Here is a 72,089-nt window from a genome sequence, read left to right on the forward strand (position 1 = left end):
TGGATTTCAAACTGGCCCAATGGAATCCTCCAAGTCAAAATGATATGAGAAAGCAAACAAAACATTTCCTTTCTTTTCCAGAGAAAGATAAATAGGAATATCTAAGCAAGTCCTGACAAGCTTTAAAATCTGATATGAAATTCAATTGTATTATACCACCTAAACAGGACGCCAGAGTTATTGAGATTTTGTTGTTCCACTAAATAAACTTTATTTAGGAGCAAAAAAGTAACAATTGGTGACCAGGAACTCTTTCAATCCATAACTAAATTGCAGTGTATCAGACTAAGAAGTTTAAAAAGCCTAACCATTTTCTAGATGTTAGAGCAAGCAAAACAAATGGTCTCTAAAAGTGTTTATTGTTTGAGCCATTTAGCTAGGAAACAACCCTCAGAGCATAAAAACTGCTCAAAAATAGCAGACCTCTGAATGGTGGAGACCAATTATTTTGGTATTGCATCCAACTTAAGGAGCAAACAGATATGCTTGAAGTTTATTACCCTTTGCACTATTCTTTCCCTAATTCAATTAGATAGATGGAGAGAAAGAGAAAGACAGAATGTAATTTCTGTCTCCACATAGGGCTGGCTATCAATATACAGCAGGCTGAAGTTGATGATTCTTAGGGAAAAACAGATTAAATTCGCTCTTTTGGTATATCTCCCAGCTTCTGCTAGAAGATACACTAACCTCATGGATTTAAAATCTGTTCTTTTAATCAAAAGTCTGATGTAAGGCAAGAAGTTTATGTTTTACCAGCTTCAAGTTCTTGCCTTTTCTCTGACCGCCAAGTTAGAGGGTGGTGCAGGATGTAAAAAAATACACTGATCTCCACTGGTTTTAATGAGTACAATTTTAAAACTAATTTTATACAAATTTATCACTCTATTTATTTTTTTGATATGTGAGTGGAGTTATGTATCCAATAAGAGATATACAAACCCCTCAAAAGCTGCCAAAGAATACAAGTTATACAAGCGGGCATGTCACAGGCTGACTTGGTGACTCACGTCTTGGCAGCTGCCCTATAAACAAAGCTACTGAATTGGTTGAATCTGTCTAATCATAAACCCTTTTATGCAGCTCACTTTCAAAGATATGCTGCAAAGAATTACTACAGAGGGAAAATTTGATCAAAATGCATGAATTACTAATGATTTGAAAAATTAGACTAAGCTTTGGAAATTCAATTATAATAGTTGTATTTCAGTCTCTGAGTTTTAATCAGATATGAATACACATTAAATCTAAACCAAAGATTTGAAAATCAAAATGCATTCTCTTAATAATTTCCATTTCTGCTTTGGGAGTCAGCCAAACACCAATGCCAGAGCTTCTGATCACCTGAAAAATTTTTGAATATCAGGTAAATATTGAGGATCCAGTAGTCATAATTGCTTTAAATTTATTAGAGTCCTGCTTTTATATTCTGAGTACTTTAAATATTCAAAAACTACTGGAATTCAGGGAGAAGAAAAGTAAATAATTAGAAACCAATAACTTTGATTCTGCAGGTCAGATCTTTCCTCAAAGGGAATTCCATAGAATTCCTTCTATAGAGGCAGCCAAGTTCCAAGACAGGGTATTCATGCTGCTGATTAGGAGTTATTTGCCAGTTTCTAGGAGTGTAAAATGTATTTATACTCCACAGTTCAAGAGCAATGACTGTTAAGCATTAACAGTTGTTGAGGATACCTTGCTGGATTGAAAGCCTCCTTTAGAAAACCCATTCCTGAAAATTTAGAATGATTGCTGTACCATTATGCTACGGTCTTTATAGGTAGATTCATGCTAATCTGCACCTTTGACTGTAAAGTCTCATCTTTCTTTCTCTTTTCATCTCCTGGAATGCTCTTTTTTGACTTTGAGGACTAAGGACTCAATCACCTCTGCCTGGAGGGGAACAAAAAAGTATTTGTGGTCAATTTGGCTAGACATTAGCATTTCATTTAGAAATTGAGTGAGAACTCGGTTTATGCATATTTTCAACTACTCTTAGCAAATCTTCAGTTTGTCACATGGAGCAGCATTTACTGTTAGATAGTTCCTAAGTCCATGTAAATTAATTTCTTCCGCATTTTCTCCAGAATTGTGCAGCTCAGAAGCTGTAACCCAATACATATAGAGATGTATTCTAGTTTTCTGGGATAGGCCAAAATGACTTTTAACTGAATATTTCTTTGAATATCAAGAAATTAAGGAATACTGGAAGCACAGAGCTAACAAACTAAGACAGCTAACACAGCTCACTTTTATCCAGAAGGTGGAGAACAACACCATGCAGGAGGAAGGTCTTGGAGCGAGGCAGAAAATTCCACCCAGCTTCTTTGGGGGATTCTTGAATAGTTTTCACCTTCCCTGCCTAGAAGGGCTGTCCAGAATTCTTAGTGTTCACAGAAAGTTTTGGCAAGAAGGGAGACTCCATCAGGGAATCCATCAGGGAGACTCCAATTTGCAGTTGATGCAGTGAATGCCTCAGTGCTATACGTTATGCCATTATTTTTTTGTCTAGCACAGAGACTTGAACACAGATTCAGCTGATTTGTGGGCTGGTTCAGGCTCACTGAAGTTGATGACATCTTAGCATTTCCCTGAAGCTTAGCATGCAAATCCTGCTTTAAATACAGATGTTTCCCCAGCATGACAAATGTTTCAGTGCTGAAGTGTCATTTAACTTGAGAACAAAAGTGCTTTGTTATAAATGCAGAACCAAGGCTTCAGATTTTCAGGAATTAAATTCACTTAGTTTATTTTAAATGATTATGATTGCTTTTTGAGGCCAAAACCAACGTCTAATAAGGTTTTAGTCCTTATGTCTGTTAAACAGACTCCACAGATCTTTGTTGTCACCCTGGAGTATTTTAATTTATGCTACAAATGTATTTTCAGGGCCAAATGTTTTAAGAAACTCTCATTGGAAATGAAGTTTGAATTTCACTCCAATGTGTGGAGTGAGTACTGAATAATTTTTCTTCCTTAAGCTGTTTAAATAATTTTTTCCCTAACAGTATGCTGCAGTGGCAAATTGAGGGAAAAAATAGTGGCCAATAGGAAATTTACTATCCATACTAACATATATAAAGGCTCTTTGTTGTTCATAGGAATGAACCTTACTCTTTCAGCCACAGAGTTTGCACCATGTACATGTCATAGACAAATATCGGTACTGCAAGATACAGCTATTTATCTTCAGGTCAGTTGAGTAGCACAAGCTTTGTACTTTTAGAAACATTTTGCTCTATGTTTGTGCTTTTTCCTTGGATTTTTTTTTTAATGTTTGACATAGTAGACATAATGGGGAATGACAAGGAATAACGAAATAATGAGACTACTCAGATGACATATTTGATGATTTTTCAAGGAGCACGGTCTCAGAGGTCGGCCTGGTGACCATATTTTTGTTTTTTGTTACAGTGTAACGCAATTGTTCTTTTTAAGCAGAACCCACTGTTGTATTCAGTGCACAGTTCTGTTGAAGAAATGGAATGGCTGTGTATGTTCTCTCATGCCTATTTTGAGTTTTGGCATTGTTCTTTCAGTTGGTTTGGCCCTTCTGGAAGTAAAATTTTTTAATGCTAGCAGCATAAAAACAGAAGGAAAACCTATATGAAAAATAGAAGTTTGTCCTGCCACAAGGGTGGTCTAAATAGTCTTAAATATCTTTTCCATCCTAAGTGATTCTACGATTCTAAGGACTCTGTCATGAAATGTTTGGGAAGTGGCCTGTGTATAGCACCACAAACCTTCCAGTGACTGTGATTATCTATGGTAGTATATAAAATAATATATAAGAAATTAAAACAGATAGGAGCATAGATTTACCTCAGCAGGTGGCATTTGAGGGATCCATAATATGGATATGACAAATCCATATGCCAAAGATTATACATCAGCTAATGTGTGATTGTTTAAATTAAAGAGCAAATCCAATTTTGATACATTTCAGGAACTGAGAAGAAAAATGAAACTGCAAATTCAGTTAGGTAAAACATTCTCAATAAAATGTAATTTATACAGATTTAAGCTTATTTCATGATCTTAAGACACCAAAGTTGGGAGATAAACATCACTGAGGAATAATGCCTCACAAGTTTTATAAAAGGTACTATCTCCAGGGACATGCAGATATAGTGACTACTGATCTAAACCAAAAGATTTCTAGTGTATGTGTAGATTGTGACTGTGTAGTAGGTACATATATGTGAATATATATATATATATACACCCACATATATAAATATATAGATATATAGATAAGTAAAAAAAATGCTAGCTGTGTTTTCTCTAGTCTTTCATTAATATGTACCTAGTAAATCTCTTAAATCAAGACAGCAGCAACAGTTTTGATAACTGTGAGCTAATTTGTAAGTGTTGCTGAGGGCAGTGTATTTAAACAGATTTACAAATGCAGAGAAGGAAGCTCCATGAGGGAACTATATCTATTTGAAGTGAAATTGCCAGAAGGATTTTGTACAAGGAAGCTCTTTAATTTTTTGTAAGAACTGTTCCAGAATAAGTAGAAGAGAATTCAGTATTCTCTGCCTATCTCTGAGTTTTTCTTGAGAACTGTTCGTGTGTATATGACGTTAACTGCTTGTAGTGTTAATTACTGAAATAATGCTTCAAGGTCAAATGCTGTTTAAGATTCTGAAGCATTAGTCTTTTAAACTAGGTGAATCTGAGGAGCTAGATGAGCTAAAATACAATTGTTTTTCCTGAAGAGTTTTACATTCCTGTATTCCAAAATATCTTTATTTCCTCTTCTGTGGGTTTTGTTTGCAGCTGTGGGAAAGTTATCTATGTGCTTTTATTTTCTGCAGGCAAGCAGAAGTGTGTTTATTCTCATATCCTATAGCAAAGAGTTCAAAGCTCTGTGACTGAGTGCTTGATCTCCTCTTCTCCTTTCCTTTCTCAAGACTGTGGCTGCTGAGGAAAGGTTCCCTTGCAAAGAGAAAAAAGCTGCTGAGATACCTTGAGCCATTTCTTTGATGTGAAGCATGGTGTGAACTAATAAACTGGCCGTACAGTTTCCCTGAAATCAGTGAAATGAGTGATGTCTTGAGTGAACATGCTCTTGGTGGTTGCTGAAGAAGCACAGCTGCTTTGGTGTAGCTGGAGTGTAATTCACTTCTGAAATGCTTGTGTTTAAGGTAATCCAATGTGAAGATGAAGAGAAGGAGTTGGCAGGGTCAGGGTGGCCAATAAGGGATTGGATAGATTTTTTGCATTCTACTTGTATGTCACTACCATAAATCTCTGCTTGATGAGGCTCAATCTAGCGCCTTCGACCATTCAGAATTCCTGGACCAAATGTCAGACCTGTCACCAGACAATCATCCTGTCCTGTGCAACCTCTCTTCTGTGTGAAAGGAGGGATAGGAACCCTCTGATGGAAATGAAAGCTAAAATGTGTAATTCCTGTAACAAGAAATTAATTCTACCTCTGCAGAAGTAATAATCTCTGTAAAGTTTGTCCAGCAGATGCCAGCAGTGAATTAACAGAGCTTCTGAAAAATAAAAGGACCTTAATATATAACTGTTTCAAATGCATCACTGCTGAATGAATACTTGAAATAGTTCGTTTTTTTTTTTATTAAGATTAATTTTTACTGTGAAGATCCTGATTTTATCCTCTAAATCCCTGAGAGAATCATGTGTTAGGCTGTCTTATACAAACCAGAAAACATTAAAATTTAAACCTGGGCCACAGTGCATAGTAATGGCCTTTCAAGTAAACAGTAGGGTTTGTTACTTATTTTAAAGAAGTTCCAGGTTTAGCCTCTTTGCACCTTATTTTTACCTGATCTGTTCTCTTCCTGTTTACTGCCCCCATCAGAGTAAGAGCATAATGCTTCTTGTTTACTGCCCCTTTCTGTTTTAATTTTAAATTTGACCTGACATTAAGCTGTTCCTTTATGTACTGGAGGGGGAAAAAAAAAGAAAATCTAAGTCATATGGTATTATCCTTCACTTTCATTGCACCATCTGGACTCCTGGAGCTGGAGCTGAAAACTGTCAACATCTCTTGATGCAAAGCAAATAGACTTAGCTAAAAGGGAAGTTCAAGCTGGAGAATCATCCTGTAGAAAGTTTAGAGCAGTTCAACACTGGAGGAAGGAAATCATCATCTGTCAGAAGAGCCCTATCCTCCCCGAAAGCCACAGCTTTAGATATCTAATGCTGTTCCTTTAAAGATTAGTCTCATATTCACAATTTCAGTGGAAATCAGAGTTTGGTTTTATTGAAGTTTATTTTTGGTTTACTTTTTGCAAAGCTTATGTTCCAAACAAGAGGAAAAGGTTTAGTCTCTCATATCCGGACTTCCTTAATTTCAGAAAACTAGAAAGTTTTCTGAAAGAAACAAGAAGTTACTCCATGATTCACCCTGTCAGTAATAAAATTGATACACATATGATTTTATGGCACTCATAATACAAGTTAATTCCGGGTCATTCTGAACTCTACGGAATGCAATGAACAGTCCACGTAATTATGTAGATTATGTACCTATTGAATGCCTTGAATTAAGGCATTGAATAATACAAATAAACTAACAGTGTCATGCAACAAAGTGTTTGAAATGCCTCATGATCTGGGCATTTGTGTAGGATCGTAAGCACTGAAAAAAATGAAATTTCTTTGTAATATTTATTCTTTATCCCTAAGAAAAATCCTAAATGAAACTCTAAGGGCCCACTGAAAAGTAAACTTGTGTCACATGGGGTTGAGCGTTCATTCCAAATAATGATCATTGTATGAGTCTAGAATATTACTTGCTATTTTATGTTCTTAGCAATTAGTGTATCTCATTTAAATTATTTATTTTTCCTTTTGGCTGAGTTTCTTTACAACACTGGAACAGTTGTATTAGAAATGATGGTCTCTCAGGCAAAATAAATTAAGTCTTGGAATTATGTCAAGGCTTTTAACTGAACATGAAGTTTCAAAACAGTCTTTGTGCAAAAAATGAAACTCACTTTCCCCCTTCAACTCATCTTTCTACCTACTGCTTTTCCAGTGTTTCTCTCTTTAAATCAAACATAAGCTCTCTTTCTTTCTGACTGGAAGACTTCCAAAGTTTGGGGGGAAGTCTTACAGGAAACCCTTCCAAAACATATGTAGGACTTGTTCTTCCTGTGAGATAAAACCCTCAGATGTGTTTAAATTCAGATTATCTGAAAGTGGAAAGCTGTAATTGTTTTGGGGCACTTTTTAATTAAAAGGTAGAATTTTGATGACTATTTTTCACAATATGATTTGCATCAAGGATTTTGCTTCACTGTACACATTTCTTCCAATAGGTTCCAGATGTGCTAATAATTTGAGATTTATCTTAGTTGAAATGTTCATGTGATTCTGAGGCTTCCTTATCAGATTATCAGATGGAAAACAGTGAAGTATATGCCTTTTATGAAATTTTCTGTATGGCTTTGATTTGAGAACATCTGTCTTTTGGGTTACAAAATTAATTTAGAAGAAAAGACCTACACATGTAAGATGTGATTTAAACTCTTTCCCAGATATAGGCTTAGAAATTTCTGGTGTCCTCGAGTCTAATTGCATGTTTTATAAACCTAATTTTTTCTTGTGTGACTATTGACATAACCCATAAATGGAATCTTAGAATAATACCAATTCATAGAATTAGAATTTTTTAGAAGTGCAATATCACAAGTTAAATGAGCAATGACTAAAATGACTAGCCGTGATTAACTTTACATTTCTTTCTGGTTTTCTTCCTTCAGGGAGCATACATTGGACTCCTGGTCTTTTATTACTAACGTTATTAAATTATTTATTCTTTCATTGATTCCCCGGGAAAGTCAACCCACCCTGTTTAGCCGAAATTTCTTTTGGGGTATTAAGGAGCAGAGATGAGCAAAAGCAATCAAGCCAGCAATGTACCATCAACAATATTCCTATTGTTATTTGAAGTGTGTTATTAAGATAAACTGCTGAGTTACTGTCCTAGTGTGGTGTTTGGTGATTTCATGTTTTGCATGTACAATCATTATTATTAAACCTTCCCTGTTTTCTAGACTACATTGAAATCCTGCTTATCAAGGAGACACATAAAGGTAGATGATTATCAGCTTTAGGACCTAGCTAACACATACTGACTTCAAGTTTTCATCATCTCTTTTGCATTACTCTGCCATGTATTGGGAAATGCTCTGATTTTAATGAGACAAACATAGAAACTAATACTATCAAATCAGATAGTAATTTTTAATCCAGAAGGGTATACAGGGATGCTAAAGGTGTGTCTAGCATCCTGCATGTGTTCAAAATGGGCTTAAAAATAGTATTAACATAGCCAAAAATGGAGGCATTAGGAAAATGATGAGTAATTCAAAGTATGCTTTCCTGCTTCTTCTCTCCACAGATTTACTACTCCCTGACTTGCACAGAAGGTAAGAACAATTGTTTCCACTCTTTCAGTAAGAAAAATCAATGGAATGAAAGTCATTACTCCTAAGAAGGGTAAATATTAACTTTCCAGCTTTCCCAGGAGCTATTAAATCTTCTTATGCTATGAGTCTAATGAAATTAACATGCAAAAAATTATTTTTGTTAGGCATATAACCCATGAAGTATGAAGATTTTTTGCATAAATGTAGCTGAGGATTGACCTGGATTCAGAAGGTTCAGTAGTGCTCAGGAGGTAAGAAGCTCAATTTTTGTTTTCATTGCTGCTATATGACATGCTACATCTGTGAATATGGACTGTGAAACCAAAGGGCAAATGTATAAACATGATAAAAACCAGATTATTCAGGACTGAATTGAGATTTTACTCGATGAAGACAAGAAATTAAAGGTTTAGAAAATAAAATTTAATAGGCAAGCAGACATTTAAATCAATGCCCAAATATTCATCCTTGTATATACAGAGTGAGAAAATTAACATATATATATATCTATAAAAGAAAACAAAAATATTTCTAAAATATTTTATAAATATCTAAAATCCAAGAAGTTAAAAATCTGTACTTCCTTATATGATATACAACATATTAAGTTGCCCATATTTAACATTTCATAAAAGCAAGTTAATTCTTAACTCTTTATGGCTACATTTGTGATCTACATTCCTGAACTGAATTCCTGGTCTGAAGAATTCAAGATGTAAATAAGTAGGCACAACAGTAAAAAGAATTATAACAAAAGTGAGTCAGATGAACTAAACTATGCTTGGAGTATGTAGATCAGAACAACCAGAATGAAAAAAATGGCCCCTACTACTAAATAATAATTAAAAAATGCTTCAGAGCAGTGTGTTTTTTTACTAAATACTGTTACTAGTGCTTATAGAATCAGAATAGGGTGATAACATCTTCCCACAACAGATTTTCTCACCTATCTCTTTATTATTAGGATGCAAATGTTTGAACACTGTCACTGATCTAAAAACAACACTAATCTTTTTTCCTGCAGAATTACTCTTTTCAAAATTTTTCTACATAAGAAAAGCTAAAAGTAATTAGCACAAAACAATTATTTATCTCTTTGATGATGTAAAAGGTGTTTGGCCATATTCCTGAAAATGAATTCCTTGGGATGCTGTGATCTTCATAACTTCTCCATTTAGAGTATCATCTTCAATTATTGTTATCAATCCCTCAGCAATTATTGATGGGCTGAAAAAAAAAGTTGTTTCAGAGTCATGATATAATAGACCATGTAGGAAGGACAAGATACCAAATGTAAATCTATATATCTGAAAATTTTTAAAAAATAAGCATTTGAACAAATTTATTTTGAGGAAAAGCAGAGGTGGTATGAGTGTTTCAGAAGAGATATGTATTCTCCTTAATCAGGACATACATTTAAAGTGGCTATTTTGCAAATCATCACGTTTGCTCTAGTTTCTGATAAATGCCTGTAGGCATCCAGCTGCCCCTGGGTTTCCTATCAAAGTTTTCTCTGTCAGAGAACTGGACAGAAGTAATCCTTACACAATCCTCTGCAGCTCTTTGCTGTTTATTTATCCTGCTTCTGTAGCAGAGCTGACGTACAAATTAGCATAAAGGATAATTTCACATGCAGTTTGCTGTGGTTAGTAGGTACAAAATATTTTGCATAAAGAAAAGTATGGGTGAAACAACACAGTCATAAAATTTCCTTTGTGCAGAAGCATCTTGGAAGGTGTTAGTAGCTAAGGAAGTGTTAAAAAATATCACTTTATGCTTGTCATGTCCTGACAGTCAGTCAAAGCTGTCTACTTTTGGTCTTTGCTGGCAAGACTGTGATGGGTCGGACAACTCTTTGATCTGATCAATGGTGGTTGCTATTGTGCTCTTAATCCAGTTCTGTCAGATCTTGGTCTGATTTCTATCTTGGTTCACATGAAAATTTTGGGAAATTTCAGTGCAAATTATATCTTACCTATATCTTAATATTATATTATTATACCCAGCATCTTAGAATGGGTTTTGTTAAACAAATCCATGAGGCAACACCAAAAGCTATTAAAAACTAAAATCACTATATTTAATTTGCCAATTTGATTTGAACTTTGCTGGGAAATGGGAATGCATAAAGAGATATATCACTTTGCAGATAGTCCTCTTAAAATAGCCCTTTTTATTTGTATACAGGATAAGAAATTTGATAGCCTTTTATCTGGGGCAGCATTTCCCTTTTATTTTAATTTTGCTGAAAGTGTGTCTTCTTCATCAACAAAGTGCAAAAAAACCACACTGTATCTGACTTACTCCATCACGCCGTAGAACTGCATCATATTTTTTATCTCATCCTTGTATGAAAAGTATTGTCCCATATTCTCTTCTTTATCTATTGACTGAAGAATTGGTGTGTTGACAAATCCTGGACAGATTGTGTTGAGTCTCACACCGTAGTTTTCCATACTGGCAGCTAACTAGAAAAGAGAATGGGGTAGGCATTTGTCATCAACATTTTAAGACAGAATTGTGTAAGCAAATTTTCGAAGAATGAGATTTACCACAAAATACTTTTCAGCCTTGCTAAGTAAGGAGATTTTGTTACTACTGATTTTCCTAACAATTAAGTTTGAAGCACATTTTCTCTAGTAATCATACTAGATTACTAGAAAAAACCCTGATTTCTTTTGTTAGGAGAACAATTCCCTAAGAAATCAGAACTCTGTACATGGAGCTGGTTGTTCCATAATATTTTTTGTTCTTAGTGCTCTCTAGCATGTCATTAACAGTATTCGAGGGTGATGATACAACTCTTCCAAGCAAAAACAAGAAAAGGTTCTCCTAAATGTATGCTTCCAATCTTATAGGAGCTTTTTTATTAAACTTTGAAATGAATAAAATTATCTTTAAGATACTGTATTAAGATACCTTCCTCACATCAACAGAAATAGAATATGTTCTCTATCCCTACAACTGTAATGCTAAACCTTTCTACTTGTTCTATTGTCCCTGCCAAGGTATGAATCTGTCTCTGAGCATCTCCACTGGAAAGTCCCTGTGAACTGACGTTTTTTTCTGGAAGCAGCTCGGGAACATGATGAAAGAAAGGTTGTTCTGGGAGAGGTAGGACCCCTGGTTTGTGGCTCTGCCAAAGTGTGCACATAGCAAAGAAGTCTGATCTACATCCAGGTATGTCTTGAGTGCTGGATAAACTTTCTTAGCAATAGCACAGAACTGATGAACTATACATTATATATCAGAGAATAACCATAACTTTTAAACACTGGGTTCTATTTATTTTAATATTTAATGGACTCCTTTCAGGTATTATGTAAGTCACATGTCATTTTCATGGTATGGTAGCCTGCTTTTTTGGTCTGGGGAGACAAGAAACTGAAGTCCTATATGTAAGGTAGCAAACCTGCCCAACATTAGGCTGTAGTACCCTTCCTGATGAATACTGTAGTTCACTATGTTTATTATTCTTTTTTTCCTTGGCATTCTTGTGTTCCTTAAAGACAGCATTTCCTCTACTTTTTCCCTTAGATGGTGATATTTATATCTATAACGAGAAAACAAAATTGGAAAATGAGGTGCCATGTTCCTGATGTGTTTAATATAATATATGCAACACTTATCCACACCATTCACACTAATCTGAAAAAGGAGTTATTTGTGTGGGGATAGGGGCATAAAATATGGATAGAGTGCAATTAGTGTCATTAAATTGATAGTATAATTTCAGGTGTTTTATTATGGAAATCAGATTGGAAATACTATGTGAGTAGAATATCTGTAAGATTAATCTATTAAAGTGTAATTGTTTTTTCTCTTTCCAAGTTGTTTTTTTACACTTTTTTGTTCAATTTAACTAGAAAGTTTTGGAGTTAGAGGCTGAGACTTATAATATGGTCATCTTACATGCCCCATCCTGAATGTGCAATTTTTCATTTTCAGAGTATTAAGAGTTGGTAAGAATAAATAATGATGTGTTCAAGTCACTTTTGTACACTTTGGTGCCTATTTATCATTAAAAAAGTCATTGACCTGACTTCGAAATAAGGAAATCAAAATGTTAAATGAATGAGACAGGGTTCTGAAAAAATATTTTTACAACTTGGATTAGAATTTGGCTTTTGGACTCCTCCTACCGTCCTTAAATTACTCTGCAACACTTTCTTCCATGTTCTCCAAACCTCAAATCAGTCATAAACACACAGATGCCGTACTTATTCCATCTTCGGATGATTCCTTTTGTGAAAGGAGGGAACCTCCACTGCTTCACACACTTTGCCTTCTTTCACAAAATTAGTTCCAGTTGTGTGGCTATAGAGCAGGAACATGAAAAACTTAAGCATGTTCCCAAGGAGCTGCTGACACCCTTTTGGAAAATGCATACTTACAGCTATGGACCGTGTGAATCCAATTACACCATGCTTTGTAGCACAGTACACAGGCTGGAATGCAGCAGGCATGAGTCCTTTAAAATAAAAAGGTAGCTGAATGAAGATGTTGTATATTCCTAATTTATGATCACCTTAAAGACATGTATAGGTCTACAGTGTAAAAAATTTGTGAACAGAGATGTAACAATATGGATTAGTAGATATTTGTAAATTTTAATATGTAAATATTTTGTAATCTGGTATAGGCTAAGAAAAAATTAGATGAATAAAAATATGAAGGCAAAAGGAGAGTAATTAAAAAGCATAACTTTAAAAAGGAAAAGTTGTATCTATGAAGTATGACTTAAAATAGAGGACACAATCTGGAAGAAAACACTCAAGAATGATATTTTTGAGGCATCTATGAATCAGTAAAGTATTTCAAGTATGTTGAGGATCAAAGTATTTTAGATAGGCTTTGATTATCTAATGTGGGAACTGGACATCTGCAATCATTTACAGTGTGTTCAGGGAGGAAGTGTGAGAATAGGAGAAGCAAAATAAAAATTTTCTGCTAACACAGTAGACCTTTATGGTCTGAGTGGGAAAGAACAAAATTTTTATTTATAGGAGAGAAAGAAGAGAGAATGGAGGTTTTGGAAGAAAACTAAGAAGTTAATTCTGGTAAGACTGAGTTGGTGGCAAAAAGCTAGTCAAGAAGAAATGACAGACCATGAATGCATATTCATTTCTCCCAATTATGCCAACAATTTATACAACAAAAGCTGAACTGGACCAAAGAGATGCTGTAGTTCCACCTGAAATTCAGGCCCTTATGAATAGCAAACTTCAGCCTGTCTGAAAGCTAGAGGATAAAATGTTTTCCTGAATGTGCTATTGTAAAACTGGATAGTAATTTTAATGCCTTAATGCTTGATTATAATGGAAGTAATCCCAATTAATAACTCATATACTTTTATCTTTCATACTTCAGATCTTAGGGTGATACATGCAAGAAGGGCAGTGACTTACCCCAGTGGAGATGAAGAATTCACTATTTAGCTCTAAGTATGGATTTGCCAGAAAAATGATATATGCCAGACTTGCATGGGCTCATTGCTCTGGAATCTATTTTGTCTGAAGGAAAGAACTTTCTAAGACAGCACAAAGCTCTAATCACCAACCTGACAGCTTCAAGGTTTTATCTTGATTTAAATGCTATCTTGATGATCCTGTGAAAGCAGCACTGTTCAATACTGGGAAATGACCAACTTAACCTACTGTCTGGCTGTTCTTTTAAAATTGTATTTATTTGCTTAGCTTGGATTAATGTGTTATGCTTCTGCTTAAGAAGAATGAAATGTTTTTTGTACTGACTCCTCTGGATTGTGATCACAGAAATTCTTAATATTCCCTGTTTGATGACTTTTGATCACCATTCTTCAAATTATTGGAAACATCGGAATATTGGCACATTAGATACAATACTATTTAAAGAAAAACAACACAACAAACACTCAAGTACTTTTACGTGCTTAAAGGAAATTCTAATCAGGTTGCACCTAGCAGAAATAAAACAGAAATCTACTGGGAAACACAGAAGAAGAATTTAGAAGTAATTTTATTTTTATTTTTTAACCACAGTAAGAAAAATTACCTCTTACTTGAGAGGGAAGAGAAACAAAGTCAAGAAATAAACAAAGGAAGGGCACAGCTCATAATAATGAAGTGGAATAAGGTTCAAAGACTTACTATAACGCCAAAGACAGCAGAAATAACTAGGCAGGGAGAGAGGAACAAGTAGCTTTTTTTTTTGAAAACCAGTTCTTTTCTAATTGAAATGATTTTTGCTGAAGTGAAAAACCAAGAAAAAAATCATCTCACTTGGATAAAGCATCTAAGACTAGTCCTAGCATTCCTCACACAAAACAGTAACAGTCCTGTCTCATTTTTGTTCCTGAGCTTAGTACTCAGAACAACAATATGGCCTTTCTGGCTCTGAGCCACTTCCCTGCCCTGGGAAGAGCTGGACCTGTGCTGGTGGTGTGTCCCAGGGACTCTCCTAGCACGTATTTTATGATGAATCACTGTGTCATATTGAGTCTGCTCTGCCTGCATATTTATTCAACCAGTGAGCAGAAATGAGTTCATAACATATTAGTTAGTGCGTTCATTTGTTAGAAAATCTGGATTCTATTTGCTGCTGCCATAAATATTTAATTACCTTATGCAAAGCAGAATGGCAGAGAAGCAGACTAGAGACCATTATGCACAAAATAATGAGAGGAAGAAGAGGAGGGTGCTCAAATGGATGGTGATGGGGCAGTGTACTTCTGGAAAGTGATACATTTGGGTTTTAATCTCTCTTAGTCGGGGTGGGGGGAGGCACTGCTATGGCTAGATTTTTCTCTCTATAGATGTTGCTACATGGTGAATTGCAAATGACTTCTTGATGAGTCAAGATGCTCTTTGGTTTACCAAAACCTGTTCCAGCAAACCAAAAATAATGCTGTGCTGCAGTGTTAACTGCTGTTTTATTTTTCTCAGTTCCCGGCAGGCTGAGAGAGACAGTTCTTGCCCTTGCTTATAGTCCACTCTCCTTGTTGGTGTCAAGATCACTCTACCACTGAAGACATGATGTCAGGTGTCTCACTGCAACTCCTTATTTATCATGGACAATAGGTTCAATAACCAACTCTTGAGAAATTAGTACTGGAGGTGGAGAATTCTATCAAAATTGTATCAATAGGCTTTGCTGAAACCAGTATTTCCTTTCATTCCACTTTGATGAACAAAGAACTCTGATAAAAACAGAATTAAACATTTTTTCCCCAGTTACACTCTCCCACTGAACAAGTTGCCCTCAGAGATTTGAGTAAGTTCCTTTCTTCGAATAGATTTATTCTCCTCTTTTACACTGGACTTTGGCCTTTCAGATTTTCTCTCTGCATACCCCCATGACATCATTGTAGTCTTTCTGAGTGCCAAAACAAAGGTGAAGCAGAAATCCTAGCAAAAATTCTAAGCTGTGCCATTTCTATGATTTTTTTTTTTATAGTGAACTGAAGTCTGAAGGGAATAACATCTAATTTTTTAAAGCTCATTCTGCCAGATTCTGCTGAGCATTTTCCTTTTCACAAAGGGGAGGGACCAATGCTCTGTCATGATGCTGAACTGAAGGTCCAGCTGTACAACCATTGACACCTCTGCTCCTCTATCACTGTGATAGAGTCCTTGCTTGGTGATGCAACCACAGTTTTGTTCCTGTAATACATATAGCATCTGGTCCTAAAAAATCCTGTTTGCTGTGACAGGTACTTTAAGCATTTCTTCTGGCTGAAGCTTTCAGTAAAGGGAAGCCAAGCCAGCGGTTTGCAGAATCTGAATGCTCGAAGTTGAGTGCAATCAAACCGATATGGCTGTGCAGCACGAAGGTACCCAGATTTACTACATATAGAACAGACTCTCAAAGAAGTACCATGATACTATGGTAAAAAATCCTAACATTTTTTTAAGCCCTCTGTGAATACTTTGACTTTTTTTTGTCTGCTAAAATACAGATACAAATTCAGTTTCACAGAAAACCTTCTTAAAAATATGAAAGCCATCAAAACAAAAGTGCGTGCCTATACTTGAATTCCTTTTGCCTTTTTACTCTTTGCAAAAAGGGTGGAAGTACCAGCCACCACAAGGTAAAAGATCAAGTTTGATAATTTAAACAGCCTCTTGAGTTAAATTTAGTTTTTTATGCTTTCTCTGATGCTTTTAACTATTCCATTAAATGTAATAAAATGTACCATGTGTGGCTTTCTACAGAAGAAATTTTAAAACATTTTATTACCTGAATTTGAAAATTAAGTCTATTCTGATGCCAAAACCTGTAAACATTGAAATTGTTTTTTATGGAGCCAAATTTGAAGTAAAACACATTTCTCATTATCTCAGTTTAGCAGAATTACTTCTTCTTGATATGAATGCACAAATCAAATCAAATTAAATTTTGTAGCTTTGAAACATAGTTGAGTGCTTGCTGCATGTGCTCACAGATTTCTCTTCCTTTTTTAAGTCCTGTCTGGGGTCAAGACTAAGGAAAGGAAGACTCACTACTGGATACAAGAGCTCTGGTTTTGATCCAGCTGAATTAACACTTTTAAGCATCCACTTCACAGGAATAATTTTGGTAGTACCATGGGTGTTTGGAAATGTGTATGGATACTGTAAGGCTTGATTCTGTCCCTAGTCCAAATCACTGGCCAAATTCCCACCATGATGTACTGGTGGCTAATTAATGTGCAAAGGAAATATTATTGAATTTCACATAAGCACTATGTACAACCCTTATTGTTACTCAGAATGACATAGGAAGATTTGCTGTCTGTATCTTACAGAGAACTTGGACAGTGGGAATCAAAACCACTCAGAAGTTTAATGATCAACAGAAGCTAGCTCTAAGAAAACACTTGAAGGGGATGTTAAGGAAGCCAGTGGAAGTTTGTCTTTCATATATGGAATAAACTTCAGGACTTAGACCTTCAGACTGGAAAGAAGAATTACAGTAACTAAGCACAAACAGTAGTAAATAAATAAGCAATAAAAATTAGTATATGTTGGCTTTTGAAGTGTGTTTTTCCTTATGACCTTGGGAACAATTGTTAAACAAAGCCATGTGAAACCAAACAAAGCAAAGAAACTGTTGTTTGTCTTAACAAACAGAACAGCCAAGCTTTTAGGTCTTAAAAAAAAATAATTTTGTGTCCATTTGAGACCTGTTAGAAAAGGAACCAAACCACTTGCTACCCCACCCTTTCTTATGTACTGCCTTGGGCATCGGTGTTTCTGTGAAACTGTTTAATATTTTACTTGTGTTGATGACCCCTAGCACTGCAACAGCAGCTTCCTTCAGGTTAACTTGGACCCAATACAATGTCCATTTCAGCCTATAGAGATAAACTTACTGGTGTCAGTAGGCAATATGCCAGGCAGTATGGCAAATGCAGACTTAAAGGTACATGGAGTCTTTTAGTAAGACCCCCTTCACCCTTTGGACACGTGAATGTATTAAGTCAGATCCTCAAGATTCGTATGCATTATGTCAGTAGGGTCAACTGGACTCTTTATCACAAAAGCTAAGGTCTATAGGAGTACTTAAAACTACTCGGAACATCCACACTTATGCACAAGCAGTTATCTATAGCTGGTGCTACCTTAATTGGCTTTTCATTGTTAAAACACATAGGAATATCCTGGAATGAAATGACTAGAATTTGGTAATCTGCACAGCTACAAAAAAAAACCCCTCTGTCAATCTGAGTGTCAGGTAGCATATGTACTATTTCTCACAGACAGTCTGACAGTAGAAAGAAAGAAAGAACAACCTCTCCAAATAAAAAAGAGAGAATGCAAGTAGTTCCCCACAAAATTCTTGAGAAAGGTTGTCAGGTGACTTCATTCTCTATGTACAGTTTCTCCTTCAGCTGTGCTTTTTTTCTGGGAGCCCAGTCACTGAAACATTGAGTGTATCTACAGAAAACGGTGCAGAATTCTGCCTCACAACAGGGCAGCATTACCCCCAGCTGATGTAGGATTCATATAATTCTATTTTTATACAAATAAATTGAAATACAGTTATAGCATAGATAACTAGTGAGCAAAGAAAGTGCTTGATTAAGCTTGGTGAAATATGAGCGTTAATTTTATGACTTCTCAAGTTCAGGTAGATCACATCTGAAAGGACTTGGAACACAGAGTGGGTGTGTGACAATCTTTGTTAATAAAACAGGTATAGTCTAGTCTTAGATATTCCTACATATGTACTCCTCTTGAGCTGAATGGAGGAATTTACATCAGGCTCAAGATTTCAAATACAAAATGGATTGATTAAGAAAATTTCTGATTTTCTGCTCTTGAATTGTGTTTAAAAAAGCAAATGAAATTTGTGGTCATTTGATATTCCTTCAGTTGCTATGATGAAAACCAGTTCAAAATATTCCTAAACAGGGAAGAGCAATAAAAAGTAAGACTGATTAGTATGATTAATTTGTTTAAGAAGAAAACCCAGCAGATATTGTTTACACAGAAAATTTTCTCACCTGCCAAGGATGAGATATTAATGATTACTCCTCCATCGCCTCCATTCCCTTTTCTCATGTATTCTAGACCAAGGTAGGTTCCTCTGATCACAGATGTCTGGTATAGAGAGGAAGGAATTATTGAAGATACTCAAAGATTATTTGAAACTATTCAAAATATTTTACTGAATTATTGATGTTATTCAAAATATTTATTGTGCTTCTACAAACTGAAACTTGCTTTTATATTGGTGTTTAGAACCTGAATCGCTTTACCAGTGATCTTATTTATGCTTTGAAGTTTTTAAGCACAGAGACACTCCACAGTATTGCAACTCAACAACTTCAGAAGCACAATTGCAATAGACAGAAGCAATAGCAGTTTACTTATTTCTCTTAATAAAATATAAAAAAATAAATTAAAATATTGAAATCGGAAATAAGTGTTGTGAAGGAAATGAAATAAAAAGTAAATAATTTATAGATTAAATATGTTCCTTATCTAAAAATATAAGTGGCAGACGAACTGATCTAAATACCACCATTTTTTCTGAGATAGCCTGCTCTATATTATAAAAAATGTACTGACTGTATCTGAAGATAACATTAATACTTAAAACTGCATTAGGCCCAAGTCAAAAGAAATTCACACTTTCTAGGATTAAGTATCATGATATATTTCTGTTTCCAGAATATTAAAAATGTGTTTTATTTTCTGACTAAAGTTACAGGAGTTTTACCATTCCTCCCATATGAAAGTTGGCCCACACAGGCAAATAAAGAGAAGGTAAAAAAGGCATTCTAAGAGATGGGAGATGTTGTTAGCATAATATTAGCTGTGATTTTTACAATTTTATTTTTTTAAGACAGAACTTTGAGGAAAAAAAATTCTGAGACCTGTATCATCTTGATTCTTTAAAATCTCTTTTTGAACCCCACTGCAGTCCGAAATTCTGCTGAGATTCCTCTCACTGAGCTTTAGACTTTTAAACTGAGCTATCCAAAGACACACTAAGGCTTGGGTAACCAGTTTCCTGGGTAAATCATGAGAGAAGAGTTTCTCCCAGAAAGTCACTTTACCTGAGAGTGAAACCAATAGTGAGAAAAGGGCAGCAGACAAGGCTCCTGGTGGAAGACAATAACTCTAGAGAAACGTTCCAGCATTACTGCATTAGTGATGAGTTCCATAAGTACCAAATTTTTTCTGATCTCTCTGTAATCATTTCATATTTGCTTTACAATTTCTACTTAAAATGGACAAAGGCATTGAGACACACTTTTAGTCTTTTGGAAATACTATTTTGCTTTTAAATGAGAACTTCATTTGTATTTTACGACTGCTTATTTATTGACCCAAATAAATTAAGATGTCCGAAAGGTGAAGTGTTCATGATTATATCAATATTTTTGACCAGAGAAGGTCTGTAGAATAATGGAGACAGAAATTTCCCATATAAAAAAACACAGTGAGAAAATCTGCATTTGCCTAAAATCTAATGGATAGTTACTAGAGAAACTAAAGAGGAAAAAAAAAAAAAAAAAAAAGCTTTTAAAATCAGAATGTTAATTAGTTCACTATTTTTCTGGCACTATCTAAATTCCCAAATCAAAACTGGAATAATCTTGAGATAGGTATTGCATTTTCATTAGCTGATATTTTTAGAGATGCATGTTATAAAATATAAAGAAGTACTTCTAATTCCATTTCAGATATCCTTCATGCTTTTCGGTTTTAATAAGAATCAGATTTGGAAGAGTGCATGTCCTACTTTATTAATATAACTGGTTCATTTTTCAAGTAACATAAGGCTGCCCATTGACAGAGATAAAACAACCTGAGACCTCATTACCAAGTTTCCTTTGGAATCTTGGTAATGGATCAGCTTTTCTCATTTTCTATAGTTTCAGCACTTAATGAGATATTGTTTCCTGGAATAGTGTAAAACCTCACAAAATACGAACATTTGAAAATTCTGAAATATTATTTTAATTTTTTCTTAAAGAAAAAATTCCCATAAATAGATTTCTTTTCCTTTCCTGGGAAGTTTAAGCTAACATATTTTTCAAAATATTTTGATTAATTTAAAAAGGACAGTGCTGATTAAATACTTAACCAGAAACTTTCTAAAGAATTGTCTTCAGTGTCTTGACACATACCAAACTAAATCAGATTTCTCTTGCATGTCCTGGAAAGTAGCACAGCCATTATAAAGGTTAATCTATTGCTGTTTAATGTTCATTTTCACATGTAAGTTTGATTTATTAAAACCAAGATTGTTCATGTCCAGTAGTGTTGCTATAAGTTATATTTATTCTGAACATAAACTTATTGGCTCCTCAACTAAAATTAGATTTGGACTTAAGCTTGGAATGTGTTTTTTAATATACACGTATATTATATATATGATAGGCTGTACAGAAGATATTTTAGAAAGAAAGGGGTTAATGCTGTCTTTGGAGAGCAGGTGCAGGTCCTGTCATGCCCTGGAGCAGTGGCTCAGCCTGCTGAGCAGAAAAAGAGAATTCCACTTAGGATGATTAGAGAAAGTAAATCAGTTGAAGAAGGAAGTAGCTTGGGGCTCCTTGAAGAGGCTTTTCTATTCCTTCTAATTCAGAGATAATAGACCTAGATGAGCCCTTGGCCAAACCACAATTACAAACCAAGCAAAAAATGGGTATCTTGGTTGTTCAATCAAAATTACTGTATTGTTCTTCTTCTCCTTCTGGAAGCCAATAACTTAGTATTTCTTCAAGTGACTGGAGACATGTTCTCCTTTACATTAAGGTATTGTGAGATGTGGTCTTCAAGATACACGCAGACTGCCATTTGGATATTGCCCCTTCTACCCCCTAAAGCCTTGTAATCCTTACCTGTGATCCTCACAAAAACCTCACTGAGTGTGGTCGATCTTGGATGAAATAGCTATTTATGATGTTTGGGCAGATAAAATAAAGAATTATTCGCAGGTAAACTCTGAACCACATACCCAGGGTGAGAAGAATCTGTCTGCACTCTCAGCAGATGGCACTTTTCATCTGAAGCATTTTGTGTTGCATTTCCCATTCCCTTGGAAGAATCCCCCTCTTTCCAATCCTCTCAAAATTTATGTTTTCTGAACCCAGTTCTTTGCTTTTAGGTTATGATGAAAATGTCTGTAATTTCCTTTCAATTAAATGAAAGAAGCTAAAGGTCTTTTCATTTTGTGCCTGTAAGCTAGTTCTCATACTTTGCGTTTCATTTTAGATTTATCTACTTAAAAAAGAAAGTGTTCTTTGGTGATGATGCCCAGGACATCATTAATCGTCATCCGTTTCAAGTGACAATTGCTTTGAAAGTAACTTAGTACACAGTGCTTCTTTTCTAGTGTTTCAGGACAGTTGTTCCGACTGACATAGTTTATCACACCTATTTAATAAGGTTTCCTTTTACCAGCTCTTGTCTCATACATCTGGTACTTCACTATGAGAAAATACATCAGCATCTTCAGTGCTGAAGATGAGCACTATACTGGTATCAAGGTGATGTGGGAATATGAATTCCTTTGAGAAAACAGAATAGCAATCTGTCCTAACATTTTGTTTTCTGAACTAAGATAGTTCAGTGCTAGGGATACTGAACAAAAATGAAAGAGCCACTGATTTGTGGTTTCATAAAGCAGGTTAACACAGAGGTGGAATTTGACCCATTATAATTTGCCTAAGAGTGATGTTGTAAATCAATGACTATCTATAAGGAAACATTTCAAAATACTTTGTAAACTATATAAGATGAACTTCAAAAATCTGAAACTAAAAGTGCTGCTTGTGATATCTATGGAAAATTTTGCTGTTGGACAGGAAGGTGGGACTTTTTTTAAAGTAAATTTTCTAGGACATAGACAAGTTGGAGCAAGCATGCAAGTCCCTTGGCATTCCTATGTATAGCTTAGTTTGATTGCTATATGAAATTAAATTGCAAACTCTTGAGTTTAAATTACCAGCTCAAACTGTGGAAAACAAGAAGTCTAGAGAGGAAAAAGGCAGAAATGAGAAAGGAATATATAGCAGGATCTGATAATTTGCTTCAAGTCAATAGCTTTTTTGCAAGGTGGGAATGAAACACTATGTTTCAGTTTTTTATGGTGCAGGTGCATATTTCTTTACTTCCCTCCCCACCTTCAGTACACCTCCACCTTCCTGAAGGACATAGGAATAGTATTCCATTTTGATAGCTGGTCTTGTGTTCTTAGTTCAAAACCTTTGCTTTTCACTATACTTCAACATTGGTTACTGCGAACATACATTAAAACCACAAGCTAAAAAAATTAATTGACTTCTGTGCTATTAAGGTAAGTCTCTGTGTCCTTCCTAGCACAATATAGACAGCAAAAATACCTAGAGGTTACTTCCAGCTGCTGACTCCAGCTATGTGTCCAGGTTATATTACTTTGGGATGAAAGTTCAGTCCTTCCCATTTCTCCTGGTATGCTGGGAAAGGCCAGCAATGTGTATGGACCAGAAGAAGGCTGCAGCATACTCCCTTTTATGGCTTGCACAGTGGAACAGCCTGGTGATGATCATGAAGTCTTTGTCACAAAAATAAATTCAATTCGTCACTTCTGATGTTTGCTTAGCTACCCTTCTGGTTTCTGCTGAAACATTAATTGGCCTTCCGAGAAATAGGTCCTGACTGATAAGCAAACATTGATTTTGCAAGGTTTTCTAGTTGCTGGAACATGTGTTTCACCATGAGCTGTATTGAAAGGAGTCACACATAAATATACAGTGGTGCATTTTCTGTAGTTCCAATCTAAGTATTTTGCAGGGACAAACCATGATGTTGGTGGACTTGATTTTAGTAAGGGACTTTTCTAAATTCATGGAAATTTGTTACTTCTGTCACTTATGGAAACAAATTGTGCAAACTCATGAAAAATGTAAAAACTTGGAATTGTTGCATATTTCTACATTTTGCCTAGTAATGAAGAATAAGACTGTTATGCACATGAAGAAATTTGATTTCTACTTCTGGACAATGCTTATATAATTGAATCCCATACGACTGGGGTGTTTTGATGTGCCCAGACTCTGGCCTACAATTTAAAGTTTTGCCAGAATGTGTTAAAAACTGCAAAATTATCACATAAACAGGAGATAGTTGTGATTTTGATTTCAAATTTTTTCATCATTTCATTTGGGGAATCGGTTTAAATATATATACAAGATTAATTTTTTGTTATAATAAAACAATAAGGTAGACAAAATGCCACATAATGTACTTCTAAACTTTTGATTGGAGTAATATTTAAAATGCAAGCATAGGTGTACTGCTACATTTAACTGTATGCAGCAACCTATGTCAGTTTTCAGAAACCTCTGACAAGAACATAACACCCTGTGTGTAATCTGGGAAATTGTCTTTAGTATAATATGTGCTAGGTGCATTTGTAATGACAAAAGATACTGTAATTATCCACTGTAATTGACCACTAGGTCACTCTAATTACAGTGGTTCCAGAAAGCCACATCAACACAAGATAAAATTATTGACGCCTCTTAGAACACCCACTTGTGTTTAAATAACAAACATGCTCAAAGCTTATAAAGATGTGTGCCCTTTTCTTGCTTTAAGGATTTGAAGAATGAAAAAAGTCAGATTATGAAATTTCTGGATCCCTTAGGCAAAAGTTTTTAGGAATGCAAAAAAGACTGTTATGCTGGAGGACTGTAGGTAGGACCCTTAAGAGTTTATGTGTCATACACCCTTGTGCTATTCTGTGCACACTCTGTGTGTGTGTGACAGGATGCTAAAACTACACTGGTCATCTCTCTTTAAAATGGAATTCTGTTATGGTTGCCAAGTTCATTTTTTAATGAACTTAATTATTTCCATAATAACAAGAGTGTACCTTTGAATGACTATCACTAGTTGAAGCTGCTGTTGATCAAGCTGATATCAATCAAGTAAACACTATGAGATTTGGAGTTTTGAGGTGAGGAATAGATGGCATTACTGGAACATGTAAGTAAAAAAAAAATAAAAAATAGATGAATTAATAAAGTAATGAATAGATGGAACTTTAGCACAAAATGTAGCAAAATGGTGGAAAGCACTGCAGTAGAAATATCATTTTAGTAGTCAGTACTCTTTCCTACACCCCCTCCCTGGCTTTATCAAGTTGTCTTTTCTTGCTCTCAGGAAACTGTAATGGACACCAGTAGGAATTGTGTTTTACTCCATTTCCTTCCAAATTAAGTCACACTTTTTGAACCTTCTTCATGCTTTCTTGAGCAGTACTGGCAGAGAACTTCCTTACATTCCTTCAAAATCTTTCCTGAAGACCAACCGGTTCTGTGAACTGTTGTAGCTGTAAAGAACACACCCCAGATGTGTTTGTCCTGATTTATCTTGCCCTGTACTGCTCTACATTTGTACTTTGTACTTTAAACTGGGGCAGGGAATATTTGTTATATCAGTATATAAATTATATCACGAAGATTATGACTGGCATGTAGAGGGTTTTTTCCCTTTCTAAAATAAAAAATGTATGCATATTTTTGTATCACACATTGTGTCACACTGTGTGGCTATTGCAGCTATTTCTGTTCTTAGGAAAAAACAAAGAATACTTAAACTATCCTACTACAGGGAGATTGAGACATTTTTAAAGGATGTATTTCATATATGTTTTGGTCCTTTCTACAAGAAAGAGAAAAATATTATTTTCTAAACCAACGCATAGAAGATACAGCTATTTTTCTTCTGCTGTTATAATTAAAAAAACAAAAAGTACAAAGTGTTATATCTTAATTTACAGAAATTACAGTAACCAAACAGAAATGCTCATGGAGATAAGCTAGTTAGTTGACTTGGTGTTAGACAGGGAAAGAACAATCAAATCAATAGGTAAGTGGAGATATTTGGATCTTACAGTGGCTTTGATTTTACCCACATAACTGTACTTCTACTCTGATCATTTTAGATGTTCTTTCAGTCACTACCATGTATTTATGAAATTTTTCAACTTTCAACTGTGTATTAGGTCGTCAGGACATTTATGGTGAATTTGCATATACAATAATGTGTAAACTATGTAAGGTTTCCTTAGAAAAAAATTAGGGGACTAACTTGGGAGTTAAACATATAGGCTTCTAAGACTTGGATTTTAGTTTTTCTGCTACTTGAGACCACTTATAGTCTGCTTCTGCTCAGTTACGTGTAATAAGAAAAAAAATAATAGTCATTGAATTGTTTAGATTGGGAAAGACCTTTAAGTCATCAAATCCAACTGTTAACCTAGCACTGCCAAGTCCACCGCTAAACCATGACCCCAAGTGCCACATCTATAGGCCTTTAAAATACCTCCAGGGATGGTGACTCAGCCGCTTTCCTGGGCAGCCTGTTCCAGTGCTTGACAACCTTTTTGGTGAAGAAATCTCTCCTCATATCCAATATAAACCTCCTCCAGCCCTTCTGACCATTTTCTCTTGTCCTATTGCTTCTTCTTAGAAAAGAGGCTGTCCCTCACCTCATTACAACCTCCATTCAGGTGATTGTAGAGGCTGATAAAGCTCCTCTTAGCCTCCTTTTCTCCAGGCTAGACAACCCCATCTTCCTCAGCTGCTCCTCATAGGACCCTTCACTGCTTTGTTGTCCTTTTCTGGCCATGCTTCAGCGCCTTAATGTCTTTCTTGTAGTGAGGGGCCCAAATGGAACATGGCATTTGAGGTGCAGTCTCACCAATGCTGAGTACAGACAATCACTGGCCACACTATTGCTGATCTGTATCTGCAATTGCCATTGTCCTTCTTGGCCACCTGGCCACAGCTGGCTCACTGTTGACCAGCTCCCCAGTCCCTTTCCCAATGGGCACCTTTCCAGCCACTCTGCCCCAAGCCTGTAGCAATGCATGAGGTTGTAGTGACCAAAGTGCAGGACTCAGCACTTCTTATTGTAGCTCAGACAATTGGCCTTGGCCCATCAATCCAGCCTGTTCAGATCTAGAGCCTTTGCAGAGCCTTCTGACCCCTCAGCAGATTAACCCCACACCCAGCTTTGTGTCTTCTGCAATATAGTAAGAGGAGGTTCTCAATGTCTTCGTTTGAAGCTATTGGCATCCAAAAATTATGACATCATTCAAAGTTAGGATATTTACCTTGACAGCAAGTATCACAGTCAGACACATTTCTCACATGGACTTCAGTATTTCCAGTGATGACTAATTATCTGTGCTTGCAAATTTGACAGGTGGATGGCTGCCTACATTTACTTATATCCTGTGTTAAAACCAGAAATAAGTCCTCTAGAATGCAGTCCTCTTTTACATTCAAGGGATGTGTACAAAGAGATACAGATATTGCCTATCACTGAGGATGACAAATTACTGTTACTTCACAACTTGAAGTTTCCTAATGTTTAATTTTTCAGAACATTTTAGAAATGAAATAAAGAGGAAGAAATATATGTACTTAAATATTGAAGAATATCTAAGGAAGATATAAAAAAATCAAGAAAAAGGTGCTATGAAAATCCCTTCTTTTTCCAAATACCTATTTTCTCATTAATTTTTCTTTAACTTTATAGTCTTTTTGTCTCATATACAGCTTGTGTTACTTGTCCTGGAGGTATTTTGTTAGTTTGTAAATTTGGAGGTATTAGGATTCAAAGATGGGTATTTTTGCCCTTACATTTTTTGACAAAAACACACCTAATTTTCATATTCTGAGCTTTCTTGTTGCATGACAAATTTCAAATGAGAAAACTTCACATTTTACTCTTAAAAGCTTCCTTTTGCTACTTTCTTTGCATTAAGTATGATCATGGGGTGACTTGTTGAATCACTATTGAATTAGGACTTCACAGATGCTAGACTACAAGCTGAATTTCATGAACCTAGAAATTCTATTAATGCTAGAAAGGTCATTCTTTGGAGCTTAGATGTCCTAGAGGTGTACTTGAAATTAAAAACTTTTCAGCTGAGAAACAGATATTGTGGTTTCATCTGATGAGATACCAGATAATATCAAAGAAGTGGTAACTGCTTGAAAATTAATTTTACAGGCTTGTTGAATATACTGGATTTTGAGAGTAAGTGTCCTTAAATAAAAAGTGACAGTGGTGAAGTGGCCTATATTAAAAACTCAGATTTTATGCTGTCATGGTTGGTGAGGAAAATGTGGAGGTCTTGGCTGAACAAGTTTACTTGTTGTATCAACAAATCACTATCCTTAGGCAGGCCAGCTGAGCCTCACAAGTAACTAAAATGTTCTAAAACATTCATAGAGACAGACTTCCCTAGTGCAGATGCAGCTCTACTGCTTTGAGCAGTAGATTCTTATACCTATTTGGGGATTAATTGGATTTTCTAGAAAGAGAATGTTGTCTGGTGATAGATAATCCTAGCACCTCTACACAGTGCTGTATGTCTTGGATAGACAATTTTAGGGACCCACCACAGACTCAGTTATGTGGTGATTGTTTCAGTAGCTGTACTTACCAATCCAATAAATTATGTTCTGTCATTTGGCAAAACCTGTACAAGCCGCAGACTGTTGTTTTCCAACATTAAATACTGAAATATAGACATACGAAAGGAGATAATGCTTACCAAGTTAGTTTGTATAGTGCTTTCCCAGTCCTTCTCATTGTTCACTCCAGCATTATTAACCACAATATCCAGCCTTCCAAAATGTTCAATCACTTTTTTGAAAGCACCTATAGTAAGAACGAAGAGTGACATTACTTAGAACTTTGTAAAATAAGATATTAAAATACAATGCATAGAAAAATGAATGGTTTATTAGTCTACCAAAATATCTTCATTATTTTCATGAACATTAGTGAGCAACATTTAATTAAATATTTTATTTGACATGCACCAACATTAGATATATTAAGGTAAAGTGGAAGGATTAAGATAACATAGCTGCGTTCTAATTCGGTTTGATGATGGTTGATAACAGGAGCTAATGTAAGTTTTTAGCACTTATGCATTTTGTATTAGTTAGGATGTTTGGCACCCCAACTATATAAATTAAGCATTTACAGCTTGATTTGTAACAGTTTGATATAGCTAGTAAAGTCAAGATTTGACACTATCTATTTTGAATGAAAAACAAAACCTTCAAGTGTTCAGAAAAAATTTCTTCATTCAGTCCAAATTTAGACTAAGAACACAGCTTTTATTTAATGAATAACTGACATGAATATTTCAACTACAAATAATTAATCACGATTATTGTTTAGAAGTATCTATTTATAGATAAGTTTTTATATATCCTACTTGTCAGGTAACTTTAATAATGTGTTTCTAAAATTCAAATCTTTTTTTCTGAGCATAAAAATAGTGACTTGTCTTCCAAAGAATTTCAAAATAAGAACTCAGAAACTTCCCCAATGACATTGTGTTTTTCCAGGTGACAGTGTTAGAACTGAGATAAAAGATGTGTATAGAAAAACAGGATGATGTCATAATGAGGAGCAAACTTGTCAAACCTGGCTCTGCTTCAGCAAGATGGATGAGATGAATTCCAGATGTTCATTCCAGACTCAGATGTTCCAGGACTGAGGATATTATCTGACATGTATATAGAGCTTTCTTGTTTTTCCCTCCAAATACTATTCCTCATCGCTAAATATTCACTGTTATGTAAACCAAGACTCCATCTCCCCAATATTGTTTTAAAAAACTTTGGTGTTTGACTCAAAATCGACAATATTTCAGGGATACTAAAACTAGGCTTGACAGGCCTTGATGGAACTGCTTCACTGAAAGGTGATCCCAGAGCATCTTCCTTCTCTGCTCTTTAGTGCTTAGCTCTTTGTGTCAATCAGGTGTATAGCATCAGCTTTCAGACATCTACTTTTTTCTGCAGCAGTTGCAGGGGTTTACAAAGCGTTTCCTGCACCAGCCTTTTCTTTGTCTCAATGCTTCAGGTCCATCATAGTCATCATCTTGTGATTAAAACAAGAGCTGGGCAGCTGATGGGATTTAATTTGTCCAACTGCCTTTATTGTACAGATTTTTATAATATTCTATACTAGAATACTGTAATATTAACTTCTGGTTTGGTCTGTCTATCTTTTTTTCTTTTCTTGTGTTTGTTGCCACTTCATTCTCTGATTTCTCAACTCTTCTTTCCAGTTTATCCATTTATCTTTCCAATTCTGCATCAGCCATTGAAAATGAAAACCTTTGGATTTATTAGAAGCAGAAGTGAATATTTAACTTATTTCCAATAAATAAAATAAATACAATTTGGGTCCTTACTTAGCTTCCAAATTTTGTAAACTGGCTAATTCTCTTTTAAGCCTTCTCTAAATAACATCTTAAGAAGATTCTAATTCTTAATAGAATTTTCAAAAACCACCAAGGATAATAGTAATTTTGCCAATGACTTTTTAATTAAATTTACACAGACTTGACTAATTGTAATTTTCTATTTTACATATTGAGAAAAGACCAAATGGTTTTGCATATCTATGCTTGGAATATTTCTGGTACAAGTTTATCTGCCTATAGTAATCCCAAACATCACCTGTCCACAAAAAGAAGAATCTTATTCTTAGAATTCTTAGTGCAGTTGTCACCTACACATCAGTATAAGCTGATTTATACTTCCCTCTTCAAATGTAGAATAATACTGTACTTGCATTGCATACTAATTAGTGCTTATGGAACCATAAAAAATTAAAAGCAGATGATAGTAAGAAATGTTGAGTGTGGAAGGAAAAAATAAGAGAAGGATCAATTTTAAAGGGAAGGTAAAAAAACAATGCAAAGTCTGCATAAACACCAGTTATATGTGAGCTTCTTAAACATACCTGGAAGGAAAAAGTAAGTATGGTGATTTTTCAAAAGTGGGATGACATAGGAGATTTTTGTGGGGGATTAGGTGAAAGAACCACCATAGAAAAAAGTACAGGCAAGACCTAAAAGTATATTAGGCAGATGATTTCTTGCCCATAAGCCTCATGTACTTAAAAATACTAGTTCTAGTACAGGGACTTGCTTCCTATTGTAAGAGCTAAAATTAAAAAAAAAAAAAAAGAGGAACTTCATTCACACACATGACCTTTAACATGAAGTACAGGACTCGATTCATCCAACAAAACCTTTAAACCTTAAATGTGAGATTAATCTAAATTTGTTAGGTAGTAGCTTACAATTGAAAGAGGAAAAATATGAAAATTAGGCAGTTAAAACAAAAAAAACCACACTAAAACCAGCTCAGAATCCTCAAAGGATTGTGAGACATGATTGCAAATTTATGGTAAGAAATCTGCAGGCAGATTAATGCAATGATGGGAGAGGCATTATCAGCAGCAGCTGCCTGTTCTTGCTCTTTTTCTTTGTGAGAACCACTTCCAATTTTACTCTGATTGTTCTTTTCCTAGTAACTTGGTTCCAAAAACTCCCTTGCTGACCTGTCCTCTTACTCCAGCTCACTCCTCTCACTCCAGCTTCTGGTTCACACCCTGTTGGTCCTGCACTCGCCTGGCACTGAAGAGAGGAGGAGCTGTGGGAGTCAAGGCACACTGAGGTAACACACCTGCTCAGCAGCACATGTTATTCCTACCTCTAGGATGCTTTTTCTTGCTTCTTACTCCTCCCACTTAGAGAAAAAGTCAATAATCAACCTAGCTGATAAAAACTTTGCTGATTACAGCAGATCCCAGATTTAAAGGCCAGCATCTTTCTTACAAACAGATAATGTAAAGGTATAGAATTAGGAATAATCATGCCAACTTGGAACAGTGGGCAGTACTGCTGAATTCTGGAATAGCAGCAATGTTTCTGAAAGAAGAAAGGCTATGCTAAATGATCACTGTTGAGAAAGGGACCAGTGAAGTGTAATGAATGAAAACAGACCAAAACTGTTCACATCTATCATGGCAGAAATGAATCTGGGGAAAGGGCACTGACAAAAGAGATGTCAGAATCTGAATCTGAGTCACTACCTATGAATGTACCATTTAATAATGAAACTTCGATGAAGTGATGTGCTGTTATGAAATGTTGTGAAGGTACATCAACGTTACATGATACTCAGCAGGGAACACTGTTTATCCACTAAGTGAAAACAGAAATGCAAATCACTCATAAGGGAAGCTGCTTTCATTCCATGCATCTACAAAATGTGTTTGAAGTGTTATCACCCTATAGTTAACCCCATGATAAAGCAGCGTGCCACTTTTTGCCAATTCTGGTTTCAGCTATGGCAGTACGCAATGAAAGTGAGCTGTATGGAAAGAGCACTGCAACCCAGCACAGGATTTATTACTCCTGTGACGAGGGAATGCAGCTTGGAATCTGCACTGAAACCTCATAAAAAGCAAGTATGAGCTTTAAAGTTTATATATATTGCTCATAAAATAGCAATTATCTTCTGCAGAGGCTTCTATGCAAAAATATCACACACAACACTCAATGGAAACGACTTCGGTTTTTCTTTCCGATGTGCCGAGGAACAAAGTGAAATTGTGGTAGTAATGCTGGTAGCGATATTTCGCCTCTGCAGGTTCAGGATCGAGTGGTTTGTGAGCCAGTGCCAGCGGCGATCGGGAGCAGGCTGTCCTGCAGAGCGCTTACCGGTGCTGCACCGGGGCGCGCTCCGCTCGCTGCGCCTTTCGCCGGAGCGCAGCGCTCCGCGCTCCCCCTTACCTGCCAGCTGCTCCTGCTCCGTCACATCGCACTGGATGAACAGCGTCCTCTGCGCTTCGAACTGCTCGTCCAGGGCCGCCTTGCTCTCCTGTCCGGCCTCGGAGTTGCGGTCCAGCAGGGCTACCTAAGCGGGGAGGGAGGAAAATGAGTGGCTGGCGGGCGGATGGACGGACGGACAGGTTCCCTGCCGAGCCGAGCCCCGGGGCTGCCATAACCCCCCGCCCGAGGGTGCCGGCTGGAGGCAGAGGGGAGGGAATGGGAGGACGCGCTTCCCGGGGCTTACCTTGGCGCCCTTGCCCAGCAGCGCCTGGACGAAAGCCCGGCCGATGCCCTGCGCCCCGCCGGTGACCAGAGCCACCTTCCCATTGACGTGCATGGCCACCGAGCTCCTGCCGCCCGCCCCGCGCCCGCAGAGCCGGAGCAACCCAGCGAGGTGTCACCTGCCCGGTTTCCTTTCTCCCTCCTTCGTGCCCTCCCTCCTTCGTGCCCTCCCTCCTTCCCTCCTCCTGCTGCTACCGCCGCCGCTGCAGCAGCTCATTCCCCGCTCGTATGACCCAGAGCCTCCCGGAGCTGCCTGGGCGGGGGGAAGCAGGGGCGGAGCGGGACATTAAATCGTCCTCCCGAGCGTCTGGATGAACCCTGGAGAGTAAGAGGCAAAGGGAAAACCAGCTTCATCCCCTCTTCCCACCCCCGGGCTTTCCGGAGGGGATAAGTTCGCTGCGCCCCCCTGAGAAAGGGTCCCAGGGCAGCTACAGCTCCGCTCGGTGGAGAGGGGTATTTGTGTGTGTGTAAATCGCGTGAGAAGCTGCAATAAGCTTTGATAAGGGCTGTTGGCAGCCCTTGAGGCTCTGTGAGTTTTGGTTGGCCCAAGTTGCATGAGGAGCAGGGTGACGACAGCCTCCAAAAAAACAAACATAAGCCACGTTTTGTCACTTCAAAACAACAAGCCCTCTCCCTCTCATTCCCCTAGTAAGCAGAATCTATTTGCATGAAAAAGTAACCATTTAATTAGACACATCAAGATTAGTGCTTTTGAGAAATTTTCAGGTCTGTGGTTAACATTGCTTATACCTTAAAACGTGGTTTACTGCTTTATTAGCCTGTAAGCCAAATTCTGTCTCCTATATTAATGTGAACTGTATGCAACTAAAATTCCTCAATACAAATGTATGTGACCATACAGTAGAAATAAGAGCACCTTCAACCATGTAAAAGCTGAAATAAATGCCTCTTGTTCATTAGCTTGTTAGGAGATTCACAAATGTTATCCCATAGAAGATGCAATGTTGTGGAGTGTTGGGTTGGCAGGAAAAATCCATTGTTTCAGTCCTAAGCTCTATAAACATGTATATCATGCAAGTGTGCATGTTTATTAACACACACACAATTGTCTTTTATGTTCCCTGTTTTCTTTTGCCTGGTGTATCAGGTTTAAATTTTTACTTGTGCTTTCAAGGCCCTAAAGTACTCTGACTCAGACTGCATCTCTGTCATTAATGTCTTGTAATTTCTTCTTGTTTCTCAGTAACAGTGTTCCTATTTTGCCCTCTCTTTTATCCCTCTTCTGTTTTTTACTAGTCTGCCTTTATCTATAGAATTGTCTTCTTTTGTTTTACCTAGAAGAAAGAAATTACATCACTCCTAACACCCAGAAAACTGTTACAGAACCATTAAGGTAACTATGTTACCTAATTGAGTAAATCCAGTAACACAAGATCTCGTTATTATAACCTTTGTCCTTAAAAATGTGAACTAATATAATCCAGCTGCTAAATTGGATCGCAGCCATTAAGTTTTCCTAAAGATCATGATTCACCTTGCTTCATAAGAGCAGTCAAAGATGGCCTCTGGGATAGGTGATTTGTTAGAATATGATACCTGTGTTTCTGGGAGGACTCCAATTTGCTTTGGAGCTGTGAAAATTATGCCACCTAAAGTGCCATGCCTAATGAACTCTGTCCCAACCAGCTGAGCCAGCTTCCCTAATTTGTTGGGACACAAGTACAGTGCCAGGTTAAAGTCACATAATGAGAACAGTATTACCACATAGGAACCTAACAATAGCATTGCAATGGAATCTTTCACCCTCAATTTAACCCTGATACCCCCCTTCCCCTCCTTTCCTCTCCTATGGCAATGATCAACATCTGTCATGTCTTTATTTCCACAATGTAATATTTTTTTAAAGAGCTATGCAAAGGAAAAGATCAATAAACCCCTCTGTATTCCAAACAGCTGTAGTTGGAATGACCTTTGGCAACAGTTTTCTAAATTGTTGATAATTTGGCATGAATGTTAAGAACAATCTGGACTCTTTAGAAGTGCTGGAATGCTTTAAGATTTGAGTGCACACATTGTTTCCATAAAAAAAAATAAGCTTATAATTCTGTGTCCAGAGATCAGCTTGTTGAATACAGTCTTGGGTATCTTAAAATTGTTTAGAAGTATTCTGATAAACTAAGCCAGGGTTTTTAACCTGTTTTTGTTGGCTGAACAGACTCTTGCCATTATTCCATTCAAGAATCTAAATTACACATCTTCCAAGACAGCAAAAAAAGGAACCAAAGGATACCCCTAACCTTGGAGAAATGTATTTGATATGAGACAGTGTTCCTAACTAGAACAGGATGTGCCAATCCTCCAAATGCAGGAGGAAGTAATAGAAGCATGGCTCCGAGATCTACCCTTGGAGTCAGCAGAGTTCATTTGGCTGTGAGGGATATGTGTGCTTTGCTCTTTCAAACTACACTGGATTTGTTGTCAACTCACTACAGGTATTCTTAAGAAATCTCTTGCCATGTAGTCCTTTACCACCACAAGTTTTAAATTTAAGCAACTACATACAAGACAAAATATTGCCCACAGGAAGAAGCTCCTTGTAGACATCTATTAGAAATCCAGAGTTAGTATCTCAGCCTCCTTGGTGAAACTTGGGGATTAAGGAGTAGTTATGAAATATTTTTCTCTTTAATTCATAGATTGACTGTTTTTGAACCTTTCCTTCAATTTTAAAGCATGAGGATTTCCGTTGTCAATTTTTCAATGGCCCACCTTTTCAAATAACCCAACCTTAAGAGAAAAGTACCCAACGTCACATAAAAAGCTGAAAGAGCTGTCACATCAGGCAGTAGTATACCAAAAATAATCTGTCTTCCTAAGTGGCCAGTTTACAGAAGACTGAGTATATGCCTTGGGCACCTTATTCTGTGTATACTGATATGTTTATTTAAGCTGGTATGCTGACTTAAGAAAATGTGGGACAGTTAATCATGGTGCATTATTCAGTGGTCAAGAGTCAAACCAAATCTTATCATATTTGTGATTTTTTTCACCAAAGTGAAATTTGCACTAATACTTGCCCTAAGGAGTTTTTGTGTAATACATTAGCTAGACTCAAATGCATCATAAACAATTATTATCTGAAATCACAGGCATGAAAAGATACTAAATGAGTCCAAGAATATTTGGTTTTGGTGCTTTGAGAGAAGGGTAATTCCATGCATTTTCTGTTCAAAGTTAAGAAATAATAATACTACTAAATAATGTCTTAGATGCTGAAGTTAGGTGGGTCAAATCTTTCACACAAACTCCTGCACAAGGATGCAATGTTGAATGTTTATTAACCTTTGCCTATTGTTTGTGTACAGAATGTAATTTCATTTATTGCTTTCTAGTAAACCTCTTGACTAGCAATAAATCTTTTTTTGCTTTTCTTTTATGCCTGTGGCTCCTCTTCCATTTCCCTCCATTTACTAAATCTGCACTGTTCATCACAGACCACGGTGGCATCAAAGTGAAGCAGCTCCAGGCAGTTTTAATCTGTTTTTGTAGAGAAGACAGAAATATGACCTCTCAGACATATGTCACACTGTTCATTCATTTTTTGTTACCATCTTCTCATTTTCTTCAAGGTGTTATCCAAGTTGTTATAAAGACTAAGAAATTCACACACCTGTGAATGAATTATCAGGCAATGTGTGTAGAAGGGCATGCAAACACAGCTAATCAGCATGCGTGCTTTGGTATGTAGCTCAGTGCATTTCCCCAGCTTCTAATAAGAAGAACAGGTGGAAAACAAAACTAGAGAAATGTCACAAATGTCCAGCTTTGCATAGGGTAATTAAAAGACAGATTTCAGGCCACATACTTAATGTGGTGTGTGTTTTTTCATTAACAAGAAACTTACAGCAAGTATGAAACATTTTTCCATGTCCAAGAGGGTTATTCGTAATGCAATTGCTGCATTTTCTCTTTGCATGTATTACATTGAAAGGCATAAATTACTTCATAAGAAGATGAGCTTATGCAGCTATGCTACATTTCAGATATTACACCTAGCTGTGTATACAAAAGAATTCAAAACATAGACTGGCTGCCAGAAATATCTAACTAACTCAGAAGGCAAGAAAATGAATGAATAACAGGCTCAGAGATTTGCCAAAATGCATTTTTAGAGGACAACATCATATCAGCTCGTGGTAGTGAGTGGCTAGATTATTTTGTTCACCCAAGACAACAGCAGAACTTGCACACAAATTAAATGTACTTGGGCCAAATCAGAGAAAACAGGGTACATCAAAGTAGAAAATAGTTGTCAAAAATCTTCTTTTGAGGTGCTCATGCTATATGCTCAAGATGTCATGACTTTCATGGTGAGATTTGGAGTAAGACACTAAAACAAACTGTCACCTTTTCAAAAATAGCAGGCAGGATAGGAAAAAAAGAATGTGGGTTTTTAAAAAAATACAAGAAATTGAGCTTAGTAGTATTGTCATAATATAAATGGTTGTTGATGAGAATAAAAAGTCTGTTTATTAGCTTAACGAGGACCATACAGTGAAGTCTAGATCACTTTTCCATATAAAGTAGAAAAGGGAAGTCACTGGAGATGATAAAAAAGAGAAATAGAGACTTGTACAGTGTAATTTCCTGATTTTTGAGAATGTCTAAAAAGTATATAGTTTTTGTGAAAAGATGTGTCAGAACATGTGGGAGGATGTGACAGTCAATGAGACACAAGAGAGATGATGACTGGTTTTTAGATTGCCTTTAACTGACATTAGAGAAGGAATGTTAAGAGAGAGATTCCTGTTATTTTGGAAACATCTACTACTACTGAGAGAAAAGTTTTGAAGTAAAGAAAATACAAATATCCAGAGAAGAGGTGAAAATAGCTGCCTAGGAAGCTAAGGACAAAAGATTTAAAAATCCTCTCCTGAGTACCCATTCAGAGAGGCTTTCTAGTTCTCCAGAATGTCTTTCCTGGATCAAATTACTTCTGCCATGCTCAACATTAGTTCAGTCTGTATCTCAGGCATCACAGTGATAAATATTTCAATCCATTGTCTTGCATATAGGCCATATAACTGGGGAACACTTAGCTACTTGTGTTTCCCTTTGGAAACGGAATTATTTTAAAAAAAATTAAAATCTTAAAGCAATTAAGGTAACACAATGTTCAATGAGGACAGAAGAATTATTAATAAAATCACTTAAAAAAAGTTACTAGATAAGGTAATTTGGGCTTAATCCCATGCTTGAAAATCGGCAACACACTATTAAAAAAATATAGTCTGCTGGAAGAATGAGAGCATGAGCATGAGGCCTTGCTAGGAAGGCAGTTCTGCAAGATGTTAAAACTTCTCAAGGCTCGAGACAGACTCTAAATGAATAAGGAAATATTCAGCGTTAAAGCATGCCCTACCCTTTCTCTATCTGATATAATTATAGGAGAACTTTTAAAACCCTGTATTTGGCACTGTCTTTAAACACCATAGCAGTACGGCAGCTGGCAGCAAAACCAAAACAAAAATATGTGAACCCCTCCCATGCCTCTTGCAAATTTGGCAACACACTATAAGCAGGACTGACTGTCTTCCCTATTAATTTGATTATCAACCCAACAAGCACTGCAAATGTCTATATGTTTGCAAAGGACATGTTGTAGGCTTACACTCAAATTGTAAAGGGCTTCCTAAAAAGCTAGGGTGAGCAATTAAATTTGCACTATCTACCCTATACAGTAACTTGAGTTTCTTACACCTGTGTAATTCTAGTGAACGTGACTTGTCTATTTCTTTAAAGGATTACAACCACAGAGTTATATGGATTTTGATATTTGTTGAAATCCTGGAGTCTTATTAATTATCTTATTTGATAGATACTACTAATGTGCTTTCTTTGAGTATTATCTAGTTGAGAAGAGATATTGTTTTGATTATGTTTTAACCTTCAAAAGTAAGAATGGAAAAAAAGAAAAAGAAAGAAAGAAAAAAATAGAGAGACATCCCAGAAAACCTTCATTCCCAATCTGAAAAATAAGGAATTAGCAGGGAACCATGAAATCAATCTTCTTATTCTACTCTCCAGTTTTATATATGGTCTGATGGTGATAGCTATCTTTCAAGCTCTTATTTTGGCTCCCTCCATTTTTCTATACAAATAGTCACTGCCTAGGTGCATCACTTTGTGGATGTCCTGTTTTAATAAAAAGCTGTCACATACAGAGTTTTTTTTTGAGTTGGGGTGGGTTATTTTGTGCTACATGGTGATTGTGAGATGTATGTTTTAGGGAACATCTACTACTACTGAAATAAAGGGTTTGGAGTAAAGAAAACAATGTGCAAAAAGTGCTACATAACACTTGTAGTATTCCATAGATTAACAGCTGGTCAGAATAATGAGGTAGTCACATCCAGAAATAACAAGAAAAAGTGAACCAAAAGTCAAAGAAAAGGTATGAAAAAGGAAGTAAAGAATTGATGAGTGATGTACTTTCTAGAAATTATCACATTAAATGAAATTAAGAAATTATTAAAAAATCTCAAATGTCAACACCATGATCATTTTTCTTACAGGAAGTTCATTCTTTTAAATTAAAGAACAACATATGCAAAGGGAAATTGTGTTGAAATAATTTCTGACAGAAAAGTAGCTGATACACTATTTTCATATTTTCCTATTAGTAGTTACAATACAGAATTAATAAAACCCTCAACAGCTATTGGATTAATTCCAGCCTGAGGAAAATCAGACAGAAGCTAGCAGCAAAGACAGTTTAACCTTATTTCATTTTATATATACACATAAAAAATTTTTTTGAAAAGATTGTCCCATATGTCTTTGAACTGGAGAAAAAAAAAACATTGACAGGAAATATTTCATTTTTATCACACACTGAATTTACTGGAGGGTAAAACTCTTCTCTTAAAATGTCAAGTTTAAAAATATATTTTAAATTTTCACAATTAAAGATCTTAATGAAAGAGAACATAACGTAGTTTCTTAGAAATTATGAGGGCAACTATAAGCAGGGTTGGTAGCAGAACCCAAGAAACTGTCTCATCTTTCTCATTAGAATTCGTGTACTTAAAATTCTCTATAGTTCTAGCAGGTTAAAAGCAAAATATTTTCATATCAGATGTTTTCTTCAAATTGGAAAAATACAAGTAAAGACAAATTAAATAAGAATTGAGACTTCTTCAGCTTCATGCCTCATATATTTGGACTGCGTCATGCAGAACTACATCTGCAAAAGGTTTCCAGTAGTTTTCAAAAAAGTGCTAAGCCACAGCACTCCCAGAATGTTTTTGCACTAATCCAAAGAATCACAACATGTGCCAAAGAGCATTGTCCAAACATGTCTTGAATTCTGTCAGGCTTGGTGCTCTGTCCACTTCCCTGGGGAGCCTGTGCCAGTGCCCAACCACCCTCTGGGTGAGGAATTTTTTTCTAATATCCAACTCAACCGTCCCCTGTCACAGCTTCAGTCAGTTCCATTAGGTCCTGTCACTGGTCACCAAAAGAAGAGATCAGTGCCTGCCCCTCCTCTTCCCCTCATGAGGAAGTTGCAGACTGAAATGTAGTCTCCCCTCAGTCTCTTTTTCTCCAGGCTGAAACAACTGCATTTTCTTTCAGGTGTTTTTCAATACCTCCCAGAATAATCTTCTCCATATTCTCCATATTTTTACCAGGCACTGAAGTGAGACTGACAGGCCTGTTGTTTCTTGGCTCCTCCTTCCAGACCTTCTTAAAATCTGGGACAATGTTTCCCAGCTTCCGCTCAGCTGGGACATCTCTGAATTCCCAAGAATGCTCAAAATCATCGAGATAGGTTTTGCAATGACATCAACAAGCTCTTTGAATATTCTTGACTGAATCCCATCAGACCCAATAGATATGTAGGGATCCAGCTGGAGCAGCAGATCCCACACACTTTCAGCATTGACTGGGAGTTGATCATCCTTACAGTAATGGCTCTCCAGCTCAGGGCACTGAGATCCCCTTGTTCTGTCGCTCTGTTGGGAATGGCGAGAAAAACGACACAGACTCTCTTGTGAGTTGAATAGGAGAGTTCTTCCTTTCTTAAGGTTTATTACTTCAGATCTTCTTTTATAGACTGATATGTGAAAGTACAGAAAGGTAAAACTCTTACTGGTCATTGGTCAATGGGGTTCATCACCCCTCGACCTTCTCTTGCAAAAAAACAAGGAACAGACAAACAGCACCTGCAAGGATGTCTTCTATCTCTGAGGATTGTTTTAATTCTTCCTTATGATTTCCCAGGCCACTTTCTCAGGCGAGACTGAGAAAGTTGTGTGGCCTGCTATTCCACAAGCACTGTGCTCTCTGCCTTTGCTCATAGTTAGCATCCATATTGTTCCATCATCCATGTTGAAGGTAGAGCCAAAGAATGTGTTAAACACCTGTGCCTTGTCTGTGTCCAGGTTTGTGAGGTGACCATTCTCTCCCTGTAATGGGCTGGTGTTATTTCTACTCTGCCTATTGTCTTTAATAGGTTTGAAAAAACTCTTTTTACTGTCCCCCACATTTCTGGCCATCTTCAACTGTGATTGAACTCTGGACACATGAATTTTCTCCCTATAGTGGCGAGTAGAATCTCTATTCTTCCTGTGTCACCTGACCCTGCTTCCACTGTCCATTTGCTTTCCTTTTTTGCCTTATTTCCAAAGAAGATTCCTGTTCAGCCAAGTGGGTCTTCTGCCTTGCTTGCTTGATTTTCAACATTTGGAAATTGCATGCCCCTGTGCCCTTAGACACAAAATTACCATCACTGAAGGTGAGATAGAAAAATGTGGAATAATTACAACATTATATATATATATATATATATATATATATGTTCTCATATGTTTTGGTGACTGGCAAAGGCAGGATTTTAGAATATGTGGATCTTTGTTCAGAATGAACAAAATCCTGGTTTTAGTATTATGGCAGTACTGTAATGTCTATAAAGTTAACTAAATCTATTCCACACTTTTTCTTTTTTTCCCAGAACATGTTTTACAGATAAAACATTCTTTTTGAAGAATGTTTGATTTATTTTTTTTAACCTAATTTAGGTATATTTAATTCTGTCCTCTCTATATCAATATGCACTCAATAATCAATGTATATTTGTGTGTGTTTATACAAATATAAATAGCTTACATATATTTCTATTTCTAGGAAATAGGCTGGTTCTCCTTGTCATTTTGTTCTATTTGAAAGATAAATTAGCCCATTATGAAATGCCTAAACTGGTACAACCTGGCAGAAGAGCAACAGTATTTATGGAGTGAGTTTATGTTTTCTTTTCTGGCTTCGGTGGCATTAGGTAGGACTGACAGAGATCAGTGCCAAGAAGAGCATATGTATGTTCATCTCAAAGAGCATTTTGATGAACTAATCTGATTCCATAACTTAAAAAATTGTTCTTGTTTAAATGAGAAAAAAGAAATTTCATTGTGTGATATTTTTACACTTACACAGCAAGAGTTTTTGTTCTTTCTCCTCCTGGATTTTATGGGATTAAAGCCAAGCCCATAAATCTAGTTTCTGAGTGATTCTAAATAAATTTGAGGCAAGCTTCAGGTGTTTAGCAGCTCTTATGAGAATCTGGTATGATCAGATTCCACAACCTAAAGACAGTTTAACCATAGAGTTTATCATTTGGCTTTAAACCAGTATTTTCTACTGAATGAAGGAAAAGAACAGCATTGGTTTTAACAGACTTTAATACATGTGTTACTTTCACAAATTATAGAGGTACAAGACATTAAAAATACATTTAAAAATATTCTGTGCCTCTGTAAAGCTGATTAACTTACTTGAATTCTGTAAAACAATTGAGTAGTTTTCATAAAGAAGAATAGTACTATAACTCTTATTATCATCCCTGTTGTTATCATCAATATATTCCTGAATATATTTATTTATTTTGCACTTTTTGCTTTTACAAGTAAATACAGTTGTTTATTTAATTCATGCATATCTTTTGTAAGGTAAGAATATGTTCTCTTCAATTCAGTTACATAGGGGCTTCCCAGGAATAAGACACAAGTAAACTCTATATATGTTGAATGAGAAGGCTCTAGTACGTACAAAGTCTACTGCTAGGCTAATGCTTTCTGGTTTCCTTTTTGCAATTTTTCTAAGGTCCTTTTTTCACAGTGTGTAGCATGTAGATGGAGCATTTGTTTACTCAAAGTTTTCGGTGTACCTTCTGTACACAAAAAGTGAGGGTGGATCTTGGCACCACTGTAGTTTTTTTTTTCCATATCGGTTTTGGCCTACTTTATTTATTTTTTTTTTTATTTTTTTTTTTATTTTTTTACTTTCTGGGCTCTAGCTCAAAGTTACTAACCACTTATGGCATCTGGAGCAGATAAAGTTCAAGGCAGGATGTCTCAACAACCAGCAAAGATGTCCAAAAATTTAGAGTAACTATGTGCAAATTCAAAATCATACACTAGGAATCTAGGAATCAAAACAAATCAAATATTGCATGACTAAATGTAAACCAATGAAGCTAAGACACACACATGAATTATTATGCTGATTCACTTAGGTCTATGACTAATCAGGCAGAATTGGCACAGTTAATTAGCACAGTAGCAAACTCAAATGGGGATGAGAGCTGGAGAAATCGGCAAACTTTGCAAAAATATCAGTAACTGGAAAAACACTTTGCTTAACACTTAATTTATTGCACAAATTCATTGCATAGCTTCCTTCTATTGCTCTGAGAACAATTAATCAGCCTAAACAATCAGAGATGTGTCTATACTAGCCTTTTGCCCTACATCTTTCAAGCATTAGTGAGGGGGCAGTCCTCATGGTAGCTGGTACAGCACTTCTAGCACCAATAGCTCCTGGCATGCGGATAGCTTGGGAACCAAAGGCAGCAGTAGCTTTCCCAAAGCAGATCGCTGCAGTTTCTCATAGTATTGTTCTAGTTCAAGTCAAGGCTCAGAGGCTTTCAGGCCAAGATCCACAAATATAATGCCAAGACTCTGATTCTCAAAAGTCCTGGTGAACTGTGTAAATGACTGCATTTTTGGTGGAAAAACTCCTCTAATGCAAAAGATTCCATTATTTTCAGTGACTGTCATCTTGTTAGGATGAAGACTGGTAGCTGTTTGAAACTGAAATGTAATCTAGTAGTCTGAAAAAAATGGGGGTTTTCTGCCCAAGTATTCACCTGAGCAGCTTCACATTAACTTCAATCAAAATATGTATGTTTTGACCACTTTTTTAAATTTAAAAAAGAAGTGGTAGAAGTGATCTGTCTTCTGCTTTGTGGAATACCTGAGCGATTAAAGCAGTCGCATAGAATATGGGGCTAAAGGGTTCAAGACTTTCCACAAAGTGAATGAACTGAAATCCATATTTCCCTAGAAAGTGTTTTAACCATAAGGCAGTGAGGCTGTATAGTAACACTGGTTTTGGTGTGAGAGAATGCCCTTCTTTTGAAACTAGGACATTTTAAGTAGTCCTTCATGGTTTCTGAAGTATGCCTGTGTATTTGAAACTAAGTGAACATTTTATGTAGCTGCAGAAACATCCAGGTTTATGTGAGATATTTTTGTTATTTGTTTATATGCATACCAACACGATTAATTTAAATTCTTGACAATATAATTTCTTGCAAACAATCCTGTCTCACCCTGTGGGCTTAAAAAAAATCCTGCTATTATTAACTCCAAATAGAAATGGAAAATTCCAACAGAAAAGTAATTTTATCATAACTGTGGATTAATTTTTACATCTAGATACTGCAAAATTAGTCTTCAAGAAAAACAAAGAATGAAATAATAGTTAGAGAAGTAAAGCAGAACGATCTGTGTCTGTCAAATTCTTACATGGGATAGTTTCTGGTCATTTAACCTAGAAGTTGTATCAGCAGGAGATGTCATTTTCTTGACATTAACTATGTGTGACTAGTATTTAAAAAGGAATATTTTTGCAAAAGATGAGGTAAATGAAATACAGCTGAGTAACAACCTACTTTGAGACAGCTGTTCTCTTTGTTTTTCTGGCATCAGGCAACATTTTTTGGTAACAGAATCTAAATGAATTTTCAATTCTGTGATTATGAAAGGCATGTGTAGTCAGAATTAAAGTAAAATAAGGAAAACAGAACTAAAGAGAGACTGAAAATGAGAAAAGTAAATAAACACACACTATGTGGTAACTACAGTTTAGTGTACCATAAATGTGAAATGCAGATGGAATATCCTGTGATAGGGAAATTGCAACTAAACATCAGTTTCTTCCAAATTTCCAGAGAAGAATAGATTCACAAATTATGTCCAAATGTTTAAGAAGTTAGACTATACAAACATGTCAGAAAATGTCAAATTCATATTCAAATTTTAGCAACTTATTGTGTTTATAGACTGTCTTTAGTACAGTCACTGTCAAATAAACAATAGTCAGTAAAAATGCAGATATGCACCACATCATCCTTTAGATGTGTCCCAAGAGAAAGGACGTCACAGACTGTCTACATGTCCTAGTAAAGAAGGCAAATATCCCGACTTTTGAGCAGTGGCAATCATGGCCATCTTCTGTTCCCTAAGAATTTTTCACAGAAAGCCTCAAAGTAGTTATAGCTCAAAGCTATAGTATTGAACTAAATCTTTGAGGTGCACTGTATTCTGTAAAACATCTTTTACCTCAGTTTAGTGACAATAATGGGAAGGATTCTGTGGCTCAAACATTGGCATCCACATAATTTTGTATGCTTTAAGGAGTAGTAGATACCCACTGGTAGATTTGACATAGAGCACTCAAGAAACCCATATTTTCTGGAGCAAGAGTGAAGATGTAACCGTGCACATAACCATGAAACCCAAGTCTGTCTGATGAAACAAGTGATTTCCTATAAGCAAGCTAGTTTCTCTAGGCATAAAAACTGTCTTATCCTCTTGATAGTCTGCAGTCCTGAGATCAAATAATTATGCTGAGGTGACAGAGCATATAGGCGCATTTATACACATGTCGTGCATATACATAGCTGGAGATAATGAGTTAATGAGCTCATGACATGAAATGTTTGAGATCACAAAAATGATTAGTTCTTAATCTATTATAAAGTAATTTTAGATTAAGCCTGGTGCTCTCTCACCTTAGAGCAACTCATTCTAAAGACATCCTAGCCATGGAACAATAAAAGATAATAAATAAAAAGAACTTAAATATTTTTGTGTCATACCAGGATGTTTACAGCCAGTGAGTATGAATGAATTATTATTTCAGGATGACTCCAGGAAGATGGTATAATTGTATTTGGAAGATGGAAGATTTAAAAAAAAAAGAATGTTGCCTCTGGCGCATAAGAGCCTGTTTTTCATTTTGGTTTACTTAATGAATTTATTATTAGTGTTTAATTTAGCTGTAGTGGCTATATGTTAATAGCTGCTATATAGCTTCTTTGCAGCACAAATACATTCATATGACTATTCACTTATGTGTCTTTAGCAAGATTTTAGCTCCTCAGTTTGTTCCTAAATGTTGACATCTTTGTATCACCACTGAATAAAGAATAGATTTGCAGTCAGTGAAAGAATACTTTGAAGATCCAATCTCTGAGGTTTTATTAATCTATTCTGCAAGTAATTTTCAATAAAATTGGTCCAAATTTTTCATGAATAGCATTTTTTCCACAGAAAATACTGGTAAACCAAAGCCACATAATTTGTATTGGCTTCAGAAAAATTTCCAGTAGCATGCTCAAGCTAATTGAAAAATATGTTGCCTATTTGGTACCATTGTGGTTTTACTGCTTCATCCTGATTTGACTTCAGGAAGTTCTACTTCTCTTGCATGTTATTGCATGTGTCTGTTGACTTTGTGAGTACATACTGATGATACACCTGGTTCAGCCTGGACAGGAGGAGACTGAGAGGGTATCTTATCAATGTATTTAAGTGTCTGAATGGAGGGTGTCAAGAACCAGTCCCTTCTTGGTGGTGCCAGGCAATAGGACAAGAGGCCACAGGCAGAAACTGGAACACAGCTTTTCACATGAACATGAGGAAGAACTTTGCTGTTTGGGTTATTCAGTGCTGGAACAAATTGCCCAGTGAGGTTGTGGAGTCTCCCTGGAGATATTCAAAAGCTTTTTGGACACAATTCTGAGTAACATGCTCTAGGGAATCCTGCTTAAGTAGGGAGGCTTCTAGAGGACCTCCAGTGGTCCCTTACTGTTTAGGGCAAATGGTTTAGGGCAAATTTGGGAGGAAACTCTCCAAGGAATTTTTTTAGAAAGCAGATTTAAGTGGCTTTTCTCTCAACTGGGCCAGGAAAAGATTTCTTGGAGAAAAGTGGAAAAAATATTTATTTAACAAGCAAAGTATTTACACGCATAAAAAAAGAATAATATTAAACAATAAAAACTTTCATTGTTCTGAAGAGATAGCAAATTCAGAAAGTCCTTGCTGTGGGGTGTAGCTCAGCCCTCTCAGTCTCTTATCAGTCCCTCCTGTGCTGGAAAATACTGCCTTCTGGGCCCTGGTGGGCCACAGGTGGAAGCTCCTGTGTTTTTCTGTGTTTTCAGTCTAGAGAAGGGCTGATCAGTTCCAAGAAAAAGAAAACCCACAGTCCAGAGAACTTCTTAGTTTCAGCTGGCTAAAAAGAAAAAACTAACTAAAAAGCAAAGGAGAAGTCTCTCTGTCTGTCCATGCTGCAGACAAGTCTGTGAGAGAGAATGCAGGGGAGTGAGTGTCATTTCTGAAAACAAACTGCATGTTTCTCTTCCCAGCTTCTCTTCCCAGCTTTGCTCTCAGAACCAGTCATAAAGGTGCAGAATTTATCATCCAGTATAAACAGAACAGATGATTTAGGATAGAAGCATAGTAAAGTTATTGTAGGACATTTACCCATTCTGTAATTCTGTGAAACTGCAATAAGACTTGAAGTCTACCCCTTCTTGTAGTTGTAAGATTTTCCATTTGAAACAGTGTCTATTTACAGTGGTGAAGGGAAGGGACTGCCCAGAGGAGCAGAAGGAGCAGTCTGTAAATGATACTCTAGAAAAACAGATTGATTGCATACATAAGTATACTTCTTGAATGATGAAAAGGAGGATGGGGACTTACTAATTTCCCAAGAAAGGGAACTACCTCTGATAATACAATATTTCTGCTTGATCTGGCAACTTCACAATTTCCAAAGCCACAAACTGTGCTTATGGTTCTAGGAACAGCAGTACAGGCTGTTCGCAGCATTCCTCTGACCTTTACTTCAGAAGGAGAAACAGAAAGAAGTCCTCTGCTTCTGGAACATTGCTAAGTGGAACAGTTAATTTGGAAGTTTTGCAATATGAATCCCAAGAATCAGTGACTGTGAATTACCTAAGCCAAACTCTGACATAGAAGTACAGCCCTTCACTTTGAGAATGTTATTGATGTGGAAGAAGACTGTAATCAGCCTAGGATCACCAGAGAAAACTTCTTCAAAATCTCAAAAGTTGCCACCCTTGTCTCAGAGATTGTCAATTGAATCTGTAATTGTGACCAGCTTTCAATTACTGAAAGAATATTGTTGCATTTTTTCACACCACCAGGCTGGACACACTCTCTATTAGGAGATCAAGTGGCATATTAATTGGTAAGATAACACCTTCACTTGTAATTTTTTTAACCCAAAACTCTTGAGTGGCCTTTTGATGACCATGCAGATGTTTTGACTGTGATGTGAAAAGGCTGGGGACATTAAGCATGATAAAACAAATTAAAACAATCACAGAAAAGAGTATTCCCCAGAAGGTTACTTCAGGTGAAATGGAGTCTAGCACTGTGTCTGCTGGCAATCTCAAGTTTAACTGTTGCTTCTCATGATTTCATCAATTCATTCCAGCAGCATGGCTCAACACACTTTAGCAAGTCTTTTCAGAGGCAGCAAAAATATAATTTCAAACACCCTGGAGCGACAAACTTCACCAGGTAATGCATGAGGATGCTGACCACAGCTATGCTTTCCTCTAGGGAATAGCAGAGACGTTATATACTTTGTCTTAAAAAGGGCATCCACCAAGCTCTGTATTGCCATGAGAAGAGCACTGCTGCACATTAGGTGATGTTGCAGAGTGCAACTCATCCTCTATCTTGTCCACAAGTGTCTGTAGGATGGCCCTGCCTCATGTATCAAACAAATAAAAAGATATGGTAAGGAGAACGCGCTCTGGTAAAGAGCAGTTTACCAGGTGGTACACTTTGTAACAGGTGAAGAATAAAATGCTCCCAATGGCGTCTATGGAAAAGTGCAGCATCATGAATGAGCAATCCTAGACACTTCTGCTGAGCTTTTGGAACATGACAATAAAACTTCACAGGCAGCAAAAATTATAACTTTTAGCATGAAAAATTAGAAGTTCTTAAAATGCATGTAGACCTATTTTTTACATGGATGATGTTGTTTTAAATCCTGAAATATTTTTTGCTCTTCCAGCAAACTGGTATTTCTGTGCATTCAGGAGCCAGAACACTGATACATCTATTGTTACTTCCTTTCTTTCATGAGGAAGCACCAATGCAAGGGAAAAAGAAGTCCAGAAAAACCTGACAGACATCACTGAAATCTATCTGTGTTCAAGACAATGTCCTTATCAGACTGCATCAACCTTTTAATTTGTTCTCAAAACCCTTGTTAAACTTTTTTGGTTGTATCTTGAATAACATATCCCTCTTCATAATCCTGTGGATGGAACCATTGAAATGGCCTAAGTAGATGTGTTCCTCTAAATCTTTTAACCTCATAGCTCTTTTTCTGACTTTGACAAAATCACATACAGTACTGTACACACTGCATCATATAATTGTTTGCTGTCAAGTCAAAGTACATTCATGCACAACCCTTCAACTGTGAAAAAGAAAATAACAGCCACAATTATAAAAATGTTTCAGAGATACCGAATAAACCAAATTATCATTGAAAACCTACTATAAATTCACTTCTGAATGATGTAACTAAAAGCAATTCTTCATGCTTACCCTATCCTTATACAAAACATATGAATTATATAGTCTCAGAAGATTAATTTTGTGAAACATTCTTTACAGAATTTACTTTCTTTTAATGCAAACTTAGTCACTACTTTGTCAGGATAGCATTAATCTGTTGAGCATTCAGAACTAACATGCAAAGTACTCAAATTAAAAAAAAAATATATAAATACCCCATGTTCTTAGAACAGACTGAACTGACTTCAGCTTTAGATCTCTAGCTAAATCTACTTGCCAAAGCATATTCTCTCAGCTAGAACAAAGGACAGATAACCTTCAAGACCTTGCAGAACTTTACAGAAAATAACAGGAACTAAACTATCTAAAATTGAAAACAAAGGTCTTGTTACTTGAGTAAATGTGCATGAAGAACATTTCAAAAAAGAAAGTAGTGACCCTCTTCGAGGAAGTTAGGAGTGTGTTTCTTTGGGGGATGTCTGATGCCAGAAGATATCTTTTGGATTGAAGGCATCCCAGAACACAAACAAATGGACTGAAAGGTTGTGTTTTAAAGAAGTCAGAGGCATTTTCTGAACAAAATGGCCATTTTGCACAAAACCCCATACTGAATACAGGAGGTATGGTATTGTAAATGCAGATTGTGTCTTCAGTTATGTGAAGAAAATGAAGAAAAGATCTAGGATTTGCTCTGTGATACTAAAGTGTAATTTTTTGATATAAACTGTCAAAAGCAATCTTCCTTATGTGGTATATATTTTGCCCGTAAATTTGCATGAATGCACAAGCAAACACAGTCTTGTTTTGAAATCGGTGTTATTGCGCAAATTCCAGCTGATCATCTGCAGTTTTAGAAAGAGCTGAAGTTAGTGCCTGAGGCACAGCTCCATAATAAGTAATAGCATAATAACAAAATTCCTTAAAGAATCAGATCAAACGGCCAATATTCCTCAGTGGTAACAGTGAGCATTTTGATGTAAGAAACAAGGCAGGGCAGAATGGTTCTTTCCCTTTTGTACACATAATGATCTAAAAAGTAGTTCAGTTTCCCTTTAAAAAGCATTATGTGTTCCCATGCCTCAGACAGTGCTTCCAAGTAAGAGAGTCATTCCTCGGCCGTTGGGCAGATCTGGAAGCATCTGTCAAAGTGTCAAAATATGCAGCTGCAGGACATTGCAATGACTAAGATATGGGAAAAGGAGCAAAAATAAAGCTCTCTGTTTTGGCTGCTTAACCAGACAATTAAAAGAAAAATATATTTTCTGTTAAATGGATATGTTTTGTTGTTTGCTGTACTGAAATAAACTTGATCCTTACTTTCATTCCTCACTTCTTAGCAAAACCCTTTGTTGAAAAGGAATGCTCCCCAGGTTTTGTCAGAAAAGCAAAAAGGAGTGTATTCACAAATCCAGTGAGATGTCACCTTTTCTTTTGCAGGAAGTTGGGATAGTCATACATTGAATATAGAGAGAGTCTGGCATTTTCTCTGAGAAATTTTCAAGATTTGAAATCATGTCCTTTACCTCCTGAAAGAGCATTCTAACTTCCTGGGTGTGGAATGGCTCTCAACTATTCCTGTTACAGCCCATCTTATGACAACTGCAGAAAGAAAAGAGCGAGACGCTAAAAACAGGAAGGAGAAGGGTGACTCTGGACATTCACTATAGAAATAGGCACCTAGACTCCCATTTCACTGAAATACTATTGCTTTCAAGGGTAAGTATAGAAAACCTTCCACTACTAAAGCAAATTCATTTAAGAGGCAGGAGATGCAAGTAGTCAGCAAGTTATGAAATGATTTTTTACAACTAATCTCAAACAGACTTTTCTGCACAAGCTGGTGCTTGCTATGTATATGTTCACATTTTGGGAAATAAAAATTGTGTCTTCTTTTTCCCTTTCCTTATTTCTGACGTATGAAAGCATGCAAAATTTTTAGTAAGTTCATTGTATTCAGTACTATGTTCTTTAACAAAAAACCTTACAAAGCTTAAAAAAAATTTACTGGAAGAAAGAATCTAACCACTGTGTATTGATTTACAATATTTTTTTTATATTTCTCTGTACTTGAATGCTGCCAAGTTTGGCTTTTTACTCCCTCTAAATGCTTATTATTGTATGAGGAAGCATTAAGCTTAATCCTGTTGTGGTCAAATAAGAAGGTTTAGTAATTTCATTCCATGACTTCAACTGTTCTTAGCCATGCATGCATGTCTCCTGCTACTGTGTGATCTGCTCAGAAGAGATTTGGTTCAGAATGTCATCTATATGGAGATTCAGCATAGTTATGAACATATGATTTCGGGACTGATAACAAAGATATTTGCTGTAAGATTGCATCTTCTTAGTTGTAAGTAGTTAAGGAAGAGAACAATAAAGCATTTTTGATGGTCATGTCAGGGGCCTAAATTGCTCAAGGGATGGAGCCACGAAAAAAGGCAAATGAGACTGAAGTATTCCCCACCAGGAGGATTCCAGGGGAGCCAGTGAGCAGCATGATCATGCTGCAGTCATCTGGAATAGTTAAAACTCCAGTCACAGACATGCAAAAAATTAAACTGAAACTAGTTCATTTGCAGAGAAGACTACAAGGGTAACAATAGAAACGGAGGACCTAAGTAATGAAAGGTAGTGGAAGGGTGTGATCTATTTAACTTTGTAAAAGGAAGGCTGAGAGGGGCTAAGATTGCTCTCCTCAAGGATAAACACCATGAGAGAACTGATCTGTTTAAGTTTAAGTTAAAGAACAATGCTGGCACAAGAACAAATACATATAGACTGACCCTTAAAAAATCTTGGATTGGACATTAGAAGAATATCGCTAACTATTATTAAACTGTTCTTCAAGAAGTCACAGCCATCCTGCAAGGTGTACACCTGCAGGTGAAGCCAAGAGATTTACATCTCTGAGTGAGAATGCACTGTCCAGAGGATGAAAGAGTAGCTCTGTAGGTGTATTTCTCTAGAAACACCAGTGTTTTTCTCCTTAAATTTGGTTTGCCAAATGATCCTGAAGTTTTATTACCATGGACGCAGTTGTAAAGGCTCTCTTCCAAGCTCTCTTTCAACCATGTATTCCCAGCTTATGCTCCCATTAATTTCTTAAAATTTAGCTGATAGAAGTTCAATTCTTCTGTACTGTGATATAATTCAATTTAAGAGAAAATCATTGACTTAATACAGCATTTACTTGCTGATCTGCTCTGCCGTATCTGGTCATAACAAATGATCATAATAGTACCTTCTAGGCTTACAGCCCATTAATCTGTGCATGACCTGACCATGGGTTCACTGGAAACCAGAGTTTCACTGCTTTTTATAGTCAACAAGCACATTTTTTAAACAGCAAATTATTTTTGCCAACGGGGATTTTGAGGTGTCAGCTATAAAAGCTGCCATAAGCTTTCTTATGACATTGCAAAGAGAAAGCAAAGGGGCTTTGAAAATTACATAATTTACAATAGATTATTTACTTTTGGCTGTCAGTAATGAAAGATTCAGAGCCTAGCCCAAGTTTTATTGCAGAGCAACATTGAGGTTATGAACTTAAAGGCACCTGGTTTTTTTTATGTTTTAGACTAATATGACATTTGTTGTCATATGCTGTAATATTTTCCTTGCAGGTAAATCCTCTGCTCCATTATCAGCATTTTACTGAGGAAAAATAAATCCAGCTATTGAAGACTTTCTCTAAAATATCTTCACTGTCATAGGGAACACAGGAAAAGGAGCAAACACTTGGCATGAAAAACTATAAGGTCTGTTGAGAAGAGTATAGTTAGATAAAAGAAAATAAAATAATTTTTCTAGAAGAAACTAACAATATTTTAGCTACCATCTTTTTTATAATTAACATATCACTGAGGTCTTAGTAATTTTTTATTTTTGTAACAGAGAGTTGAGTAGCACTTTAATGATGGAATGAGAACTGTGCTTCTAAAATGGGACAAGAAAGGCTATTCAGGTTAGGAAGGAAATACAATGGAACTTAAGGTAAACACAGTCTTAAGAAGAGGGGCCAACTTGTCCAGACTAATTCCTGTTCCCTTCATTGAATAGTAGGTGAAATACCTAGTACATATTTTGGTGCATGCTATCTTTTATTCTTTAATGTGCCATTGAAGTAGTATGTGAACTGAGTTCCTGAAAATCAGTCTTTGGTCTCCAGAAGAAAATTTTCAATGTATGCAGGTTGACATGTAGACAATATTTTGTCTGTCTCTTGTCTGTCTGTGTGTGTCCATCCTTAAAAAGACTTAGCAGAAATAAGAAAGAGTAAGAAGGGTATTGAATATTTGCAGTTCTGTTGCAATGTGTGGTCAGTCCTCAGGGAAGAACTCTGAGGGATTTCATGTGACCTGGCAGTGTTTTTTGGGATACAGGAGCTTAAAATAAGAGAGGCTTGAAGTCATATTAGTTTGAGTTTCTCTCACATGTTCCACTATGCTCCCTCATGTGGGAAGTGAGAATCTTCATAGGAGAACTAAATTATAGAATTTCAGCGGAAATCAGGACTAAATTCTGGCATGCAGATATTTCTCTGGGACATGTTCATTTTAGGTTGAAAATTCTCTTTGGTTAACTCACTGAAAAGTAGGCTTTCACTTTAAAGTCCATCTCAACTATTCTGATTCATAAAATAATTAATTGCTAGGGGTCTTGCTGAAAGGTGTTTACTGGCAGAGGTGAATACAAAACAAATGTAGAACAAGTGTGTTAATAAGGGAAATGATAGAGAGACAAAATTTTAAGAGTTTCCTGTTCTCCCCTGAGATCTGGAAAAATAAGCTGTACCTCCAGCACCTCCCTGTGCTCTGTGTACCATCTTGGCAAACATGCCATCTACTAAGCCCTGACAAAGAGAAAAAGCCTTCTTCAGGCCTGCAACAACATTTATAGGGCTCCCTATTTCAAGCAGATATTTAAAAGGCAGATTGATGCAGAATATACTGTTCTGATTAGTGCATAAGATATATCATTGGTTTCTCAGTAAACTTAGTAATTTTTCAGTTTAGAGTAGGTTAGATAGATCAGTGGTACTATTTAGACAAAAAAACCCAAGAAGCCTAAGAGGTCACTGTCAGGTGGATTACCTGCTGCTAGAACTTCTCTGAGACTGTGAAATGGCTCCCACATCGCCAGCCCGACCACTGGATGTTGTGAGAAGCATAAGGAATGGGACTAACACTAAAAAAAAAATAAAAAAATAATTGTATTCAAGGCAGAAGACACATTTTGTGCCTTTCTTCTTGCTTACATATACTTTTGGAGAGTATCCATCCCTGTCTGATGCTGCTTTCCCTGTGAAGGGCTGTGTTTGTATATTATCTGGCCAGGGGTCTACACGTTTTCTCAGCCCCTTTGACAATGGGGCTAAATATGAGGATGGTTCTTCAGCTCACCATGACTCCCCTCCTTGGGGGTGTGACTGCCTGTGTGTCCAGAATGTGTCAATGTCTGTGGATCCCACAGGCCACCGCACACAGCCCTGTCCCAGCAGGTGACAAGGGGACAGATGGTTTCAAGGGGCCCGTGGCAGGGCCTGGGGAGCCACCTGGGCCCGGTGCATGTCACAGGCCCGGCCTGAACGCTTGTCACAGGAGGCACGGTGAGCATCTGTGGGTCTGGGATCTGGGCTGCCTCCCTGGACCAGCCCCTTCCCAGCGCCTGGCTGGCAGTCCCCATTCTGCTGGATGCTGGGCGAGGTCCTGAGGCTCTCACCTGACACACAGAAATGGAGTCTGAAGGTGGGAAGGAATGTGCTCCGCACGTGCACAGACAGACAGCGTTACTTACCTGAGCAAATATTTGTGTTTAGTAACCCTTGCCTTTTTAAAGTTCTGATCTCTGAGAAGAAGTATTCAGATAAGTCAGACGTTCAGGTGACTTCTGCAAGGTGAAAGGAGGGGGTAGATACTGTCAGCAGTGTGTCTGTGGTCACAGGGAGCATGAGCCGTGGAAATTGGGGAGGAGGGAGCTTGAAGTGGAAGGTGAAGACTGGATGAAAACATGGGCTAGTGGGTTCCAGGAAGGAAAAGCAGCAGGCTGTTGCAGACCAGAAGCAACAGGAAAAATGCTCTGCTCTAACATTTTACACGTTATTGAGACCTATGTTTAATCCACATAGCTGCTGAACTGCACTGGATTTTAGTGAGTAATCTGGAAGTTATAAATGGACAAATATGGTAACTATGTGTGATCTACCTGTCCTTGCACCCAATAGCAGAAACTAGGAAAAACTTTTGTTGTGAAAAATGTATCCCTCCCTCAGATGCTTTAGGCACTTTCAGACTTAGTGTAAGGGTTTTCCTACAACTTCATTATTTCCTGTGATTCCTTATTAGACAATTTTCTGTGTTTGCTACTATGTTCTAGTACTAAAAGTTCATAGAGAACCCTACTCAGCTGGCATACCCAGTTAATTTGCTGGGAACACACCCATTCACTGATAAAATCACCCATATTTGCCCCATCCTCACCTCCCCCCCAAAAAACAAATATTGTCAAGGTAAGGAATATTTCTTTTTTTTGTAGCCACACCCAGCATACTGTAACCATGACTCAGTCTTGTGTTCATCCTATGTGGCAAAACTATTAGCCTCATTTTGCAAGGATTGGAATAAATAACCATATTTTTCCAGCTGAAAGCATAACAACTATAAATATTTCCTTCCAGAGGAAGACTATATCAAAATAATTTTCTGAATATCTTACTCTAAAACATTTTTGATTGTGACTATAATGTGAGGCGAAACTCTACTCTTACTTGCAGCCCTTTAAAGCTGGAACATATCCATTGACTTTAATAAACAGATTCCAGATTTATGTTTCTTTAGGCAGACCTTGGCTGGAGTACTTATGGATGAAAATTTTTCACAGGATTAGAACTTTTAATATTCACGTGATACCATAAATCCCAAAGCAAAACTTTTTATGTTAAACTCTTCTAAAACACCTATTACATACACCAAAAATATAGGAGAATATCAGGGGAATATAGGGCTTCATTGCTTCTTTTATCTTCAAATTCAAATAATTTTGAAATAATTCTCATTTATAAACTAGAAAATTGTGACAGGTCACAGCTTTTTTTTTGCCTCGGGGACAAAATCAAAGGATCTTCTTATCATACAGTTAGTATACAAAGCTATTCCTCTTCTAAAGATCAGATCTTGCAAATATTTAGACATGTGCTTAAACTTAAGTAGGTAAGCAGTGTCAATTCAATGAAACTACTCATATACTATTCCTACTCATATACTATTCCTACTCATATTTATTTGTAAATTGAAGCACTTTGAGAATATATATATATATATATATATATAAAGGCATTATTTGTGTTTCTTTTATCTGAACATCCCTGTCATTAGCAACTAATTTAGCCTTATGCATAATAATGATGATAATGAAGAAAATACAGGAGCATGGTGTAAACATCTACAGAATATGCAATGAGGCATAAACTAGTATAAAGTTAAAACATGGAGATGAACTTGCATGGAAATGTTTTGATATATGATGTGAGGACAGAAAAGATGTGAAAAAGAGACAGAAAAGCTATGAATGGTAATAAAATTGCCTAGGTTAATTGATGTAAGTAGCTTTTTTTTTGATTTTGCAGTTATTCATTTTTAGATAAGATTGAATTTTCTGTACTCTAGATCCGTCAGAAGTAATTTACTAGATGTTGGAATGGTCATGAAAGGTCATCAAGAAAGGTGACAAAAGCAACATTGAAGAAGAGATCTGTTGATCTCCATTTATAATTTCTTGTTAATACAGGTTCTAGAATTGGCACCACCTAAATATGAACCAAATCAACACACTTCAGTACTTTTCCAGAATATATTTTTTGAAATCTCAGTAAAGCCAATGAGATGTTTGACAGTTTTACTTCAAAGTATAGACCTTCATTTCACTTCAGTGGGTAAAAATGTATTTATATCTTGTCTTGTGATTAATTAAATTTGTGTCACTAAAGGAGAAATTTAGCTGTACAAATAGTATTCCTTATTCCTTATGATTAATACATGGAAATGGAAAGGAAATAAAACCATATGTAGGACAATAAAATAATGGAGATATTTATTATTTTAAATAGCTAACCTCACATATGTATGCATGTTTGGATAAATATATAGGCAAACTACTTTCTAACTTGTTTTTTATTTAGATAATGTGCATATTTGTCTTTTGGTTTGTTTATTTAATATTGATATCTCTCATTAGTTTCTTAAAAACAAATATTCTAGAAGTTCTGTTAATTCTTTAAAGTAACTGTACAGTCTCTTGCTTTAAAATAGAACTGTTTTGTTTAATCTAAGACAGCTGTGACAACATGAAAAAATGAAAACATGGTGTAAATATTAGCATTCCACTTTGTCTCTTAGCTTAGTGACAGAAAATCATATGAATTTTTATGTTAGGAAGACTATCACATCTCTTTTAAGATCCATGTTATTTCTGTATAGAATATATTTTAATGAAGATTCTGACAAATATTACAATTTTATCTGTGATGGAAAAATTAAACCTATTTCATATGGGTGGACCCAGGTAAAATATACTACTTCATTAGGCACATAAATCACAAATATTCTTTCAGTGTTAGATAAAAAATTGTCTTTGCAAAATTTCCAGATATCAATAAGACCAAGGAAGCAGCTTGTTTCCTGAGATGTGAAACAGTCCTTCTACCTCTTTTCTTCTTCCCTCTTCATAAGAGAAAAAAAAAAAAAAAAGTTAAAGGAATTAAGTACATCTTCTTTCTCTCTGAGATCAATTACAAAGCAGCAATGTCAAATATGTGTTTCCACAAAATAAACCCCAAATCATTGCAAACTAGAATAAACAGCAAAGGAATCATATGGAACAATTATGCTTATCTTACTTACACCACTGTTCTTTCACTGTCAGAAGTAACTGAAGGGAGGGCATAACAAATGTATCAATTTTCTGATCCTTAGTGGCAATCATGCATAGGAACATGCATTGTAATGCCACTTTACGTATTAGCCTTGGATGAGTATTGCTGTGGATTGCTCTTGATTTACACCTCCTGCTGTTCCAGCTGTCATGACTAGATCCTTAGTCTGTCCTCTGGATTTTGTAACTCACCTTCATTAGATTCATCATCACATTAGGATGTGATCCATTGGTTTCTATACTTTCTGATTTCTCTTCCTAACTGTTGCACCACCAGACATGCAGTGAGACCAAGAACACAGCATTTCAGACAGAACTCTGTGAGCTAATGAGATTTTGGTTGACAATGGCCTATGCTGATACACCAGTCTCACTGATTCTGAGTGTCACATAAGAGACCTCTTGCTAATAGAAGTTTTCTGATAATTATTTGTGACTAATTTGAAAAGATAGTATCACAATACACTCCCTCTGCCATTTCCCATTAAAAATACCTCAGACAAATAATGTCCTCATCATTAGGCCTGAGCCATATTTGTGATAATCTGCTAATAATATCAGTGTAGGTTAGAGATTGCTAACACTTAACTCATCTCAGCTCAGTTTTTATCACCAGCCTTGTCTGATTGTGAATACCTGCCTAAGACTCTCATGCAGGCCTTTGTATTTTGTGGTCTAAACCATCTGACTGCTTCTTTTGGCATAGTACCCTCTTTGTACCTTTGAATATTCTACTGCTAATTTACTGAGGTCTTGCGAATCACAGCAGTGTATGCTACATAGAAAAAGTCTTTCTTCATATCCTACTTGCAAACAGATTTTCAGAAAAGCAATAAGTAATTGCCAATTATGCAGTCCTCTCCAAAACATCTATACTGTGTATCCATCTCAAGAAGCACTGACTTTTCTCATCTGACCAGTTTTTGTGGAATTATTATTATGATTTTAACATCCTGTACAGTACTCCATTAGATGTGACTCACGGTAATGTAACAACAAAACACCTCTCTGTCTCATCTGTTCCATTTTCTGCTGTTGAAACTTTGTGTGCTGTAGTTCCTACTGGCAAATATGGCAGCCAGGTTTCCCTTCTCAGTTTCTATAATATTTCATTCTGCTTCAGTCAGAGTTCACTTTACTTGTACTGTAGAAATTTCCAAGCTATCTTTGCATGCTGAAATGATGTTTGGGCTGGAGAGATTAGTCTAGAAAAGTACAGAGTGCCTGAAAAGCAATGTGATGTCTGGAAAGTCAGATATAGGAGAGGTAAAGCTATGAACTTGTGTCCATTTGTTGGACAGCAAGCACTCACATATTAGAACACTGTATCTAGTTGCTGTAGAGCTCCATCACGTTTCTCTGGCCACTGCCAAGTTATCCTGTTGTCTCAGCAAAGCTGTCTTCCCTTGGGTACCCTTTGTGGTTACTCTTATTATCTGCAGAATCTTTTGTACAGCTTCCTGTACTATAAAATTTTCATTTTCGCTTCTGCTGAAGTCTTCATCTTTCCTGTCATCTGTCTAAATTCCTTTTGTATTTACCATCTTTTAGTCTTCACTTGAATTAAATTAATATTTTCTGCTTGGATCTTTGCCTTCCCTTTCATCTGTTTCTGATCATGTTCCACCTTGATTGACATTGTAATTATCATGTCCCAGTTATTACGTGGATGTCTGTAATAACTCCATATGTTTCACTGTTGCTTTGTTGAAACAATTTCCTCATTGCCCTTGTTCCAGAAGCTAGATGTTATCTCTATTGTAGCTGCCTCAGGAGTTCCATAGTCTAGAGGATTCCTTGTTTAAACAAACTTGCCAATATTGGTCTTTTTTGTGTGTCAAGTAAAGTAAATATGTTTTCACCAAGTAGTCTATGCTGAACATCTGTTCATGAACAAATGGAATAATGCTTAGAAAAGACCTGGGATTAAGACAAATTATGACTTTTTTAGCTCTGACAAAATAATAAATCTTTTTTATTTGTTCATTTTATCCTTGACTGTGGTTTATGGGATACTTGGGTACAATTTTGAATCTGTCTCATGCAAAGAGGCATGATAATAATGGCTGACTGATACATGTACTCTGCTGGCATGTTTGCACCCCTGCAAGGGTTTGAAAAGTACAGTTGGGGTTTGTGTGTGTGTGTGCTGGATGCCCTTAAATTCAACACTTGTATTAAAATAATATGGTTTCTCAGTCTGTCATGAGAGAACAAAGAGCTGAAGACTTGACCTTAAGTGGTGTTCAAGTGCCTGAGTTTGGAACTGCTACGTCTTACAGGTGTAACACCAAAGTAGGTGGTATTTATTAACACCTGGCATCTAACTCAAAAGTTGAACTGAGGAAAACAGAACTTCAGGCTAAGTATCACTTTTGATTATCAAAATGTGGAAAAGGCATCTGCTGCACATACTCAACTACTTTTCCTGCTCAGTGTTGATTTTTTTTGGGTTTAAGCAGAGTAAATTCCAGGCATACATTTTAAGTATTACCATAAGCTAAACTTAATTCTAGTCTTCACATGGAGTCATAACAATCCAATTTTATAAATTTTGCAACATGCAGCTCTGAAGGCTGAGCAAAGCAGTACTTGGGTGCTATAGCACACATGCACTGTTCCACTGTGTGAGCTATTGATGTCCCTTTTATTCTGGCTATATCTGCCTTGGCTGGTGGCAAGTTGTTGAGGACATCCATGCAACACATTTGCAGTGGGAGAGATTACTTCAGATAAGCCCTTGGCTCGCATGAAGTGAATGTCTGTTATAAACTGAAGTGTTACTATGTGGAAGCGAAGTCCTGCTCTGTAAATCTGTCTCACCTAAAAGTGTTTCAATTCATGCATTCTGAGACTGCCCTGCAATGCAAACCAGCATGTAGTAATTGGAGGCAACTGAGGGACTTCCTTCATGAGGCTGCTTTTGGTTTGAAGTAAGAAATAAGAAGCTGTTTTAATTGCTGACTCAAAAATGATGTGACATTCTCTAGGATCCTTTGAAATGACAGATTAGTACAGATGGGACAAGATTTCTATTTCTGTGCCTATATCTTAGAAGATAGTGTCTTTTCTAAAGTCTCCTATTCCTTTATCCTGCTCCACTCTGACTACATATCTTTTGGTATTTCGAAATACATAATTGCTTGCCTCTCACCTCAGCTATATTACAAAATTCTGGATGCTTTTCTTTCATATATGTAAAAATTGATAGTCTGAAATTACTTTGAAGACTTTATCAGAATCAAAGCTTATTCAAAACCATTACATGCAATGAAAGAGAATCCTTGCTTCTACGAATATTAAAGCAAAGCTTTTAAATAACTTAGTATTATATTGTTTCCTGGAGCCTTGAGCTGTATGAGGAGTCATCCAAGCATCTCTGCTTCTCTGAAGAATTGCCAAGAAATTAGACTGGGAATCACTGACAGTTGTCTATTGTATTTTATTAATATTGCTTTTAAGTTTGTTCATGTTTTGTTTTGTTTCTTTAATTTTATTTTGTCATCTATCTATCTATCTATCTATCTATCTATCTATCTATCTATCTATCTATCTATCTAGTTTAGTATCTCTTATTGCTTTTACCCAAATGGTGTCACTTCTAATACAAGGTTTCCCAGCTGTTGGTTGGTCAGGAATTCAGAATGAGCCCAAAGGATGATGCAAAATTCTGTCACCAAACACCATTCTTTACCTCTAGTTCTCCAGACTAAGTATCTGTTTGTATGAGAGCTGCTTCCAGCTTCTAGCAGAAGCTTAGCTGCCAGAAATGAGTCATTGTAATGCATCGCCATTACAGAATAACATTTTGTGATAGCGTAGGTGTTTGGGGGTGCACTTATACATCTATATTTTGTGTAGTTGTGAAAGGATCAGATTGCCTGTTCATAGTGGAGCACAGGACATTCTTGAAAAAGATGTAGCACTTCATCCATTTAGATAGCTTTATGCCATTTAAAAGGTGACTCAAGTAAGCAAAATACTTAAACATTTAATTATGATAGCTTCATGCCGTTTAAAAGGTGACTCAAGTAAGCAAAATACTTAAACATTTAATTATCTAAGGGATCACAACCTTAATATAGATTAAATTAATTGAGGGTAGAAACATGGGTAATTACAATCCTTTGGGAAGAATCAGTATAGCTTTACTAAAGAGAAGTCCTGCATTGCAAACTTCTTGGTAATCTGACTGCTAGTTTACGTCTCCAGTGACTTGTGGGGTATTTGTCCAAAGACTTTTAAGGGGACTCAGTTATCATGGAATTAGAGAGAAGGTCTCATTGATAAAACACTGGTTAAAGATAATCAAAACAGAATTTGTATGTTTTCATTACAAAAGAGAGAGGTTACCACCGTAGTTCCACTGCACTCCACAGCATCTTGGATAAGCATCTTGGCCTATCAATATATTTCTAAATTATTTAGAAAATTATTTTCTCAATGGGTGAAACAGTTTTCAGATAAAATTATTTATTAAAGCATTTAAAGACAGCTAAAGGACCTTAGATACCTATGTGATTATGTAATGAGGAGGCAGCTGACATTCATTTTAGATATGTGTAACAAGATGCACGTAAGGAAAGAAAATCCTAGCTTTATATGAGGCCTGGGGATCTGCAAATTTGCTCCTCATAAGTGAACCGGTGCCATGATAAATAACTCCGTCAAAACACTGACTTAACATTCAGCAGTGGACCAAAAGGAATGTTAAGAATTATTACAAAAAGATGCAAGAGCAAATGCCAAATAAATGTTTATACCATTTTGTAAATATATGATTCATCTTCTCCTAGAATTCTGTAATTTTTTCCTTATCTCACTTGAGCTGAATCTAGACCTACAACAGAAACCAAAAAAGTTCAAGGAACAACAAGGACAATCAAAGGTATAAAACAGCTTCAGAATGAATAATGATTAAACTGAGTGATGTTCAACTGGGAGATGACCAGATAAGCATATAGTAAAGTTCTTCAGAATCATATCTGGAGATGGCTTTGTAGAAGCTAGAGAGACCTTTCACTGTCTTTTACAGGATGGGAACTGGGGGCTAATGAATAAAGCTGTATTTTAAAGCAGAGAGAGGTGGTTGATCATGGAGTGGTGTTGTATATATTTTTAACTTTTTTTGCTAAATTATATTTTATATTAAAAAATAAACCTGTGTTCAAGCAAACTGGAGAGACACTTAGAAATGTGATGCCAGTACTTGGGAGGGATTATTAGATAGATAGACTACATGACATTCAAGAAATTTGATTAACTGAAAATGACTGAGGCTAGGAACATGTTAGAGAAAATATAATCTGTGCTTGCCGTGTCTTTTTTCCTCATTACTTCCTCTGTCTTTTCGAATCAGGATACTGGGATATTAATTTTACTCAGAGCCCACGGTCTCATATTTTTCTGTACTTCAGTTCTGGTTCATTATTTATTTACATTTTCTATTTATTACTTACTTATATTCTTGTAAATGAAATCAGTCTCTGCATTAGTGAATTTCAGTAATCACTTACTAAAAACTGATTCATTTACATTGGTATTCTTAACAAATTTGTCCAAATTTAGTTCTCTGTTACATGCAAGCAGGCTGCCCACCTCTCCAATAAACACGTTCAAAGAATAAAACTGTCAAAGAATAATATTAATGTGATTAATGAGGAGTATGAATAAAAACATGTACATATTTACTGGAAATTATTGGATGAGCTTTGTCATTTAACTGAGTTAATTAAATTTATATTAATGCAATTTAATAATTATTGTATATGAGTTTTTGTGTGTAGTTGTTTCTTCTAGGTTTGTACTGACTTGGCATGCTCTGTTCAGGAGCCATGGTAAAGGTGTGGTACTACAGGATAAAGTGCAGAGTTGCATTAAATTTTTACTTAGATAGAGACACTATTTCAGAAAAAATATATCTGAAAGTAAGACAGGAATAAGCTTGGTTCCATGTACATTCCTTTGGAAGGGAAAAGCAAATTTCTTAATATTTAATAGACAGTAATAATTTCAGAGTACTACCAAGCAGGCATCAGGCTTCACACTCTTACCAACTGCATGCAACCACCACTCCAAACCCCACAATTATAAAAACCTCATTCTGTCTTTGATTATTAAGTAAGCCTTTACCTCAGGGTAATTACTACAAGCAAAATGCATGCAGTGACAAGGAACCTCAGCTTTTCTACCAGGTAAATAAATATAAAGCAGAAAGAGACACCTCAAGGCATACTACTAACCTAATCTATTTTACCTAAAAGCAAAACTGAAGAATCTTGCCTCTACTAAGCTTTTCATTCAGCATAGGTCTGCAAATGGATGCAAAAATGAAGCAAAGCAAAGCAACAATAAAAAAACAACTACTCTCAAATTACCATTTTCCAAAGCAATAAAGCAGGTAAGTATCTCCACTAAAAAACCCCGAAGCATAACAAACAATATTCTAGGAACATTACATGTGTATTTTTCATCTGGAAAATCAGGCAAATCACCAGAACCCTGGCTTGGATATTTAAAAGAATGCTAACCTTATGATTACTTGCCAAGAAAAAAAGTTATTTAGTTTAAAACCTTCTACATGATTCAGTCTAATTAGCAAATTTTGCCAAGAAGGCCCTTAACAAGGGACCAATATCTGTCCCAACAACTCCCCTCCTCCATAGTTATTTGCATCCTAACAGTTCAAGAAACTTCCTCCTTTTGTAACACTACCATGATAAAGATCACCAGACTATTCTCAATGTAATCATTAGACTTATTTGTTTCCAGATGAGCTGTAATTTAGAGCTCAAGTAAACAGATGAATTCTCACACATCTTGTTTTCTCCAAAAAATCATTACTCAGTTTAACTAGTGCATGATAAACGAGATTGCTAGTATGAGGTAAAGTCTTTATGAAGATAAATCTGTTCAGAATTTCAACATGAATTTAGAGATCAAGCTGGACCTTTGTTGTAGCACAATCTGCTGTGGTGAATTGCTAATGTATGAAAGCCACAAATTGCCTGTCTTCATTACTAATTTATTGGGCATTTGTTACCTTAGGTGACAAATCACTTAGTTTCCTACTGAGGACACATCTCCATGAGAATGACTTCCATGCTTGGAAAAGAATTTGCTAGCTGCAGGCAGGTAAGTAAGTAAGCAGGTAGACACAGGCACACAGAGCTTACAGTCATTTGGACTACTTGTGTGCTTCAAATTAAGCAGCAGTTAAATGTTCTGTGGCTCATAGCCCAAATTTTAGAATTTGAGGCCCTTCCCATTCCCCCATTGGTTTGAGAGAGCCTGCTGTTGAGACCTTTGAAGACAGTCTTATGCAGACCTCTAAAGTTTTCCTTAAAGAACTCTACAGAGTAGGGCTTTGGTAAAGGTTTTTCTTTTCAGCAAGAAGTTCCTTATTTTTGTGTGTTTTGGTGTTTTCTTCCTTTTTTGTGTGTGTTTCTTTACTTGGGAATACATTCACTTTGTGGTAGGAAGTTTGTGGATCCTAAAGAACAAGTACTGATGATGCTATATGGATAAATAACAGCTAAGATTGATAAGAAAACTGGTAGTAACGAGTATCTAAACAAACCAAGTGGACATTTACTTGTTTTCAAGGAAGGAAAATAAGCTTGGCAAATGGCAAGATTCCAAATGCTGTAGCTAGAACATGCCATAATTAATTTCATATTTTTTTCTGATGTATGTCAGATAATGATTCATTTTGCAATAACTGTTTAATACAATGCATGACTTCTCTCTGTTTGTTTCTGTTATGGAAGACTGAAAACAAAACAACGTAGGAAAACACTGTCTCTCTATGCCAGTTATGGCTACAAGAAGGCAGGAGATACAGGAATGGACTGATGGTGTAGAAAGGTTCTTTTGCAGTTAGGGCAGAGAGTCTTACAGTAATTCTTATTTCAAGTGAACCTTTTGTATGTCAGTCATGTAGTGGTAACCCCAGTGATCACCCAGGACACTTGCCCATAGCACCACATATATTTTCAGTCTCCTAATAATAAAGAGTAAAATTCTTGACTTTTGCTAAATAATTGCTGTCTTCTGCAGGCTTGTAGGAATAAAAAATATTTCAGTTAGCCAGTATACAAGGTATTGTTTACATACATTATATGAGCATACAGGTACATAGGTGTATGTAAACAATACAATTCAAAATAATCAGGTGATATTCAGCCATACCATGTGCTTTCACCTATTTTCACCTAAGTGATCTACCCACTGGGCCTAGTGGAAAACAGATGACACACTTGTGAATGAAAGCTCCAACAGTAATTGTCAGAGAGTTTTGCTGTGACAACTGTACCCCTGGTGACACTGGACCTTGGCAGGAAAGTGATGAGTACATTCAAGATCAGAGTTCTGTAAATTGATCTGATACTGTATTTTGCTCAAAGATTTTATTGTCCTACACACCTTTCTTTAAGCAAGGACAGTTGTGTGTATCAGTAATTCATCAATTTCATGTATGTTCTAACGAGAACAAACTGTGAATTGAAGCACATGGTCACTATCATTATGGGACTGCTCAGGGAAGGCTTCTCTCAATGTTTTTTCCAGGGGAAACAAAATTATCAACAAACATTTTAATATCCTCTTTTCCAAGGAAGTAGCTTGCCATATTTCTAAGTCGACTGGAAACACTCTTGGCAGGTTTACTGAGTATAAATTTAACATGTAACAGTGAACTTCTTGTTTTCATAATGTCCACAAGAATATGTACACAACTGAGAGTTCTAAATTTAGGAGATTGCTTTAGGCTTAAAAGATGTTTATTTTTACTGAGCCAAAGACCACAAGAAACAAGTCTGTTTTGTAGAATAGATAGTACAACATTTTCCTCCTCCATCACTTCATCAGGTGAGTTTTCAGGGTGAAAGATTTCTCCATCCTCTTTTTCCTAGACTGTGTGAAATGAGCTATTCATGACAGGCACAAAGACTCTTCAGTGGCACCAAAACCTGCCTTTTATCTATTTTTGAGTTAACACGATCAAGTGAGAGACAGTAGTACATCAACATTCTCAAAACAAGCTGATATTCAAATGAGTGGGTGAAACTGGTGAGATAATGATAAAAGAAAACTTTCAGGATAAGTGATCTCACACTGGTTTGTGTTTTATTATTCTTAAATACACCGAAACCATCCTCCATCCTTCTCTGAAGACATGAAGTCAAATTCTTTTAATCTAACTCCCTGGACTATATCTTGTCTTAAAAAATGCTTGTCAAGGCAACTCATTCAGACTTTTTCAGGGAAAAATGAGAAGTAAACAAAATAAAAAAGGGAAACAACAAATAAATGAAATCTTTCTCCATGTTCATGGAAAAAAATCTGAATTAATCAACAAGAATAACTTATTTCAGATTTCAAAAACTTCCACATTCAGAGGGCATTTAGCCATAAGTTTGGTGCAAAATTTTTCTCACCTTTCACAACAATCCCCTTTCCAATACTATTTCTTCTAAAGAGTAATTGCCATGATTGTGTGAAAGCAAGGTTTAAAGTCCGTGCCATAAAAAATATGGCTTTCTAAAACTGTGCAAGTACTTTAATTCAGCCCTTTTTTGTAAAGTGAATTTCATCATTCTCACCCAAAACATCTCTTATCATGCAGATATAAAAAACAATGGTATTAATGGGACAAATTCACATTTGAATGTTGCAGTTTGAGGAAATTGCATCAAGTGAAGGGTGTAAATAAAGATACCAGAAGAGACAGAAAAGCACATGTCAGTGGCTTTAATTACAGTGACAGAGAAGTTTGTGTCTATAACTTGGTTTTTGGACTTTGCATAATCTGAGATAAAGCTTTCAGAAGTTGCACGAAGACATGAAACTTTCCACTGACACTGTGGGAAAGTGGAAACAAATGAAGCTATTCTGATTAGGCATCATAATTTTTACACAGAAATTTGTTTACAGATTTTTCTATACATTTCTAAGGGTTAAAAATATCATATATTTACAGTTCAGAGTAGATCTAACTAAGAAAAGAGAATATTTATCACTTTAAATTGGATGATGGGAGAATTTCAGTCCAGATGTTATATACTCTGTAAAAGCAGATGTATATCTGTGATTTTGATTACTTTTCAGTGAGAATTTCTTAAGACCAAGTCATATGTTTTGACTCCATCCAGTCTGACTCATTACAAAGCACAGCAATATTTCCTCAGTACAACTGCAGCACTTGTGATTTTCATGCAATTCCCTTCACAATGGGGAACATTTGAACAAAAATAAGGAATCGAAAGAGAGTTTAAGGGAAATAGAAAGGTGTGACACTCATAAAAATTTGATTGCAATCTGTTTTCTGCTGAGGCACAAACCCATAGCTTAATCTGTAATCCATGGGTCTGAGGATAACTAGCTATTTTAGCATTTCAGAAAAAGAAAGCATTTCTTTGGCAAAGAACTCTTACAAATGCAAGAAATGCATAGGTGCTGATAAGGAAAACAGAAGAAAGAAAATGTTGGAATTGCTTTTGCATAAAGCCATGCAGAGCTATCTATGCATAGTATGCTGTAGGATTTGTTCTATCAGTGAAATACAAAAAAAAATGCAAAAATATCAGCACAACCTTACCACATTTTATTGAAAAACAATGTTATTCAAATGCACAGAAAGTGGATGCTGATTCTTTAGAAAGAGAAGGGAAGGTTGTTCCAACTGCCTAGGTTGTTCCTGGGTTTTTCTGTTGGGAGTGGCTGAGAACATGCTGCACTGCTTTTGCTAATACCACTGAGCATAAAAAAGATGGATGAAGAGAGTAAAATAAGACATTAAATGCATCCCATGTTTCTTTTGTTAACGTTGCATCACTAAAGAACTTAAGGATGGGACATGATGCTGCTATTGGCTTAATGTTAAGTAATTTCTTGAGTTGGTTTTTTCATTTTAAATTTTTAAAATAATTTTTCATGGTACTTATTCATAATTTCTGTATTCACATATAGAAGAAAAAATAGTTTTCTGCCCTAAGATGTAGTGTAAAAATACAAATGGAGCTGTTAGATAACATGGTAATCAGTATTGTAGAAAAAACACTGTATCTGTAAAAATATTAGATACAATTAAAAATTGCAGAATTTAGTGTAGAAAAACTTCAGCTTTTTTAGTGACGGTTTCCAGATTCTGCCTTGCAGTAGAAGTGATTGCGCAGTTCAGGTTTAACTAGCTGAGTGTGCTGGAGACAGCAGGCCATGGGTCTTATCCCTGTGTCTCATGAGGGACTTAAGGCATAGCTCCACATCACAAAAGAAGTAAGCCGGCTGGAATTGTTCAAACCTGGAAGAGTATTATGAAATTTTGCCAGAGACCACAGTTCCATCAGCTCTGTTAGCTGAATTATTCATGTATTTTTTCCTGGGATCATTTCAGTCAAAATGGGCCAGTAAATGTCCAGCTGTTCAAACTAATCCAGCTCACTTTGAGGACTGCTTAGGACTTCAGTAACAGCCTAACAGATTGCTAGCCTGAGAAAGGCCTTAGGTTGGGCCTTTGTCAGCTGATTCAAGAAATACTGCATCTTATTTTTGCTCCTTTAGAAATATCCAAGAAACCGTTCAGTACTATGTGGCAAATAATGTTGCTTCTTTAGGTATTTACTTTGGGTTGTTTTTCTGGATAATACTCGAATCACCAATGCCAAAGATTTTTTTGGCTTTAAATATTAATAATGAGTTTTGAAACATGAGATGGGAAACTGGGTTATTCTTTATTTATATACATACCATACACTCACAAATACATGCAAATTTTTATCTATCCAGAAGCAATTTAGAGTTAAAGATTAATACTAAATGAAAATGAGTGTATTTTTTGGTATAATCCTTGAAAAATTAGGTCTCCTTCCTGTTCTTCAATGTTTTGGTAGAATGATTGCCTAAAAAACATTTGTGGAAACAGTGTTAATGCTCTTGAGAAATAGTTTTTTTCATCCCTTTTAAAGACTGTAAATGTAGTTTCACATGACTCAATCAATTGAATAATATTTTATGGTTAAAAGTATAGCCTTGTCTCCCATGGTCCTGACTTTGACCACCTGAAATTGACTCTTAATTCCCTTTTTTTTATTAATAAAACAGAAATAGTGAGCTTAGTGAGCTGAATTAGATTTCTGAAGGGCAGCCACAGAGCTGGTATGAGGGAGAGGGCAGGGCTGTGTGTCTGGGTATCAGGGAGGAGGCTGGAAGGGGTGACATCACCTCTCTCACTGTCAGTGGGTTGCTGGACTGCCTTAATTTTTTATTGCACCTTCTTGAAGACTGTGCTGCACTCAATACAGTGAGTGAGTTGGTACCAATTTCAGTAATTCCATCAACACTGTGGTTGAACTAACAATAGTAAAAATAGGCCTCACTTGGCTTTCTTCTGACTAATTGTAAGTCCATGATAGAGCAGGAATTGAACAATCCTCCAAAGCTGGTGCCCAAATGAGTCACTCTTAAATTATACACTGTTTTTCAGGGTATACTAAGGTACCCTGACTAGTTCCTGGAAAAATGTATTTGTTCTTGCTTTGTCGTGTTTATCTAAAATAAAAATATTGTATAACAATTTAATGTCAATAAAAACACTGACTCAGGGCTATACACCCAAAGTACATATTTTGCTTTGCAGTGGCAAAAGGTTATGACATTTAATTCCTAGCCAACATTTCACACATCTCTATTTACTCTTCACATGCATGCAATCAGATCAAATACTGCCATGGGTAAAAACACACTGCCATGGGTAAAAAGCACTGTAAAATAACATGTAGTTTCTGCACACTGCAAATTTTATCTGCATACACATATAGTGTATGTATAGGCACCAGAACATATTCACACAATAATGGGAACAATGGACTAGAAGGGAATAAGTCACTGAGAAAAGTCCCATTCTGTTGTAGGAAAGCACATTACGTTCCTTCAAAGTTCTCTTTTTGAAGGCTTTTACTCCTGCTGATTTCACTAGAAATCTATTCCAAATACTGAAAGCTCTACAAGTTAGGACTCTTTCATCTATAAGAAGAAAGTCTAAAATACTAATGACCTCTTTTTTTTTATCCCTGATATTCTTTCTTAGCTTAAAAGGGTTCTTTTTTTGTTCTTGGTGTTTATATCTCATCAGGATTACAAGGGTATGTTCACTTTCTGCAAATCAGTCATATATACTTGCTGCTTCTGTTACCAGATTAAAAAAACCTAAGCTCTTCAAGCCATCTCATGTGAAAGACAAATTTCATATTCTTTTTGTAATCTTTTTGTAATCTACAACCTGTAGTCCTCCCCTGGATTTGCCTTAAGTGTTTGAACTTATTCATTAAGAAGAGTTCCAGGACTGGTGAAAGGGATCTTTTCCTAATGCAAGGGTCTGATTATGCTTCCTATGATTCCTTTTGCCTTTTGATGTCCC

General features: G+C 36.3%; 1 protein-coding gene across 3 annotated transcripts; it reads right to left on the reverse strand.

Moving 5' to 3' along the window:
* Positions 1-8,806: 8,806 nt before the first annotated feature.
* Positions 8,807-33,280, reverse strand: HPGD (15-hydroxyprostaglandin dehydrogenase). 3 transcript variants are annotated; one of them, XM_058837793.1, is made up of 7 exons: positions 32,785-33,280; positions 32,502-32,625; positions 28,446-28,552; positions 18,880-18,976; positions 12,809-12,885; positions 10,719-10,882; positions 8,811-9,641 (listed from the first exon to the last, which is right to left on the reverse strand). In XM_058837793.1, exons 1-7 carry the CDS (start codon positions 32,875-32,877, stop codon positions 9,503-9,505), a joined length of 801 nt encoding a protein of 266 aa, XP_058693776.1. In that variant the 5' UTR covers positions 32,878-33,280; the 3' UTR covers positions 8,811-9,502. The 3 variants fall into 3 exon arrangements, with proteins under 3 accessions (XP_058693777.1, XP_058693776.1, XP_058693779.1); XM_058837794.1 differs by lacking the exons at positions 32,502-32,625; positions 32,785-33,280 and adding an exon at positions 26,994-27,114 and having other exon boundaries at positions 8,807-9,641; XM_058837796.1 differs by lacking the exons at positions 8,811-9,641; positions 10,719-10,882; positions 12,809-12,885 and adding an exon at positions 18,622-18,779 and having other exon boundaries at positions 32,785-33,277.
* Between the last annotated feature and the right edge of the window lie 38,809 nt (positions 33,281-72,089).

This window comes from Poecile atricapillus, chromosome 4, assembly GCF_030490865.1.
Source record: "Poecile atricapillus isolate bPoeAtr1 chromosome 4, bPoeAtr1.hap1, whole genome shotgun sequence".
Classification (NCBI taxonomy): domain Eukaryota; kingdom Metazoa; phylum Chordata; class Aves; order Passeriformes; family Paridae; genus Poecile; species Poecile atricapillus.

What these genes read in the sequence shown, in the direction of transcription:
- HPGD (XM_058837793.1), bottom strand. Translation starts at nt 32,877, where the DNA reads ATGCACGTCAATGGGAAGGTGGCTCTGGTCACCGGCGGGGCGCAGGGC. An exon ending in GCACTATACAAACTAACTTG is followed by an intron (nt 18,977 to 28,445) that starts GTAAGCATTATC and finishes TCTCTATACCAG; the next exon opens with ACATCTGTGATCAGAGGAAC. An exon ending in GATTCACACGGTCCATAGCT is followed by an intron (nt 10,883 to 12,808) that starts GTAAGTATGCAT and finishes TCTCTTTTCTAG; the next exon opens with TTAGCTGCCAGTATGGAAAA.